The sequence below is a fragment of the Triticum aestivum genome, chromosome 6B (genome assembly GCF_018294505.1).
Source record: "Triticum aestivum cultivar Chinese Spring chromosome 6B, IWGSC CS RefSeq v2.1, whole genome shotgun sequence".
Classification (NCBI taxonomy): domain Eukaryota; kingdom Viridiplantae; phylum Streptophyta; class Magnoliopsida; order Poales; family Poaceae; genus Triticum; species Triticum aestivum.
This window is the reverse complement of record NC_057810.1, coordinates 14,357,863-14,429,951: the sequence shown is the minus strand read 5'-3', so window position 1 is coordinate 14,429,951 and position 72,089 is coordinate 14,357,863.

Sequence of the window (72,089 nt, the reverse complement as noted above, 5' to 3'; positions counted from 1 at the left end):
TTTGCTCTTTATTTTTTCCAAAAATCATTTCTAGGTACATAAGTATCTATTTAATCAAAGAAACACCAAAAAAATTCCAAGATTCAACCACTAGCTAGGAACGGTCAAGCCCGCCGTTTTGACCGCATTTTGAAACGGGCATAAAAAATTCAAAAAAATCAAAAAATTGGAAAACCTTCGCATTGTGTCATTATATGTGACCAAGTTTACAGGAAAAATAATAAACTTGTAATACTGCAATTATTTTAAAAAAGTGTTCTCAGAAACGAGCTATCATGCGTGAAGATTCATGGCTTTCAAGCCAAATGATCAATCTTATGGCCACATTCATGGCATAGTTTGTTCAAATGATCTCATATTGTGCACAAGGGTGCATCTTGGAATTCCAAACAATGTTGTCTAAGGGAATTTTCAATTTCTTTGCACGGAAAATACATTTTCCTTTTTCCGAGTGCCTGAAATGAGTTTTTTTGTGAAGGACCTACCATATATTTGTTGCAAAATTGGACCTAACCAATTTTATAAAATACTAGGCCATATTTAATGCATAATTGACAAAATGGTTGGGTGTCAAAAGTTTTGATCCACCTCTGGTGAAAAAGACAAATTTCCACCGATTCAGTATAAAGCAGGTCAAATTTGAACTGCAGCTGCCTCATAGTTTGCTTTTTATTTTTTCCAAAAATCATTTCTAGGTACATAAGTATCTATTTAATAAGAGAAACATCAAAAGTTTTTCAAGATTCAACCACTAGCTAGGAACGGTCAAGCCCGCCGTTTTGACCGCATTTTGAAATGGGCATAAAAAATTCAAAAAAAATCAAAAAATTGGAAAATCTTCGCATTGTGTCATTATATGTGACCAAGTTTACAGGAAAATAATAAACTTGTAATACTGCAATTATTTTAAAATAGTGTTCTCCGAAACGAGCTATCATGCGTGAAGATTCATGGCTTTTAAGCCAAATGATCAATCTTATGGCCACATTCATGGCATAGTTTGTTCAAATGATCTCATATTGTGCACAAGGGTGCATCTTGGAATTCCAAACAATGTTGCCTAAGGGAGTTTTCATTTTCTTTTCACGGAAAATACATTTTCCTTTTTCCGAGTGCCCGAATTGAGTTTTTTTTGTGAAGGACCTACCATATATTTGTTGCAAAATTGGACCTAATCAATTTTATAAAATACCAGTCCATATTTAATGCATAATTGACAAAATAGTTGCGTGTCAAAAGTTTTGATCCACCTCTGGTGAAAAAGACAAATTCCCGTCGATTCAGTTGGAAGCGGGTCAAATTTGAACTGCAGGTGCCTCATAGTTTGCTCTTTGTTTTTTCCAAAAATAATTTCTAGGTAAATAAGTATCTATTTAATCAGAAATACATGGTTTGATGGCGAGACATCGAGGTTTGGACGGTGTCTGAGGGCTCGAACTCTAGAGCGCATAAGCTCGCATGCCCGCTATCGGGGAAACTGATCCACGAACACCTATGGGGCCCGCGGACCGAGCCCCTTTCGGTTCGGCGGGGGGCGGAGGTCGCACGAAGAGCAGATCGAGGCGAAGCACACGAGTAGTTTACCCAGCTTCGGAGCTCTCCGGAGAGATAATACTCCTACTGCTGCTTGTCTGATTATATTGTGTTCTTGCTCTAGAGAGCTAAGTGTTTGCTGGCTTCAAAATGATCCGAGCCTCCCGAACTAGTCCAACTGAACCGAACCTCCTCTACGTTGCGCATGGGCCTCCTTTATATGCACAAGGGGTCACCGACAGGTGGCAACGCAGAGAAGGGTAAAAATGTAAAAAGAGAGGTGGTTGGTACAGTTGTCTGTACAGTGCTTTCTACCTAACCCTAACGGCAGGGGACAAGGGCATTAAATGCCCGTCTGTGTCGCCTAAACAGTGTAGAAAAGGACCGTCAGGGGCGCCACCGCCTGCCATGATGGCGATCTTGTCAGCATCGCATGCCACCGCTTACCGCTGGCTTCACAGCCTTCCATCACGCGTGCCTGGAAAGGCCCCCAGGGCGACACGTTGGTGGATGCGCTGGAGCGTGGTTACAGAGTGGCCGCTTGCCGCGGCAAGCGCCTTACCGCGGTCGTGGTCTTGTCGGGCCCGGAAGCTTGTCGCTCATCGAGCCTTGCCGGGACGCGTGGTGCGTCACGGCAAGTTCCTTGAGATGCCTCGGTTGGCCTTCCCGGCAAGCTCCTCTTGCCGGGGCCTTGTCTTCTTTACTTGAATACTTTGTCCTTGAATGGCTCCAAAGGAGCCACGGAGTACCTTGGCGGTCACCCGGCAAGCCCTTGCCGCGGGGCGCTGCAACTGCCCGTGCACATGTTCGGGGTACTAGGGTACCCCTACTCTAGTACACCGACAGGAGCCCCCGGGCCTGGGCCACACACGGTGCCGAGCGCTATTGGGCCAGGCCCAAAACAGGGCATGGGCACGCGTGGCCCGGGTAACGCCGAATCTTGCTCTATACCCACCGCGCCCTCCCCCAACGGCACGCGCTGAATGCGGCATCGTGGGAGAGATCGTGGGGGGTTCTTTATTCGGAAGGGCGAACGTTCGCCCCTCCCTATTTATAAGCAGGGGAAACAGGGGCAGTTTCCCCACTTCGCCGTTTGTTGCTCCAAGTCCAGAAATCTCCGCCGCTCCCCCCTTCTTCTCAAAGCCGAAAGAGAGCAGCGCTCCGCCCCCCGTCGCCACCAGCACCACCACGCCGCCGACCTCCCCTGCCACCTCCGCCATGGCTCCGAAAGCCAACAAGGGGAAGGGCGTGAAGTCGGCCGAGGCGCAGCGGCTCGCGGCGCTGCGGAAGGAGCGGGCCCTCTTCCCCCCTCAGCTCGGCACCAAGGAGCTGAGGGAGTACTACTACCTTTTCTGGTCGACGGAGACGCCTGCGCACCCGCGCACGAGGGTACTCCCGGCCACCGCATCGGAGTTGGATCCAAACGGGTACCCATTCTTCGCGCTATTCTTCTATTGCAGGCTCTGGCCGCCCTTCTCGGAGTTCTTCTGTGATATCATGAACACATACGGACTCCGCCTCCTAGATTTCACCCCAACGCCGTCCTGACCATGGCAGTTTTCGCACATTTGTGCGAAAACTTTGTCGGAGTCCACCGCAATGTAGCCCTTTTCCGCCACTTCTTCATGCCTCGGGTCGAGAGAGGAGAGCCGCTTGCCGGAGGGATCGCCTGGATCACGAGAGTCGGCAAGAAGGAAGCGTATCTGGAGGGAGAGCTTCGTAGCAAATGGGAGGAGTGGAGAGCGGAGTGGTGCTGGATTGTTGAGGAGAACCCGCAGCCGTTCACTGCCGTGCGCCAAGCCCCAATAGTACGCGGCAATGATTGGAGCAACGTGGCCCCGGAAGACGACAGGCTGAAGATCGCAGTCACCCGAATCCTCCGCCTTAGGCTTCCCGGGCTCACTTTAGGCGCTGTCGGTGCAGATTTGCTTCGCCGCCGCATCGCCCCCCTGCAGGAGAGAGGGAGACCTGCCTGGGAGTTCAAGAACTCGGCGGACATCATGAGGCTGCGCCCGGGCCTCAACTTCAATTTCACCGTCCTGGAGCTGGATGCAATGCTCCTGGAGCTGTTCAAACGCGACCCTCAGCACCCGTTCCTGTTGCCGAGGAGCGTCGTTCCGCTGTGCAACAATTCTTCACTTGACCGGATCCGCGCGATGATGCCGTTGTGCAATTCGCACGGAATCGCCCCAACTTGGCAAGAGCTTGCGGATGACGTCGTGTGGGCGTTCTTCGACAGCCTGGAGGAAGTGCCGATCCGCGCCGACGAGCAGAGGAGCCTCACCCGTGACACTACCGATGCGGAACTGCAGCGCATCGCCACTAGGGCGGAAGAGGCTGCGGCAGCAGCTGCCGCGGGCGAGTTCGGGTTCACCGAGGCGGAGGCAGAGGCAGCAGAGGCGGCAAGCCTTGCCGAGCGCGAGGAGTTCGCCGGCGAGGAAGATCTTGCCAGCCCCGAGGCCGAGCCGAGCGAGCCCGGCGAGGAAGAGCCCGAGCCTTCAGACAGCTTGCCGCAAGTGGAGCCCCCGACTGCACCAAGAAGGCGTCTCCGAAGGGCCGGTGATGCAGCGGGGCAGCAGACGGGTCAACAGCCGCCGAGCCGCGCGACACGCTCGACCGCGGCAAGCACCGTTGCCGCGGGAGCGCCTCCTGCCGCTGCGGCAACTGGAGCGGGACCTTCCCGGTCCACCGCTGCTGCTCCTGCCAAGCGGGCAAGGGAGCCCAAGCTGGACTTCGATCTCTCCGCACTCAGCTCCGATGACGAAGAAGAAGAGTAAGTTTTCTTGCTGTCCTCGTAGTTCTTCAATCTTGTTGCTTTCATTCTGTATCTGACTTGCTTTGATCTAAACCCATCCCTTTTCAGGACGCTGGCCTAGAGAGCGGCGAAGAGGGCCAAGGCCTCGATGATCGTCATCGAAGACGATCCCACCGTGTCAGCAGGGGGCGTGTCTGAGCCCACCTTGACGGACCTGGCAACCACTCCCCAAAGCAGCCCCCAGCGCAGCCCCCAGCGTAAGTTTATAATTTACTTCCCGCCGTCAGGTGCGCATGGGTGCTCTTTTCTCTTACTGATATCTTGATTGTTGGATTTGTGTAGGAGCAGAGCAGCCCCATCAGGAGGGCCCGGAAGCCGCCCCCGAAGCGCCATCTGCTTCGACTACGCTGCCAAGGGTAGAGTCCCCGGCAAGGGAGCGCTCGCCGGCAAGGGAGAACTCTCCGGCAAGGGCTGGTTCTCCGGCAAGGGAAGACGCCAGCGATCCTCCGGCGGCTGAAACCGCGACCGCAGATCCCATCACAGGTAATCCACTTGCCTAAAAACTTGCCCTTGGGTTTTTGTTCTTCTGACTTTGTTTTTGCATATTTGCTTGACTCCTCTCCATTCTTCGTTCTTCAGATCCACCCGTCACTGAGCCGATGGAGACCGAAGCCGCTGATGGAGAGGCTGGCGCTGATGAACCCGCCGGCGAAGAGGCCGCCAAGGCTGCCGCTGCAGAAGCCGGCGAGGGATCCGGTGATCGTACTAACAGCCCTGAGGCTGCAGGAGCGCCAGGCGCTGCACCGACCGCCGATCCTCCCGCCGCTGCCACAGAGCCAGACTCTGAGGAGCCCTAGCCCGACGCCTACTTGAAGGCCGGCGATGGCGTCTTCATCAAGCTCCCCTGGGCTTCGAGCTCCAGGGCGCCGGTCGAGGGAGAAACCTTTGACGGAGAGGTGCTTGCTTCCGCCGGATTGGCGCTGGTTGACGCGCCAAGCAGCAGCGAGGAGCCCGAAGAGGAGCGGCTACTGCGGAAGCTGACGTCGCTCTACCGCGCCCGACAAGCCAAGCTGGCTTCCCGGGAAGCGCTTGTCGCGAGGGCGGGAGTCGACATTGAGAAGCGCGCTGAGGAGCTCCGGGATCTCAGGCAGGAAACTCTCCGGAGCTTGGCAGAGCAGCGGGAGCAAGTCGCCGAGGAGAGGGAGGCCTTCCTCCTCGCGAAGGCTGAGGTTGAGGAGCAGCAGCGGCTTGCTGCCGAAAGGCTAGCTGTGCGGGAGGGAGAGTTGGCGCAGCGCAAGGTGAACCTTGACAGCCACGAGGAGGATCTCGCCGCGCGGGAGCAAGCAATTGGTGGCGCTCTCCAAGAAGCAAGGGATGCCGCCGCGGCTGCCGAGGCCGCCAAGAAAGAGCTGGAGGTAAAAGTGGCGCAGCTGGAGGCTAATCTCCGGACGAGCGGCGAGGAGCTCGCCGCGCTCAAGCGCGAGCGCGAGAAGGATGCTGCTGCCCACGGTGAGCTGCAAGGTCTTCTCGCGGAGAGGAGCAAGGAGCTCAGCGCCGCCAAGGACTCCAACGCGGATCTCAAGCTGAAGCTGGCCACGCTGACGCAGACGCTGGACGCCGCCAAGGAGCGAGAGGGGACCTTGTCAGAGAAGATCAAGGCCGACGAGGCGCTGCTGGCGAGGATTGCCGTCACCCAAAACTCGTTCAGGGAGACGGTGGAGCACTGGACCGAGGGTCTGGTGAATATCGCCGCAGTCATCGACGGGGAGCTGGCGCAGCTGGGGATGGAGGACTTCGGGTACTCTTCCGACGAGCATCTCCAACCCAGCGCCAAGCTCAGCCTGTTCTTCAAGGGTGTGGTGACGGCCCTCCAGCGGCTTCGGGAGAAGATCCCAAAGCAGCTGGCCAACGAGTCGCGCAAGATTTGCACGGGAGTTCTTCAGAAGGTGCTGGTGAAGGTGGCTTTCCGCAACCCGGGCCTCAACCTCACCAACGTCCTCAGATCCCTGCCGCCCGACGCCGATCTGGAAGCGCTCAAGGCCCTTGTCGCACCCATTGTGGACAAGGTGAGCGAGATCAGGAGGCTTGAGGGTGGTCGCGTAGACTAGGCCGCCCGCTTTATCTTTTTCCTTGTCGCTGTTAGTCATGTCATGGAAACAATGTGTTAGAGCTGCAACAAGTTATCTTGTAATATAACTTTATTTTAGATGATGATCACTATGTTATTTCCTTTACTAGATCCCTTGCTTTGTATGTTTTTACCCTACGCTTTTAGGGAACTTGTCGGCGCAGGCACCCGAGCCGCGAGCGCTGAGTGCGAGACGTCAGCAGCCTGCTGGCGGTGCCGCTCCGACAAGAAACCTTGTCGCGACTAGTTGCAGCACACTTAAGTTGTTGAGCGTACTCGAAACAAAGTAAGGGCGCATCTAGTTACGAGTTGGTTCCTCCGCGCACAGGTTTTCCATACAAAGCACAGTCGTTCGAGGAAGATAACTTTTAAAAATTGAAACTAATTGCTCAAACTTTGGCAACTTAGCTTTTCTGTCGTCTGCTTCCCGGCAAGGCGAATCTTACTTCAACGACGCCTGGTCCACACCATTATCTTCTCCTTCCCCCCCGGCAAACTTGTGTGCGAGGAAACCTTCTTTTCCTTTGTTTGAGAAAAAGAAAGAAGAGAAAATATAGATATGGGGCCTTTCGGCTCGTTATTGCTTACCGGGTGTGGGTGCTGCACAAAGTGTCAGATAAAGCATGCAAATGTAGAGTAAAAAGCATGAAATTGACAAGATGTGCGAAGCACATGAGCTTTACTTATGCACGGGATCTGCGCCCGGCTTTGTATAAAGGATTACATGCAACAACGGCAAGACTTGTACAAAAGGTGGTCGCCGGAACAGGTTCCGGCAACCGCGCCCTACGGGTAAAACTTACGAAGATGCTCAATGTTCCAGGAGTTGCTCACCGGAATGCCATCTTCGGTCTCAAGGCGGACAACGCCAGGCCTAGTGACTCGTTTCACCCGGTAAGGGCCTTCCCACTTCGGCGTCAACTTGTTGGAATTCTTGGTGGATTGAACGCGCCGAAGAACAAGGTTGCCTTCCTCAAAGCTTCTGGCATTAACTTTGCGGCTATGGTAGCGGCGCAAAGCTTGCTGGTATCGAGCAGCTCGTACAGCAGCCTGAAGACAATCCTCCTCAAGGAGCAGCGCGTCATCTTGTTGCAGCTGCTCTTGCTCAAGCTCATCATAAGCGAGCACTCGAGGTGACCCGTATACGAGTTCTGTGGGGAGAATTGCCTCCGCTCCATAGACTAGAGCGAAAGGCGTCTGGCCAGTGGATCGATTTGGCGTCGTCCTGATCGACCAAAGAACCACCGGCAGCTCCTCGATCCAGTTTCTTCCGCACCTGTGCAGCCTGTCGAAAGTCCTGGTCTTGAGCCCACGCAGCACTTCAGCATTTGCCCTCTCCGCTTGACCGTTGCTTCTCGGATGAGCAACAGAAGCGAAGCAGACCTTGGCGCCAAGATCTTGGACATACTGCATGAAGGTGCGGCTCGTGAATTGTGTGCCGTTGTCGGTGATGATCGTGTTAGGTATCCCGAAACGGCAAACAATCGACCTGAAGAACTTGACTGCTGACTGTGCTGTCACCTTCCTCACTGGTTCCACTTCCGGCCACATCGTGAACTTGTCGATTGCAACGTACAAGTACTCGAAGCCCCCGACAGCTCGGGGGAAGGGGCCGAGGATATCGAGCCCCCAGACCGAAAATGGCCAGGATAAAGGGATCGTCTGGAGAGCTTGAGCTGGTTGGTGAATCTGCTTGGAATGGAACTGGCACACTTCACACTTGGTTACTTGTGCAGTTGCATCCTGGAGGGCTGTCGGCCAAAAGAAACCTTGCCGGAAAGCTTTGCCGGCAAGTGCTCTTGCGCCAATGTGGTGACCACATATGCCTCCATGTATCTCTGCCAACAGCTTCTGTCCGTCTTCCCGGCAAATACACTTCAATTTCACACAGTTGAGTCTTATTTTGTACAGTATGTTGTCGACAAACTGGTACATACTTGACTGCCGGGCTACTTTTTCCGCTTCTTCTTGCTCTTCGAGAAGCTCTCCTGTCTGAAGAAAACGGACAATCTGCTGTGCCCATGCTGGAGCTTGCGGCTCGACAACAAAGACTAAAGGCACATCTAGTGCTGCGGGAACATCTGCTTCTACGGCGAGAACCTGCGGCTCAGCCGGAGCATGATGTTCCTCGGCAAGCTTGCCGGAACAAAGCTTGTCAGGAGCGTCTGCTTCGACAGAACAAACCATAAGGCTTGCCGGAGCAGACTGCTCCTCAGCACCCTTGGCGCTGATCTTGGGGACTTTCTTGGCGGCGGCTTCGGGAAGCTCTGCCGGAAACGGCAAAGATGTCGGGGAAACTGATCCACGAACACCTATGGGGCCGGCGGACCGAACCCCTTTCGGTTCGGCGGGGGGCGGAGGTCGCACGAAGAGCAGATCGAGGCGAAGCACACGAGCAGTTTACCCAGCTTTGGAGCTCTCCAGAGAGATAATACTCCTACTGCTGCTTGTCTGATTATATTGTGTTCTTGCTCTAGAGAGCTAAGTGTTTTCTGGCTTCGAAATGATCCGAGCCTCCCGAACTAGTCCAACTGAACCGAACCTCCTCTACGTTGTGCATGGACCTCCTTTTATATGCACAAGGGGTCACCGACAGGTGGCAATGCAGAGAAGGGTAAAAATGTAAAAAGAGAGGTGGTTGGTACAGTTGTCTGTACAGTGCTTTCTACCTAACCCTGACGGCAGGGGACAAGGGCATTAAATGCCCGTCTGTGTCGCCTAAACAGTGTAGAAAAGGACCGTCAGGGGCGCCACCGCCTGCCGCGATGGCGATCTTGTCAGCATCGCATGCCACCGCTTACCGCTGGCTGAACAGCCTTCCGCCACGCGTGCCTAGAAAGGCCCCCAGGGCGACACGTTGGTGGATGCGCTGGAGCGTGGTTACAGAGTGGCCGCTTGCCGCGGCAAGCGCCTTGCCGCGGTCGTGGTCTTGTCGCGCCCGGAAGCTTGTCGCTCACCGAGCCTTGCCGGGACGAGTGGTGCGTCGCCGCAAGTTCCTTGAGATGCCTCGGTTGGCCTTCCCGGCAAGCTCCTCTTGTCGGGGCCTTGTCTTCTTTACTTGAATACTTTGTCCTTGAATGGCTCCAAAGGAGCCACAGAGTACCTTGGCAGTCACCCGGCAAGCCCTTGCCGCGGGGCGCTGCAACTGCCCGTGCACAAGTTCGGGGTACTAGGGTACCCCTACTCTAGTACACCGACACCCGCCGCGTGGTCACCGCATGACCGTGGCATTGTCATGCGTTCTGGGCGGCCTAGGCATGTCTAGTGGGTTGGACACTCCCCAGGTAGGTGCTAGGAAGAAAATTATAACATAAGATTCTCATGAGGAGACCGAACTATGCTCAAACATGAATTAGCAGCCAAGTGTTTGATTAGCGGTACGGGAAATGCACATGGCCAATGGGCGTGAATTTTGGCTGAGGATGATCATATACTAAGAAGAATGTCTTCACAAATTTTTAGGGAAATCAAGAATATATAAATAACACTTCCTTCACAAAGTGCTGCTCTGAACAGAATAGGAAAATGAATATTGTTGAGTTATTTTTGAACTAGGCAAGGAAGGTTTTTGACATATTTGATGAAGATATGATCCAAACAATTTATGAGAATTTTATGGGAATTTTTGGAATAACAGAAATATAGGTTGCTTCACAACCTAGGGCAAAAATTGTCACATGGACATGACACATAGGCAAAACTGATGAGGTGGCGCCTAGTCATAGCAATAAGTACTAATGCATCCACGTTCACAACCTCATGACCATTTATATTGGTCGTAATTAGGTAGAAATAAGGTCATGGACCACTCTTGTCTGCTTTTATGACCATTTGGTCTAAGGCAATTCAGGGTTTGAGCCCTTCTAAGCAAAATGGCCATGGATTTACGACCAATTCAGCTAGGGTCACTAAGAGAAGGTCACTAGTTGACATGTTTCTTGTAGGGTCAAGTATCCGTGGGCATGATTATACGATATGCATCACACAATCTGAGATTTATCCAACCAACATAAAAGTACTTCAAAGAGTGCCCCAAAGCTTCTACCGGAGAATCAAGAACGTGTGCCAACCCCTATGCATAGGTTCATGGGAGGAACCCGCAAGTTGATCAGCAAAACATACATCAAGTGGCACATGATATCCCATTGTCACCACAGATAATCACGGCAAGACATACATCAAGTGTTCTCATAAAGACTCAATCCGATAAGATAACTTCAAAGGGGAAACTCAATTCATCAGAAGAGAGAAGAGGGGGAGAAGAAACATAAGATCCAACTATAATATCAAAGCTCGGGATACATCAAGATCGTGCCATAGAGGGAACACGAGAGAGAGAGATCAAACACATAGCTACTGGTACATACCCTCAGCCCCGAGGGTGAACTACTCCTTCCTCGTCATGGATAGCGCCGGGATGATGAAGATGGCCACCAGAGATGGATCCCCCCTCCGGCAGGGTACCGGAAAGGGGTCCCGATTGGTTTTTCGTTGCTCTGGAGGCTTGCGGCGGCTGAACTCCCGATCTATCTTCTGTTCTGGAAGTTTTAGGGTACGTAGGTATATATGGGTGAAAGGAGTACGTCGGTGGAGCTACGGGGGCCCCACAAGGCAGGGGGGCGCGCCCTCACCCTCGTGAGCACCTCCTGTATCTTCTGACGTGGTCCAAGTCCATCAGGTGGGTTTCCTTCCAAAAATAACTTCTCCAGTTGATTTCGTTCCGTTTTGACTCGGTCTGATATTCCTTTTCCTCGAAACACTAAAATAGGCATAAAACAACAAATCTGGGCTGGGCCTCCGATTAATAGGTTAGTCCCGAAAGTAATATAAAATTGGAAAATAATGCCCAATATTGCCTAAAACAGTAGATAATATAGCATGGAGCAATAAAAAATTATAGATACGTTGGAGACGTGTCAAGCATCCTCAAGCTTAATTCCTGCTCGTCCTCGAGTAGGTAAATGACAAAAAAGATATTTTTTTGATGCGGAGTGCTACTTGGCATAATTTCAATGTAATTCTTCTTACTTGTGATATGAATATTCAGATCCAAAAGATTTAAGACAAAAGTTCATATTGACACAAAAATAATAATACTTCAAGCATACTAATAAAAGCAATCATGTCTTCTCAAAATAACATGGCAAAAGAAAGTTCATCCCTACAAAATTATATAGTTAGTCTATGCTTCATTTTCGTCACACAAATATGTTCCCAACTTCTATACCCCCGATGACAAGCCAAGCAATTGTTTCATACTCAAATAATCTCAAACTCTTTCAACCTTTACGCAATACATGAGCGCGAGCCATGGATATAGCACTTTGGGTGGAATAGAATATGATGATGGGATTGTGTGGAGAAGACAAAAAGGAGAAAGTCTCACATTGACGAGGCTAATCAACGGGCTATGGAGATGCCCATAAATTGATGTCAACATGAGGAGTAGGGATTGCCATGCAACGGATGCACTAGAGCTATGAATGCTCAACAAAAGAAAACTAGTGGGTGTGCATCCAACTTGCTTGCTCACGAAGACCTAGGGCATTTTGAGGAAGCCCATCATTGGAATATACAAGCCAAGTTCTATAATGAAAAATTCCCACTAGTATATGAAAGTGACAAAATGAGAGACTCTCTATCATGAAGATCTTGGTGCTACTTTGAAGCACAAGTGTGGTAAAAGGATAGTAGCATTGTCCCTTCTCTCTTTTTCTCTCATTTTTTGGGCCTTTTTTTGGCCTTCCTTTTTTCTTTTTTTTTCTTTTTTTCGTCCGGAGTCTCATCCCGACTTATGGGGGAATCATAGTCTCCATCATCCTGTCCTCACTTGGGACAATGCTCTAATAATGATGATCATCACACTTTTATTTTTCTTACAACTCAACAATTACAACTCGAAACTTAGAACAAAATATGACTCTATATGAATGCCTCCGGCGGTGTATCGGGATGGTGCAATGAATCAAGAGTGACATGTATGGAAAATAATGCATGGTGGCTTTGCAACAAATACGATGTCAACTACATGATCATGCAATGGCAATATGACAAAAGTAATGTATGTCATGATGATGATGAACGGAATGGTGGAAAGTTGCATGGCAATATATCTCGGAATGGCTATGGAAATGCCATAATAGGTAGGTATGGTGGCTGTTGAGGAAGATATAAGGAGGTTTATGTGTGAAAGAGCGTATCATATCACGGGGTTTGGATGCACCGGCGAAGTTTGCACCAACTCTTAAGGTGAGAAAGGGCAATGCACGGTACCGAAGAGGCTAGCAAATGCGGAAAGGTAAAAGTGCGTATAACCCATGGACTCAACATTAGTCAAAAGAACTCATATACTTATTGCAAAAATTTATAAGCCATCAAAAATCAAGTACTACGTGCAATGCTCCTAGGGGGATAGATTGGTAGGAAAAGACCATCACTCGTCCCCGACCGCCACTCATAAGGATGCACAAGCCAGGTACACTTCATTTTTCAAATTTGTTACACAACTTTAACCATACGTGCATGCTACGGGACTTGCAAACTTCAATACAAGTATTTCTCAAATTCACAATTATCAACTAGCACAACTTTGATAGTATTACCTCCATATCTCAAAACAATTATGAAGCATTAAATTTATCTTAGTATTCAATTCACTCAAAAGAAAGTTTCACATATCTTGAATACCAAGTATATTAACATTAAGGAAATTACCATGCTATTAACGACTCTCAAAATAATCTAAGTGAAGCATGAGAGTTCAACTATTTCTCCAAAACAAAATTACCACCATGCTCTAAAAGATATAAGTGAAGCACTGGAGCAACAACAAACTACTCCGAAAGATATAAGTGAAGATCAATGACTAGTCGAATAATTATACAACTATGTGAAGACTCTCCCATTTAATAATTTCAGATCTTGATACTTTATTCAAACAGCAAGCAAATCTAAAGAAAATAAAATGACGCTCCAAGCAAAACACATATCATGTGGTGAATAAAAATATAGCTCCAAGTAAATTACCGATGGAAGTGGACGAAAGAGGGGATGCCTTCCGGGGCATCCCCAAGCTTAGGCTATTGTTTGTCCTTGAATATTACCTTGGGGTGCCTTGGGAATCCCCAAGCTTAGGCTCTTGCCACTCCTTATTCCATAGTCCATCGAATCTTTACCCAAAACTTGAAAACTTCACAACACAAAACTTAACAGAAAACTCGTGAGCTCCGTTAGCGAAAGAAAACAAAACACCACTTCAAAGTACTGTAATAAACTCATTCTTTATTTATATTGGTGTTAAACCCACTGTATTCCAACTTCTCTATGGTTTATAAACTATTTTACTAGCCATAGATTCATCAAAATAAGCAAACAACAGAATGAAAACAGAATCTGTCAAAAACAGAACAGTCTGTAGTAATCTGTAACTAACACAGACTTCTGGAACTCCAAAAATTCTAAAATAAATGGGTGGAGCTGAGGAATTTGTCTATTAATCACCTGCAGAAAGAATCAACTAAATAGCAGTCTCCAGTAAAACGTTTTAGCTAATCTCGTGAGCGCTAAAGTTTCTGTTTTTTACAGCATGATCATAAAGACTTCATCAAAGTCTTCCCAAAGGTTCTACTTGGCACAAACACTAATTAAAACACAAAACCACATCTAAACAGAGGCTAGATGGATTATTTATTCCTAAACAGAACCAAAAAGTAAGAAACTAAAATAAAATTGGGTTGCCTCCCAACAAGCGCTATCGTTTAAAGCCCCTAGCTAGGCATGATGATTTCAATGATGCTCACATAAAAGGTAAGAATTGAAACATAAAGAGAGCATCATGAAGAATATGACCAGCACATTTAAGTCTAACCCACTTCCTATGCATAGGGATTTTGTGAGCAAACAACTTATGGGAACAAGAATCAACTTGCATAGGAAGGTAAAACAAGCATAACTTCAAAACTTTGAGCACATAGAAAGGAAACTTGATATTATTGCAATTCCTACAAGCATATGTTCCTCCCTCATAATAATTTTCAGTAGCATCATTAATGAATTCAACAATATAACCAGCACCTAAAGCATTCTTTTCATGATCTACTTGCATAGAAATTTTACTACTCTCCACATAAGCAATTTTCTTCTCATGAATAATAGTGGGAGCAAACTCAACGAAATAACTATCATGTGATTGAAAATTAAGATCAAGATGACAAGTTTCATGGTTATCATTATTCTTTAAAGCATACATGTCATCACAATAATCATCATAGATAGGAGGCATGCTTTCATCATAGTAAATTTTCTCATCAAAGCTTGGGGGACAAAAAATATCATCTTCATCAAACATAGCTTCCCCAAGCTTGTGGCTTTGCATATCATTAGCATTATGGATATTCAAGGAATTCATACTAACAACATTCCAATCATGCTCATCATACAAATATTTAGTGCCAAACATTTTAATGCATTCTTCTTCTAACACTTTGGCACAATTTTCCTTTCCATCATACTCACGAAAGATATTAAAAAGGTGAAGCATATGAGACAAACTTAACTCCATTTTTTTGTAATTTTCTTTTATAAACTAGACTAGTGCTAAAACAAGAAACGAAAAGATTCGGTTGCAAGATCTAAAGATATACCTTCACTTACCTAGCCTCCCCGGCAACGTTGCCAAAAAAGAGCTTGATGTCTACTACGCAACTTTCTCCTTGTAGACGTTGTTGGGCCTGCAAGTGCATAGGTTTGTAGGATAGTAGCAAATTTCCCTCAAGTGGATGACCTAAGGTTTATCAATCCGTGGGAGGCGTAGGATGAAGATGGTCTCTCTCAAGCAACCCTGCAACCAAATAACAAAGAGTCTGTTGTGTCCCCAACAAACCCAATACAATGGTAAATTGTATAGGTGCACTAGTTCGGTGAAGAGATGGTGATACAAGTGCAATATGGATGGTAGATATAGGTTTTTGTAATCTGAAAATATAAAAACAGCAAGGTAACAAGCGGTAAAAGTGAGCGTAAACGGTATTGCAATGCTAGGAAACAAGGCCTAGGGTTCATACTTTCACTAGTGCAAGTTCTCTCAACAATAATAACATAGATAGATCATATAACTATCCCTCAACATGCAACAAAGAGTCACTCCAAAGCCACTAATAGCGGAGAACAAACGTAGAGATTATGATAGGGTACGAAACCACCTCAAAGTTATTCTTTCCAATCAATCCGGTGGGCTATTCCTATAAGTGTCACAAACATCCCTAGAGTTCGTACTAGAATAATAACTTAAGATACAAATCAACCAAAACCCTAATGTCACCTAGACACTCCATTGTCACCTCAAGTATCCGTGGGCATGATTATACGATATGCATCACACAATCTCAAATTTATCCAACCAACATAAAAGTACTTCAAAGAGTGCCCCAAAGTTTCTACCGGAGAATCAAGAACATGTGCCAACCCCTATGCATAGGTTCATGGGCGGAACCCGCAAGTTGATCACCAAAACATACATCAAGTGGCACATGATATCCCATTGTCACCACAGATAATCACGGCAAGACATACATTAAGTGTTCTCATAAAGACTCAATCCGATAAGTCAACTTCAAAGGGGAAACTCAATTCATCACAAGAGAGTAGAGGGGGAGAAGAAACATAAGATCCAACTATAATAGCAAAGCTCGTGATACATCAAGATCGTGCCATAGAGGGAACACGAGAGAGAAAATGAGAGAGAGAGATCAAACACATAGCTACTGGTACATACCCTCAGCCCCGAGGAGGAACTACTCCCTCCTCGTCATGGATAGCGCCGGGATGATGAAGATGGCCACAGGGAGATGAAATCCCGATCTATCTTCTGTTCTGGAAGTTTTAGGGTACATAGGTATATATGGGTGAAAGGAGTATGTGAGTGGAGCTACGGGGCCCCATGAGGCAGGGGGCGCGCCTAGGGGGGTGGGCGGGCCCCCCACCCTCGTGAGCACCTCCCGTATCTTCTGACGTGGAGTCCAAGTCCATCAGGTGGGTTTCCTTCCAAAAATAACTTCTCTAGTTGATGTCGTTCCGTTTTGAGTCCGTCTGATATTCCTTTTTCTCGAGACACTGAAATAGGCATAAAACAGCAAATCTGGGCCGGGCCTCCGGTTAATAGGTTAGTCCCAAAAGTAATATAAAAGTGAAAAATAAAGCCCAATATTGCCTAAAACAGTAGATAATATAGCATGGAGCAATCAAAAATTATAGATACGTTGGAGACGTATCACACGCATGCACGCACTGTTTAGCTGACACCGAAAGTATATACCTGGACAAATGCAGGAAGAATGTGCACCTGGGCCATCGTCGATTTCGTCAGACCAACCATCAATGTGGAAAGAAAGGCAAGCATTTCAAAGGCGAGGCAGATCACCGAAAGAAGCCCGCCATGCGTACAGGTGATCACGTGCTTGCTATGGTCAATGATTTACACGTAATCTTTGGAAAGGGTCCCGGCGGACTAGCTGTTCCGAATGACGCTGAGGGACGTGCACCCATGTGAAAGAAGAAAGACCTAGAGGTACATTCTTCGATCGACGTGATGCACGTGACGAAGAACCTTTGCGTGAACCTACTAGGCTTCTTGGGCGTGTATGGGAAAACAAAAGATACAACTGAGGCACGGGAGGACCTGCAACGTTTGCACGAAAAAGACGGCATGCCTCCAAAGCAGTATGAAGGTCCTGCCAGCTACGCTCTTACCAAAGAAGAGAAGAAAATCTCCTTTGAATGCCTGCTTAGTATGAAGGTCCTGACTGGCTTCTCGTCGAATATAAAGGGAATAATAAATATGCCAGAGAAAAATTTCCGGAACCTAAAGTCTCATGACTGCCACGTGATTATGACGCAACTTCTTCCGGTTGCATTGAGGGGGCTTGTACCGGAAAACGTTCGATTAGCCATTGTGAAGTTATGTGCATTCCTCAATGTAATCTCTCAGAAGGTGATCGATCCAGAAATCATATCAAGGGTAATGAGTGATGTAGTGCAATGTCTTGTCAGTTTCGAGCTGGTGTTCCCACCATCCTTCTTCAATATCATGACGCACATCCTAGTTCATCTAGTTGACAAGATTGTCATTCTGGGCCCCGTATTTCTACAGAATATGGACCCCTTTGAGAGGTTCATGGGAGTCCTAAAGAAATATGTCTGTAACCGCGCGAGGCCATAAGGAAGCATCTCCATGGGCCATCAAACAGAGGATGTCATTGGGTTTTGTGTTGACTTCATTCCAGGCCTTAAGAAGATAGGTCTCCCTAAATCGCGGTATGAGGGGAGACTGACTGGAAAAGGCACGCTTGGAGGGGACTCAATAATATGAAGGGACGGATATTCTTGGTCTCAAGCAAACTACACAGTTCTACAGAACTCTACCTTGGTGACCCCGTATGTCGATGAACACAAGAACAGTCTACGCTCCAAACACCCAGAGCAGTGCGACGACTGGATTACATGTGAATGATACGTCTCCAACGTATCTATAATTTTTGATTGCTCCATGCTATATTATCTTCTATTTTGGACATTATTGGGCTTTATTGTACACTTTTATATTATTTTTTTGGGACTAACCTATTAACCGGAGGCCCAGCCCAGAATTGCTATTTTTTTGCCTATTTCAGAGTTTCGCAGAAAAAGAATATCAAATGGAGTCCAAACGGAATGAAACCTTCGGGAACGTGATTTTTGGAACGAACGTGATCCAGAGGACTTCGACCCTACGTCAAGAAAGCTACCAGGAAGCCACGAGGTAGGGGGGCGCGCCTACTGATGAGGACATGTACCTAGGATAGGGTCACAGGCTTGACCTAAATGCCCTCCCCAAGGACATCACTCTAAAGCCAGAAGCATTCGAGGGGTACCATCATCCACTCGACCAGAAACATTTCCACTCGGAGGAATCAAAGTCACTTGACCGTAACAAGAAACACTCGACAGACAGAGGACCTAAAGTCACTCTACACAGCAATGGTCGGGCATTAACTCCTAGACTTAATAGCCCTTTATAACACTTTATTATGGGCGTTACCTGTAACGCTCCTTCTTGATGAACAATGAACTCCTTGTAACGTGGGCTGGCTGGGGTTCTGGCGCACTCTATATAAGCCACCCTCCTCCACAGGCACAAGGGTTGGCACCCCCTGTAACACACACGCATATAATCCAGTCGAACGCCTCCGGGCACCGAGACGTAGGGCTATTACTTCCTCTGAGAAGGGCCTGAACTCGTAAAACTCGTGCGTACAACTTCTCCATAGCTAAGATCTTGCCTCTACATACCTACCCCCATTCTACTGTCAGACTTAGAACCACGACAGTTGGCGCCCACCTGGGCAGGTGTCTTAGCGACTTATTGGAGAAGTTGCGATTTTTCCGATCCCCATCAGCATGGTTTCAGGCGGAGGATTGGCCGAGGGTCGCGAGATCTGTCTCGGTGCGCTCGTGTTCGCCACCGACGACTCCTCTTGGCTCCAAGAGGCTCCACTCGACGTCGAGGCGCTCCCCGTTCGCGGGGCAACGCACTTTCACGCGTGTGTCCGCGGCGTCCTCCTGTGGCAGCCGTCGACCCAGTATCAGTCGGCTCCTGTGGCGTCTTCACTCCCTGCTGCCCGCCGGCACAAGCGTTCCGGTCAGTTGAGGCTCCAGCGGTGGGTGAGGCACGCGGTGGCTCGCCAGTCGATCACCCCCAAGTCGCGGTAATCGAGCCCGACGAAACTCTCTATGGCTTGTTCGACTGGCTCTGTCGATACTACATCCGAGTGCGACAGCAGTGACCCCGCGGTGGAAGTCTTGATGGTCAATGGACCACGTAGTTCACCTGGTTTCCCCCGCGACAACGGTGGTGACGGCGGAGGCAATACGTCGCGTGTCCATGAGGAGTACCTCCCCGAGCCCCTCTCTTCGCAGCAGAGGGAAGAGCTTCGCCGCCGTAATATGGATGCACTTCACACTCCAATCGTTGGAGAAACCCCCGAGGCCTAGGCCTTGGAGGAGGCGCGCTTGGCCAACTTGGCTGAATGCACTCGACTGGAGAACCTCCAGCGTGCTCGGCAGCGGGTTCCTGAGTCCAGTCGACAGCAACTTTTTCCGCCTCCCACCCAGGTATATCGAACTCCGATCCAGAATCTCTCAGTTGCAGCCCAAATAGCAGAGTCGATTCAGCCTTCCCAGTCGGAAGTTGGTAGGGGTTTGATGCAGATCCAGGCTTTGCTCCAGGCGGTGGGGGAGTAGAACACAGCAGTGTCACAATCTCGAAATTGGATTCATAGTAGATCTGTACTGGCAAACACAGTTCAGTCGGCTCACAGCCCAAGATCGCCTCCAAGACATGAGGGACGTGGAGATCGACAGGATCAGTACATAAACCGTGAGCAGTATGATCATCGTCGAGCGACCACACCTCCCCCAAGGAGTGGATCGTACGCGCCTCGGCAACACGATGACAGACGCCCTCACAGTGGAGGGCGAAGGATTCCAGTCGACCCCCGGGAGCCGGGCTTTGACACGAGATCCATTCTCGTTCAAGGTCTGGTTGACAGGAACATGGCACACAGAGATGGCCACGATAGGGATTACCCGACCGGGGACAGAGTGCATGTTTCAGGTCCCAAGTGTTTCAGCAGAGGCATCAGAGTAGCAGCGATTCCTCCCAACTTCAGGTTGGTGACTGCAGTCAGCAAATTCACTGGTGAGTCCAAGGCTGACACTTGGTTTGAAGACTACGGAGTAGCTGTGCAAATTGGTGGTGGCAATGATGAAGTGGCCATGAAGCACCTTCCTTTGATGTTGGAGGGCTCGGCCAGAGTGTGGTTGAATCAGTAAGCACCTGGTAGTATTTATAGCTAGGAAGAGCTTGCCCGAGTGTTTGTCAGAACATTTGAAGGTACATGCAAACGGCCAGCAGGGCTAACAGAGCTACAATCTTGTGTGCAGAAGCTGAATGAAACTTTGAGGGATTATATCCAGAGATGGATCATGTTGCACCACACAGTGGAGAATGTGTCTGATCACCAAGCAGTTTGTGCCTTCAAGGAAGGTGTCAAGTATCGAGAATTGAATCTGAAGTTCGGTCGGACCGGAGATATGTCTCTGAGTCGAATGATGGAAATTGCTACCAAGTATGCCAATGGTGAAGAGGAGGATCGGCTCCGTAATGGCAAGCACAAAACAGTCGCCCACGAAACCGGAGGAGGGAACTCCAGTTGGAAGCACAAGCGCAAAGCCGAGCCAGCTGCTCCTGGAGAAGCCTTAGCCGCGACTCAAGGAAAGTTCAAGGGGAAGCCCAAAGGACCGTGGAACCCCAAGAAAATAAAAGACCAAGACAGAAATGATGTGTTGGATTTTCCATGCCACATTCACACCAAAAAAGATGAAGAGAGTAATCTCATTTACCCGAAGCATACCATTAGACAGTGTCGGCTCCTAATCCAACAGTTCCGAGAGAAACAGCCCAAAGAAAAGGAAAAAGAGTTGGACAAAGTTGAGGATAAAGAGGAAGATGATGATGGTTACCCCCACGTCAATTCCACTCTGATGATTTTTGCTGATGTTGAGAGAAAAAGTCGACTGAAACTCATCAACAGAGAAGTAAACATGGTCACTCTGGCGACACCCAGTTATTTGAAGTGGTCTCAGACTGCCATTACGTTCGACCAATCAGAGCACCCAGCGCACATAGCCACCCTGGGAGGCAAGCGTTGGTGGTCGACCCAGTTGTCGAAGGCACTCGGTTGACTAAGGTTCTGATGGATGGTGACAGTGGCTTGAATATATTGTATGCAGAGACCTTGAAGGGAATGGGCATTCCGATGTGCAGACTCAGTGAAAGCAATATGAGTTTCCATGAGGTTATTCCTGGCAAGAAGGCTGAGTCACTCGGCCATATTGCCCTTGATGTGCTTTTCGGTGATTCCAAGAATTATCGCAAAGAAAAGTTGACGTTTGAAGTCGTGGATTTCCAGAGTGCTTATCATGCTATACTAGGCAGGCCAGCTTATGCACGTTTCATGGCTCGACCATGTTACGTTTACCTCAAATTGAAGATGCCTGGTCCTAAAGGAGTGATCACTATCACTGGCAATTGGAAGAAGGCAGAAGAGTGCTTCCAGAAGGGCTCAAAGATCGTCGATGCGCAAATGGCAGTAGTGGAATTGTAGGAGTATCAAAAAATGCAGATCCGAGTGATTTGTTGCGAGCTAAGAAGCCTGCCACGAATTCAGCATTTCAGTCGTCTGGTGAAACGAAGCCGATTCATATTCACCCGACCAATTCCAATGCTGCTCCGACTCACATTTCGACAACACTCGACTCCAAATAGGAAGAAGCGCTCATCTAGTTCCTCCGTGAGAACTGGGACATCTTTGCATGGAAACCTTCTGACATGCCAGGTGTTCCCAGGGGGTTGGCTGAGCACCGTTTGCCAGTCCACCCAAAAGTGAAACCAGTCAAAGAACATCTTCGACGGTCCGCCATACAGAAGAGAAAAGCAATCGGTGAAGAAGTGGCTCGGCTCCTCGCAGCTGAGTTTATTCGAGAGATTTACCACTCCGAGTGGCTACCCAATGTTATCATGGTCCCCAAGAAGGACGATTCACTTCACATGTGCATTGACTTCAAGCATATCAATTGGGCCTGCCCGAAAGATCACTTTCCTCTCCCCCGCATCGACCAAATAGTTGACTCGACTGCGGGGTGTGAGCGCTTGTCCTTTTTAGACGCTTATTCCGGGTATCATCAGATCCGACTGTATGGACCCGATGAGATAAAAACAACTTTCATCACCCCATTTGGGTGCTTTCATTATGTCACCATGCCATTCGGCTTGAAGAATGTTGGAGCCACATTCATGAGGATGATTCAGAAGTGTTTACTCACTCAAATCAGTAGGAATGTGGAAGCATACATGGATGACATTGTGGTCAAGTCACGTAAAGGTTCCGACATATTGGCTAACCTTGCTGAAACTTTTGCCAACCTCAGAAGGTATGATATCAAGCTTAATCCATCAAAGTGCACATTCGGAGTTCCGGGCGGAAAATTACTCGGCTTCCTTGTTTCCGAATGGGGGATCGATGCTAACCTAGAGAAAGTTGGTGCCATTCTCCGAATGAAACGCCCTGTGCGTGTGCACGGTGTCCAGAAGCTTACAGGTTGTTTGGCCGCCTTAAGTCGATTCATTTCTCGCCTCGGTGAAAAGGCATTGCCTCTTTACCGACTGATGAAGAAGTCTGATAAGTTTGAGTGGACTCCTGAAGCTGATGCAGCATTTGCAGAGCTCAAAGCCCTGCTTTCCACCTAGCCGGTGCTTGCTGCCCCAATCAGCAAAGAGCCTTTACTGCTTCATCTTGTAGCCACTGGACAAGTCGTCAGTACAGTACTTACGGTCGAGCGGGAAGAAGAAGGTAAAGCCTATAAAGTTCAGCGCCCAGTATATTATGTTTCTCAAGTTTTGACTCCATCAAAGCAAAGATATCCACATTATCAGAAGCTTGTTTATGGGATTTATATGACCATGAAGAAGGTTGCACACTATTTCTCTGACCACTCCATTACAGTCGTCAGCGATGCTCCATTATCAGAGATTCTGAACAACAGAGATGCAACTAGTCGAGTAGCAAAGTGGGCGATTGAACTCCTTCCCTTGGATACCAAGTTTAAGGCAAAGAAAGCTATCAAGTCCCAAGCAATAGCAGATTTCCTCGCCGAGTGGATCGAACAGCAACTACTGACTCAAGTCCACTTGGAGCACTGGACCATGTTCTTTGATGGCTCCAAGATGCTGAATGGTTCCGGTGCTGTGGTGGTACTGGTATCCCCCCGGGAGACAAGCTCAGATATGTTCTCCAGATTCACTTTGATTCCTCCAATAACGAAGCGGAATATGAAGCACTCTTATATGGGTTACGTATGGCCATCTCACTCGGCGTCCGTCGCCTCATGGTCTACGGCGACTCAGATTTGGTAGTCAATCAAGTGATGAAGGAGTGGGACGTCAGAAGCGCAACTATGACTGGTTAGTGCAATGCAGTGAGGAAGTTGGAAAAGAAGTTTGAGGGGTTAGAGCTCCATCATATACCCCGACTGAAAAATCAAGCAGCCGATGATTTGGCAAAGATGGGTTCCAAGAGGGAAGCCATTCCCAGCAACGTGTTTTTGGAACACATTCATACACCTTCAGTTCAAGAAGATCCTTTTACTGAAGAGCCCCCGCAGCCTAAGAGTGCCACAGATCCGACTGAAGTCGAATTCCCAGCTGTGGTCGACCTGATCATGGAAGTTTTGGTCATCACTCCCGAGTGTACAGTGCCATACATTGCGTATATCCTTAGGAAGGAACTCCCAGAGGATGAAGAAGAGGCTCGACAGATCGTCCGTCGATCCAAAGCCTTTACTGTGATAAGAGGACAACTGTTCAGGGAAAGTGTAACCGGAGTCAGCCAGAAATGCATAACACCAGAAGAAGGTCGAGTGATCCTCAACGACATCCACTCGGGGACCTATGGCCACCATGCATTCCCTCGGACCATTGTGGCAAAAGCATACCGAGCTCGATTTTATTGGCCACGAGAAAATGAAATGGCGAAAGATATAGTCGACAAATGTGAAGGTGCCAGTTTTACTCCAATATGTCCCACAAGCCTGCGTCAGCCCTGAAGACCATTCCACTCGTCTGGCCCTTTGCTGTTTGGGGATTGGATATGGTTGGACCCCTCAGGACTAGTAGGAGCGGCTTCACTCATGTGCTTGTAGCAGTCGACAAGTTTACCAAATGGATTGAAGCCAAGCCTATCAAGAATCTTGAAGCCAGTACTGCTGTCAGCTTCATCAGAGAATTGACATTCAGATATGGAGTTCCGCACAGCATCATCACTGACAATGGGTCAAACTTCGATTCTGATGAGTTCAGAGCCTTCTGTGCTTCTCAAGGCACACGACTCGACTATGCTTCAGTCGCCCACCCCCAGTCGAATGGACAAGCAGAAAGAGCAAATGGTTTGATTCTCAAAGGACTAAAACCCTGACTGATGCGTGATCTCAAGCACACAGCAGGCGCCTGTGTCGATGAACTTCCATCAGTTCTTTGGGGATTGAGGACAACTCCTAATCAGTCGACTGGCCAAACTCTATTCTTCTTGGTCTATGGAGCTGAAGCTGTTCTACTGAGTGACTTGCTTCACAATGCACCCCGAGTCGAGCTCTTCTCTGAAGATGAAGCAAAACAGGTCCGTCAGGACGTAGTTGATCTCCTAGAGGAGGAAAGAGAGATGGCCTTAATCCGGTCAACCATTTATCAGCAAGACTTGCATCGATTCCACGCCACAAATGTGAGGGGCCGAGCCTTTCAAGTGGGAGACTTGGTTCTTCGAGTGGATAAGCAGAAACCACACAAGCTCGCCCCAGCTTGGGAAGGTCCCTTCATTGTCACCAGAGTTCTCCACAATGGAGCATACCATCTTTACAATTGCGAGCATCAGAAAGACAAGCCATGGGCTTGGAATGCGGAGCTGCTCCGCCCCTTTTATACTTAAATACTCATTGAGATGAGATGTAATAAGAAATACCTTTGTAGTTTGTTTATCAAAGACAAGAGCTTTATAGTCTTCTTAAATGATTGTTGTTGCTTTTGTTTGCATCTGAAATCCCCCAGTGGGTGACTTTGTCACGAATCCATTTCGCCTAAGTTTGAAAAATCCTACCGAGTGGTGAGCAAGCCTCTCACTCGAGGGCTTAGCCGCGAATCCGTTTCGCCTAAGTTTGAAAAATCCTACCGAGTGATGAGCAAGCCTCTCACTCAGGGGCTTAGCTGTAGTCCATTACTCGCCTAAATTTGAAAAATCCTACCGAGTGATGAGCAAGCCTCTCACTCGGGGGCTTAGCTGCAGTCCAGTACTCGCCTAAGTTTGAAAAATCCTGCCGAGTGATGAGCAAGCCTCTCACTCGGAGGCTTAGCTGCAGTCCAGTGCTCGCCTAAGTTTCAAAAATCCTACCGAGTGATGAGCAAGCCTCCCACTCGGGGGCTTAGCTGCAGTCCAGTACTCGCCTAAGTTTGAAAAATCCTACAGAGTGGTGAGCAACCCTCCCACTCGGGGGGCTTAGTTGCAGTCTAGTACTCGCCTAAGTTTGAAAAATCCTACCGAGTGGTGAGAAACCCTCCCACTCGGGGGCTTAGCTACAGTGCAATACTCGCCTAAGTTTGAAAAATCCTACCGAGTGGTGAGCAACCCTCCCACTCGGGGGCTTAGCTATAGTCTAGTACTCGCCTAAGTTTGAAAAATCCTGCCGAGTGGTGAGCAACCCTCCCACTCGGGGGCTTAGCTGCAGTCCAGTACTCGCCTAAGTTTGAAAAATCCTACCGAGTGGTGAGCAACCCTCCCACTCGGGGGCTTAGCTGCAGTCCAGTACTCGCCTAAGTTTGAAAAATCCTACCGAGTGATGAGAAACCCTCCCACTCGGGGTCATAGCTGTAGACCAGTTCTTGCCTAAGTTCGAAACCCATCCCTATCCACAAGGACGACGAGGTGCAGGTCGACTAAAACCTTCTCCGTCGGAGCCGCCTCACAAGTACAACGTACGCTCCATCCCTATCCGCAAGGACAGCGAGGTGCAGGTCGACTGAAACCTTCTCCTTCGGAGCTGCGTCACAAGTACAATGTACGCTCCATCCCTATCCGCAAGGACGACGAGGTGCAGGTCGACTGAAACCTTCTCCTTTGGAGCTGCGTCACAAGTACAACATACGCTCCATCCCTATCCACAAGGACGACGAGGTGCAGGTCGACTGCAACCTTCTACTTCGGAGCTGCGTCACAAGTACAACGCGCGCTCCACCCTTATCTGCAAGGACGACGAGGTGCAACTCGACTAGAATATCCACCTCAGAGCTGCATCTCAAGCACAAAGATTATTCCGTGTGGAGAACAAATTCCACTTGAAGGCAAATGCAAGCATATTCAGAGATAAATCAAGTTCAGATAAATCCTAAAGTTCAAGACCACAGATCAAAGTACTCGGGTATTCAGCCTAAAGGAGATTAACGATTACAAAATCACTCGGCATTCCGAGGCAAATTTAAGGCAGGGCATAAAAGTTTGTTCACTCTGCAGGAGGAGGGCTGGCAGGCTCGACGAATTCGTCCAGGTCGATCCCGTCAGCAATTCGAGTGGCGGCAGCAATGAAAGTCTCCGTGAAGGACTGGAAGTCGTGCCTCTTGGTGTTAGCAACTTTAATCGCTGCCAGCTTCTCTTCCCGAACTTCTCGACAGTGGATGCGAACCAGAGATAGAGCCACATCAGCGCCGCACCGGGCAGAAGACTTCTTCCATTCTTGAATTCGACTAGGAACTTCATTGAGCCGAGCCATCATAGACTCGAGGTCATTCTGAAGTGTTGCCATGGGCCAGAGAGCCGTGTAATCCACGACATCGCGACTTTCAGTCGGGCGAGATAATCAACAACACCAGTGATGTGGGATTCCAGTCAGAGCACATTCCCGGCAAGCTTCATCCTTCACTGGAGAGTTGATGGGGTCCAAGCTTGGTTCAATTCGCCCGGTCTCTTCCTCGAAGTCCCGGTAAAACTCTGCATGCACAATTCAAGGGTGAGTCAATGATGATATGTCGAGTCGACAAGAACAAACCAGTCGGATCAAAGAAAACACCTTCAAGCATGACGGACAACTTCTTAGCAAGGCTTCCCAGATAACTCTCCAGATCGTTCCTCCTGCGGGCAATACCTTCCATCTTCTCATTCCGATTTTCCTTGTCCTTCTTCAGGCGAGTCACTTCCTTATTGGCTTCGTTAAGGGCAGTTTTCAGCTTGGAGTTTTCTTCCTCCAATTTTCCGACTGAAGCCAACTTTTGTTCAGCGAGCGCAGTTTTCTCATCAGCTTTTTTCTGCGCGGCCGCTAGTTCTTGATCCTTTTTCGCCAGATCTTGGTTTAGTTTCTCTGAAGGAAATAATGCTTGCTTCAGAAAAAGTAGAATGAAATCCGGTTCAGGGATAACTCACTCTACAGGTCTTCCTTACCAGCGGCGTCATCCTTGGCTTTCAGCAGTTCTGTCTTGGCCAGCTCTTGGTCGAGGTTAAGTTGAATCTGTTGCTTCTCTAGGTCAGCAAAACGACCTCCAAGATCACAAGATTTCTGCAACCAAAGAACAGGTCAGTCGATAGGTGAAAAGATTGTTTATTTCGGAGAGATAAAAGGATAAAGCCAACAAATTCTAAGACTACTACTGAATCAAACATCCAACAGTAGTCTCGGGGACTACAACCATTGGGTGCACTTAGTGTGCCCCACTGGTTCAGTTTACACTCGACAAGGCCTGTCCAGCACGAGTGCCCAAAAAAAAGAGAGAAAGCAACAAACAGAGTCTTCAGACCATAGTCGACTGCCAGCAGTCGACCATGGTCTTGGGGACTACACCCAGTGGGTGCACTCAGCATGCCCCCACTAGTTCAAAGTTCCACTCGACATGGCCCGACCACACCGAGTGAAGAAATTCAAATTCCAAGACTACAATCGACTGCCCGCAGTCCACCATACGCTACAAAAAAAGACACATTCGTGACATTTTGGCTGAATGAATTTTTTTCCTGTCATACATATGACACTTCTATGTCGATAATTGTGAGAGAACCCGGTATCATCATAGATGTGGTGGGCTCCTACTTCTATGACAAAAAATGGGCTTTTCGTCCTGGGCGGGCCAGAGACGTAGCTGCATGACATTCTTTGGCCGTCCATGACGGAAAAACCGTGGTAGAAGCGAGGGGTAGGAAAATTTCGGGGAGTTGCGGTTGCGGTGGGAGGTCAGAGGCCGATCGAGCGATGCATGTTTCTCTCGTACACGTACGCGCGTGTGTGCGAGGCGTTGGGCTCTAACTGAACCCGAGCAATTGCATTGCAGGCTACGCGTTACTGAACCCGAGCGATCAATCGATGGCTGTTAACTGAACCCGATGGAGCGATTCCTTCGCTACTACTGCTAACTGAAGCCGATCGATTGGATAAATAGTGAGCATTCCGGGGGGGGTGGATGAACAGTGAGCGGTGGCATTGCCTCTGGATGAATAGGACCCTGTGGTGTGGAGGGCTGGATGAACAGTAGACGGTGGATGGGTGGCCGTGGAGGGGTGGTTGAACAGGACCCCGTGGTGTGGAGGGCTGGATGAACAGTAGACGGTGGAGGGGTGCCTGTGGAGGGGTGGTTGAACAGTAGCCAGTGGAGTAGCGCTCGGTGGATGCTGGATGAACAGGAGCCCTTGGAGGCTGGAGGAGGTCGACGGTAGCCCATGGAGGCTGGAGGAGGTCGACGGTGGAGATGAACAGTATCTCGTGGAGTCCCGTTTTGCGGTACGACACACCCCTCCCGATGAACAGGACCCCCGTTTAGACCGTAGGAGGTCCGTTTCCTCCGTTTTGCGGTACGACACACCCCTCCCGATCAACAGGACCCCTGTTTCGACCATAGGAGGTCCGTTTCCTCCGTTTTGCGGTACGCCACACCCCTCCCAATCAACAGGACCCCCGTTTCGACCATACACTACTAGGGTAAACCCTAGCAGTAGCGCTGGTTTTATGCTCACTAGTAGCGCGGGTAGGCGCGCTACTAATAAGGCGCTACAGCTACTGCTTAGCAGTAATGCATGCCCGCACGCGCTACTGCTAGGACGAATAGCTGCAGCGTTGTTCACTCCCACGCTACTGCTAATGTAACTACTGGCAGCGTGTTTTATCTCCATCGCTACTAGTATTCTTTTTTCATTTTTTTCATTTTTAGTTTATTTATTCGCCATCGTACAAATATTGATACAATACCAGTTATGAGGTTTACATCATTATGTCCATAACACTTTCAAATGAAGGTGGATTAGGTTCAAGTGGAGGCAATATGTGGTGCATGTCAAAAGTATACTACTAATCCAAACTTGATCTAGTTTGGACTAGTAGTACTTTCGATGTGCACCACATGTTGCCTCCACTTGAATCTAATCCGCCAGCACAAGATATTTAATCATCATCATGGTCATTACCACCAACAGTATTTATTTAATCACCACTAACACTAGCTAATAATAATCATCATAGTCATTACCACCAACACTAGCTATTTTATCATCATAGTAATAGTGTAGCACATCATCATCCTGAAACTCATTTCGAGCTAGCTAATCACTCCTGCTGCTCTCTCTTAGGTAAAACATCATAAAACATGTGTAGCTCTCCTCCTTGATCAAGTTGGAGCATGCAGATGAACCTGTCTCCTAATCGTGGGTAGCGCCTCTGTTTGCTGCCCCCTAGTACTTCTCTGCGCTCCCCCATCACATATTTGGTCCAGTCTTGCACTATTAAGCATCCATCTCTAATCTTGAATGCACTAAAGTAATCTATAGGATATCTTGGCCGTAAGCTGATAATACTCATGGTACCTTTAGTCTTGATCCCATAAGGCACAACATTCATCAAGAGTCCCTGTTAAAGAACATCGTATGGTAACATACTTAGCAATGAAGTTTAGCTTCAAAAATAATGTATGGAAAAGGTGCACTGAGGACAAATAGTAAAAATCTAACCATCCTTCCTAAATAGATGTGAATGTAGTTCATTACGAACACTATTGGTCGCACGTTCTCAGTACTAACATTTCTAAATCCAGGAAGAAAATTTGTCTTGACAGTATCAAGATCCTCAAGCCATGAAACATAATGACTAAGCTCCTCGCAGTTTAGTTCAGCCTCGGGACAGTAGTATGTCCTGTCTACCAAGCGCTGGACATGTTTGCTTGCACCGAAATAAGCTGACAATACAAATTAGTTGTCAACTATTTTTGAATAAACAATATCAAAGACATAAATATGGTTGAGAAACCTACATAATAGTATAACTGGAGGCATCTGCCCATCAACCCAGATGTCGGTATTACCTTCAATATCATCTTCCGAACGAATATCAAAGGTGATAACCATATCAGGCTCAAATGCATAAGTCTTGCATAGTGCTCGCCATGTTTTGCATCCAAAAGAGGTGTAGTCGTCTGAATTGTATAATTTTGCATGGAAAATATAACCATGCTCGGGCTTCAAATAAACTTTCTTTACCTCCGTAGTATGACTGAAACCTATCTTATCCAATACAAAAACTCTTGCATGGCAGGGGATACGCTAGTAGAATAGTAAAAATATATAAGTTGAAGCAAATGAAGCAGATGTCATGCTTAATTACGAAAAAAGACTTGTCGTTATGACTTACTATATCCACTTCGAAGTTCTCGTCCAGCTTGATGCTGAAGCGCCTATCATCATCTAGGAAGATTCCGTCGCACAGGCCGCGCTCGTCTTCGCAGTATTTGCAAATACCGAAATCCTTTTCGTCGTCAGACATTTCCTATGTTCATAGTTAAAATATTAATTGAAAATCGATCGAAGACAACTACCAGGATACTCAACACACAAATCCGGGGCACTTGATATTTCCTACATATTCAGGCACAAGTCATGCCAAAATTCACGGAAAAATCCGGCATGACCTTTGCTATAATAGGACATATCGAGCGCCTGAAATTTGCCAGAACGGAAATGAATCAACACTCCGGCAAAACATAGGCCACTCGGAGGTGTAACCTGCAAACATGACTGGCCACTTGGATATTGAGCAACGCAAGATATACATTTCAAAATATCTTATAGGACTCAAATTAGCATGCATTCAATAAGCAAAAGTAAATCATCTCATGCGTTCGTACATCGTCGAATATTATCACTAATACATCACGAATAGTGTCATACATATAACATCACTAATACAACTAAAACCCTAGCACACGACGGGTATCGGCGCGGGCGGTGGACACCCAAAGAGAAGGAACCATCACGTGATCATAGCTCCAGTGAGATCCCTGGAGAACCTGCCAGGTATTGGAGAACATGTGCTCCAACGCAAACAAGTAGTGACGGATGTGCACGTCCTCCTCACTGACACGGTGACACACCATCTTCACGGAGTCCTCGAGCCTCTGGACCGTCACTATCCCACGCGACCGCCACCACAGAAGGTTCGGGTCAACAACAGGCTGGCTCCTCACCAACCCGCGCCCCCCGGTAGGTAGCGCCTCCCAGTACCACCCCGGCGGAGCCCAGTCCCGGACATGGCCCATCTGGTCAAGCAGGTGTCGTCCTCCTCCAACTCGACGACGAGGATGCGGGATAGGCATCGTCCACGTCGATGCGGGAAAAATTGCTTTAACTAAAAAATAGCAACAAGTTCTTACTAACTAGTTCTATTAATTCAACTAGTTCTTACTAAAAATAAACTTACTATAAATAAAAATATTCTAATACCTAATTAGTACCTAGTTCTTACTAACTAATTAGTGTCGAGGAACTACTGCCCTAATTACCATCTAATTTGATGAACCTATAGGGGTGGAAAGTGGTAGCGGATATTCCAATTATCCAACTATAAAGTGAAATAAGTGGTCAAATTTTACTCGTTTTATGATTCATCTTAGAAATTTGATTCGTTTCCACCCTTACATGAACCCTAACTCATTTTCCGCATCCGCATCCGATTTGTTTCCACTCTTACATGAACCCTAACTAATTTGATGCAACTAAAATATAAAAAAACCTAGGCAGAGGTAGGGCAGAGGGAGGACCAGGCGTGCTCACCTCGGGTGCCTGCGATGAGGGAGGGGCAGGCGGCATCGAGGTCGGGGTCGAGGGCTCGGGCGCGCGGCGGATGGCGACGTCAAGGTCGGGGTCAGGGCCGGCGTCCGGGGCGGCGTTGAGGTCGGGAGCGGGGGTGGCGTTGAATCTGGGGTCGAGGCGGCATGGAGGGTGTGCGGAGAGCGCGAGGCGGCCGACGGGCGACGACGGCGGCGAGAGTGTGGACAGTTGGATTTGGGGGAAGTGGCCGTGGGGAAGGACGAACCCCGTGGTTAAGTCAGAGGTAGCAGTAGCGCGTTCCATGAAGAGCGGTAGTACTACGTTAGCTACAGCGCTTTCTGGGATACACGCTACTGCTACTCCTTTCTCTTTTCCCCCCTTTTTCACTTAGTTTTCTTCACATTTTTTTTCCTTTCACCTTATTCTATTTCTTTCATTTTCAATTACCTTTCTATTTGCTTTCCATTTAATTTTATATCCTTTAGCAGTAGCGAGTTTAATATAAAACGCGCTGCTACAAAGAAAGTAGCTGTAGCGCGGTTCGTTATAGGTCGCTACTACTATGTGTAGCCTATTTGGCTAAGCCATGGGAATTTTAGTAGTAACGTGTTTAGGGCAGCACGCGCTACTGCTAGAACTTTATCTGCAGCGCGGTTTGCCCAGGCGCGCTACTGCTAGTTAGCACCAGCATGCTTTTTTGACCTGCGCTGCTGCTAAAGTTCTGTGTATAAGGTTTTCCCTAGTAGTGGTAGGAGGTCCGTTTCCTTCGTTTTGCGGTACGCCACACCCCTCCTGATCAACAGGACCCCGTTGCGAATGTGGCCGATCGAACACAAGGTCGTTTCCTCCGTTCTGCAGTACGCCAGGCCTCGTTTCCATCGCCTGTTCCGTCCAAGCCGGTTGGCTCCCACGCGTTCCGTTGCCTCCCGATGAACACGGCGCATTCCGTTGCCTCCCGATGAACACGACGCATTTCATTGCCTCCCCATGAACACGACGCATTCCGTTGCCTCCCCATGAACACGAGCCCTCGCCGTACGTATGCACGACTAGGCGTTCGAGACCCCGCCTGTATGTACACATACATGGCCGTATTTTCTTTCTTGCACCCTGGCCGCCGTACGTACGTGTACATGCTACATGTGCGCCTCTACTACGACAGGTGCGCGCCTCTAACACGACACATGCGTGCCTCTACATCGACCAGTATGTACGTACACGTTCACGGCCAAGATGACAATGCTACGTACGCTTCGACCAGGTGGGTCCTGACTGTCAGGCACTTCCTTGCTTGCGAAGATGTAGCTGGTTGGTCCCAGCAGTCAGGGCGGCGAATCGTTTTGTTTTTTTGCCCGGACGCACATCCTTGCGTGCGAGGGTGTAGCTACTGGGTCCTAGCAGTCAGGGGGGCGAATCATTTTTTTGTTGCCCGGACGCACTTCCTTGCGTGCGAAGGTGTAGCTGCTGGGTCCCAGGAGTCACGAGGGGGGGGGGGGAATCGTTTTTTTGCCCGGACGCACTTCCTTGCGTGCGAAGGTGTAGCTGGTGGGTCCCAGCAGTCGGGGGGCGAATCATTTTTTTCGGACGACCTTCCTTGAGTGCGAAGATATAGCTGGTGGGTCCCAGCAGTCAGGGGGGCGAATCGTTTCTTTCCCGGACGCACTTCCTTGCATGCGAAGATGTAGCTCGTGGGTCCCAGCAGTCGGGGGCGAATCATTTTTTTCACGAAATACGGTGGCCCGTCTGGTGGGTCCCCGCTGTCAGGTGGAGGAATAATTATTTTGCGCCTAATAAGGAGGCACTTCGTTGCGGCTGCCGTGGACCCAGCTGTGAGCCTCTCCACGTACAGTCCACGTCCGATGGAAGTCGTTCCTTGACCACGTTGACCACGCCGTGCCGAGAGCACCACGGCGGTGGACGACGGCAAGGCCTAGGAAGGGGACGACACGGAGCCGGGGAAGATGCGGCAGTAGATGCACACGCGGAGAGGAGTACGAGGGTTCACTGGTTCGGCTGCGCTGCCGTCACCGCAGGATAACAGGGGGTGTGGGTGAGTGGGGGGATGGCCTGGCTAGTGGTGGGAGTAGTAGGGGGCGGTGAGGCCTCCGCGGAAGCACAGCCGACCACGGGAGGCAGGAGCAGGCGGCACGACCGGCGCTGCTTTGGGCGGCTGGAGCAAGAAGACCAGAGCTTGAAGAAGCACGACGGCCGTTGGATGGACATCGTACGGTCACTGCAGCTAGAATCATTTATATTGACTAAGTTGAGAAAGCCCTTGGTACGTCAACTTAGTAGGCCCACAGGTCAGCTTCCGAAATGGTGCGCCCCAGATGTCAGGGGGAGGAATCATTTTTTGGGCGGGTGAAGCTAGAATATCCGAGATTGAGGAAGAAGCACGGCATCCGTTGGATGGACATCCAACAGCCACTGCTGCTAGAACCGTGTGTTGACTATAATTTGACAAAGCCTTGCATACGCGTCAACTCTGTTTTTTAGGGGACGCGTCAACTTAGTAAGGCCAGAAGTGTGTGGCGGAGAACTTATAGCCCATTTGAGATTTGTAAGAATGTGTAGCCCATTTTTGAATTCTAATGGAATTTACTTCAGCCCATTTACAGTTTGTTAAAAGTACAGCCCATTTCAACCAACCGTTCAAAACAGAATTCAATAAAATTTCCCACATTTTGATGGGATCCGGATATTTTTATCCCGAAATTTCTAGTCAGATTAAATACAATTTCAATATAAATTTATATTATGTAAATATCCAATGAAACATTGCGCTCGCAACAATTAATGAAATTAAAATTTTCAATATTCCAAAAATAATATTTTATAAAGTAATCACTGTTTGGTGCAGTTTTTTATAGTTACTACCCAGTTTTTATAATTACATCCCATTTATTATTTCTTAAAGCCCATTTTCTTGTCAAGCCTAATGCATCCTCCTAGGAAAGATTTGCAGCCCAGCGGGGCGGAGAATAACAACTTGACCTTGCCTGGGTATTCCTAAAAAAAGTATAGCTGGGCTAGCCATTTTCAGCTTGAAAAAGATTAATATCTGGGCTGGATATCTGGCCTGGGCTAGACGGGCCACGGCCCGCCCAGTTAATACCTGCAGCGATGTTTTCGTTGTTGTTCAGAGGAGAAAAATTAATATCTTGGGTAAGCATTGAAAAACTCTGCATTGCTCACACCTCAAAAACACAAATACTGATAGAGCTGCTTGGTCCCAGCTATCGGCCGCTTCTTGTGCAATTCTCTCGTTTATTGACTACTCCCTCCTTTCCGGTTTATAATGCTCAATTCAAAAATCTCACCAATCAAGCTAGATGGCGAGTGGTGGAATACTTTTTGTAGTTTTGCAAAAGCACCTAATTAATGCTCTTGTTATCCTCAAAAAATTATGTTTATCAATGCATTAATTGCAATGCATGCATGCATAAAGTACATGCATTGGTCAATTTTCTCTTAATACTTGCATGCAATGATTTAATGCACCTTGGAATCTGAACATGTGATGGAAAACAACCAAATTGAGCCTTATAAAATAGAAAAGCTAAAATTTTGAGATAAGCCCTATAAACCGGAAAGGAGGGAGTACATAGGTTGACAATGGTGCGGGACCGTGATGTCAGGAAACCAGGAGGAAGCAAAATAAATTATATATAATAATAATAATAATAATAATAATAATAATAACAATAATAATAATAATAATAATAATAATAAGGAGGCACTTGCGTACGTGCGGCTATGGACCTGGTGGGTCCCCATTGTCATCCTATCCAAGTAAAGTCATCTCCTCCCCCACGCGCGCTTTCCGCCCGAAACAGTTAGCGCCGGCCGCCCCACTTCCGGTGCAGGCGATTGCTCCGCCTTCAAACGACACAAGTGTCGTCCGTCCGTCCACCTGCCGCACACATGAATGATACGCGGTTGCCGAGGCGGCTACTCCGGCGCCACACGTCCGTCCCTCCGCCCGCACACCATTGCTATATAAACTGCTGCGCCGGCCATAGCCGCAGTCATCCGCATCCGTTCCCTTTCTCCTGTCCTCGCCACTACTGCCCACCATGGCTTCCTTGTGCTCCAGAGCTCTTTAGGACGGGCGGACGATGGACCACAAGGAGATGGCAGCCATTGCTACCGACCGGCTGGCCGGCAGGCAACCGGAGGACGATGACGTCCTAATGGAGAACATGGTAGTCGACAATCCGGCACCAACCCCCTCCTCCGCGCCATCCTCGCCGGTGCATCGCACCATGACCATCGGCGAGGCCCGTGCCCAATATATGGACAGGGTGAGACCGATGCATGAGGAGCAGTTCCGGGAGGCGCAGGCCGATCCGCCTACAACCACCATCTCCTCCAGGAGCACCTGCAGGCGGAGGAGCAGATCGCCGCGGAGCGGGCGAAGCAGGAGGCGCTGCTCGACTCGTACCGCTCCGCCCCCAAGGGCCGCCTCGAGCGCTGGCGGTACCGCATGCGGGTGGCGGAGGCTGCGGCCGCCTACAAAGAAGCTAGCAAAGAGGGCGGTGAAGCGGGTGAGGCGCTGTTTGGCGAGACCGAGGATGAGGCTAAGGACAACGCCGGCTCCTACGAGTCCCAGCTTCGCTGGCGTTGATGACGCCCTACTCCGCCGAAGCCCTGCGACACCAACAACGAGGCAGAGGACACCGCCGGCTCCGCCGAGGCCCCGCCCCGCCGGCAACGAGACAGAGGACATCGCCGGCTCTACCGAGGCCCCGCCCCGCTACCAACAAGGCCGTGCCACACAGAAAACGAGGAAGAGTAGAACACGGTAGGTCGCCGCCGCTCGGGTCCAAGTAAGGCCGCCGCTGCTACCCTCCGGTTGAAGCCAAGCTAGGCGGGTTGACCATTGACGACCGGTTAGCTTCTTGGTGGCGACATGGAGTCGGAGAGCTGCACTGGAGAATAACACTGCTTCTACTTAACTGTTGGTGCAGTTGGCTGACTGACACGTGGGCCCAACAGGCCACATGTCAGTTATGCAACTGCACCTGCAGTTAAGTCATTGAAGCTTCTGTTCAGCTCAGCGGGACACAGGTGGGTAGCTTCGGTTAATTAATTATACCTCTAGCGCACCCCTTTTTAGTTTTTTTCGAAAAGGAGGATGACCCCCGGCCTCTGCATCTGGGAGATGCATGCGGCCACAAACACCCCTTTTTAGTTGAAGAATGTATGAAATGTAATGAAATCCGGCATGTTTATATGAAATCTGACCATGTATGAATGAATTTATTTTGATTACTTTGAATTCCTGTATCACTGGCATTTGATGAACATGCAAAACAATACGTACTAGCATTATTCCCAGGGTGATCACCACGTTTGCAACAGTTTCACATGTACTCCCTCCGGTCCTTTCTAGTCTGCATACAAGTTTTGTCTGCAGTCAAAGTATCTCTACTTTGACCAATCTTATACAAAAAAGTATGCACTTTCACAATGTGCGAAGTAAAAAGGAACAGAAGGAGTACAAAGAGTTTGAGCAGCTTTTTAGCATTTCTGTACATTGCAATCAAACACACATGCCTGACAATTCATAGAGAAAATTCAAAACAATCAATGATTATGCATCTTAGCTACTCACATGTCAGAGGCAATATTTACTTCACAACTAAAGAATAAAGAAAAAATTGATCGCCACTGCTGACAACAAAGGGCGTCCCATTCGAAAATATCAAACACATATCTTGCTAAAATCAATGAGTAAAATTTGACAAGGTTGTCCTATTCCAAAATATCAAATGCCTACGATTGTGGAATGGGCAGGATTTGCCATCAGTTCGGACATTGACATGGCACCTCGTGCTAAATAAACCAGCTGTTCTTTTTGTGCAGTTCCACCAAAATCAACAAAATTCGCACGTAGCTTGTATGATTTCGCCCTTGAACATTTTGTGCAGTTCCCGTTGAAATCAAGCTGAGCACCCATGTTTGCACAAATACAAAAAAGTGATTAGTATAAAGCAAACTGTACTATGAATTGACAGTTTCAACAGGCACATACATGGTCCATGTAGAGCACACTTTTAGCAAAATGCAACTCACCAGAAAGAATCCTAGTACAACATTGTACTCGTGCATCACATCAAAAAAATGGAGATTTCTTAGTCCTTCTGAGCTGAAGTTAGTTTGGTCTTGTGGGGAGTAATGTAACCATCCTTCAACTGCTCCTTCTGACGAGAAGATAGATAGGGCTTCTTCATCCTGGCATAATCGGAACAAGTCACTTCACGTACTCCATATTCTTCTTCAGAGGAAGATGATCCCTGTTTGCTCGAAAAAAGGAAAGGAAATATTTAAAACAGCACAAATGAAGTAGTTCTCAAGGACAATACGACTTTTTCATGACAGTATCTAAACAGTAGCACAACACCAATAGAGATGACAAAGCTCAATCATATGGATGAAATTAGCGGGTGAGTACCAACATTTGTCAGGAGGCTCATTGTGTAGAGCATACAGATGAAGCACTTCTCGAGAACCATCTGTTCCTATCTACGGGGGTGGCCATCCTTACTATATACTCCTCGATTAGTTTAATGTTTCCAACATCTTCTTGTGCAGTTCCACTAAAATATATGGTATCTTCAAAGAAGATCCCTGTTTGCACAAGTAGAGATAATTACGTATGGCATCAAATCAGTGGCAAAACAATTGCTCGTTCTAGCCATAGCAATAAATTAAGATGCAAAACTATATCATTACTTGTGTCATCACAGTTCCAGTGCTTCATTACAGCACCGGGAGTTGATTTTTGTTTTTCTTCCGCTTGTTCTTCCCCTTCATCACTTGGTTCAATAACAGACAAGCTTCTCCTTCAATGTAAGATTTGGCATGTCAATTAGGGAGCAAAAGTATAGTACTAAACTTAATTTTCTGATGAAAGTGGCAAAATACAGGCCAGTAGTTGTGAAATATCCTTATCTTACCTCAATGGGATATTACGGCGCACATACAAATTGGAAGTCTTGTCTCCATTTGTGTAGTTCATGAAAATCAAGCAACATTATCATACAAGTAGCACAACATATGAAAGCACACTGTAGAATCATGTGAAAGAAGGCTAGTACTGACCTCTCATGATGCGGAATTCAAACAACTCACAAGAAGAAGATCTAAACCAAATTCGCCTTAACGGATAGGAAGTAAGATCTCCTCTTGTGCAGTTTTAGTAAGATCAAGCAATCAAGCAACGTTGTCGGTGTGACATTTTGGTTGAATTGCACAAAACACTCTTAAAACAAAAGTGTTTTGTGCAGTGCAACAAAAGGTCACAATGGCAAAGAGGTGAAGTAGATAACCCTGTTTACACAGAGGTGCAAAGGAAACAATTAGTGGTCAATAACGGTGGATGACACAGAAGCCAACAAAAAGAAGCATCTACCTTATCTAAATGGGAAAGAAAGCAAGACAATAGCATTTCTCAAACGGTGGCATTGATTAATATTAACATAGAGATTATATTAACAATAAAATTCGTTAAACATGTAATTTGCTTTTAACTGTGGCATTGCATCAATTTTCCAGCTGCATTATTAGAGGGTGTTTGTTTACAGGGACATTTTGGTGTAGGGACTAAAAAAACTCCTTGTCAGTCACATCTAAACCAAACAGGAGGGAGTCTTTTTGGGACTTCTCCAACAGTTGCCCCTGCCACGCATTGCACCTTGTTTCTATTAGTTCATTACTAGGGGTAACATGGTCTTTTACCATGTTATTTAATAACCTCTAGTCCATGTTTAGTCCCTGGAACCAAGCAGGTAGGGACTAGGGAGTTTTTAACCAAACAGGGCCTTAGATTAACAACAGCTAATGAGTTGCACGGGACAGTGGACGCACCGGCACCATGTGCATGTACCGATGTACTGTTGGTCATGCACAATCTGTTGCAACAAAGAACAAACAACCAAGGAGCATATTTGTGTTGGTCCCAGTTTTTTTATCTTTAGACACCTTTCCCTATGTGAGCGCAGCAAATCTAGTCCTGCTCAAACTCTACAGCCTTGTCCCTTCCTTTCCTTTTTGAACTAGTACTTTCGCCCCTTCCTTTCCTCTCTGAACCACGTCCTAGATTTATGCGATACAACTTTCCCCACTACTTTCCCCCATTCCTTTCCTCTTTGAACCACGTCCTGGATTCATGCTATACAACTTTCCCCCTTCATTTCCTCTTTGAACCACGTCCTAGATTCATGCTATATACAACTTTTCCCACTACTTTCCCTCACTCCTTTCCTCTTTGAACCACGTCCTAGATTCATGGTATACATGCAGCTAGAGCAATGCATGTGGAGCTAGTAAAATATACCTTAAGGTTCTTGGGGCGTGGTTCGGTGGGCGACGGGATGGCTGCGAAGAAAAGGGGCCGGAGGCCCTCCCGTGCCGCCGCTGGGTGGAAAGTGAACAGCAGCGCCTGTAGTGGATTCCCTCCCTCGCCAACGGCGACAGCGTTAAGCCTCCTTCCCTTCCCGGCGGATGGATCCTGCCGGCTCTTTGAGCAGCAGTGAGGGGAGAGAGAGGCCAACGAAGTCTTGTTTAGATCTGGAGAGGGCGAGAGAGTGTGAAGAGAGCAACTACAAGCGTTGAAGCTCCAGCGGGAGAGGGCGAGAGAGTGTGAAGAGAGCAACTACAAGCGCTGAGGCTCCAACGTGTATATATATACTGGAGAGAGTGTGTGAAGCGTGCAAACCCTAGAAAACATTTTTACCAGTCAAAGAATCCTCCTGGCAAAAATTATGCTCAAGTGTAGTTATCGAACTCGAGACCTCAAGTTTGATGAGCGAACAGGCTAACCAGCTACACAACCCTCCCATTATGTTCAACGAGAGGAGAATAACCTTTTATACATTCCTGCATTCATGTGACAGGCATGCCGTGTTTTTGTATGTGTGTGTGTGGGAGTCATTAGGATTTCAATCATAATCGTGTCATGTGGCTTTGGTGGTAAGACTATCCAAAGTGGTGTAGAAATAATGCAACCTTAGTCACCTTACCTCTCTCCACGTAGTACGTTGGGTCCCACCAGTCAGAGGGTGAAACAAACAAATTAATAAGAAAAATTAAAAGCGCCAGCGGTGTATCTTACTACCTCACACATCTCGCTACTGCTCGGCAACACTGTCCAATTGATCCCTCTGTTCGCTCACGTACTATTTTAAGTGAATCCTTATTATAACATGCACACAAATTTTGGGCACTTGTATTCGACTTAAGTCAGTGTGCCACCATATCTCGTATACTTACTACTCCCTCCATCTAGGTGTAATAAGTCACATTATAAGGTGCAACGGGACCAAGGTGCCTGCGTGTGCGTGTGTGTGTGTTTAACAGCATGTGTGTGTTAGAGAGTGCAACAGATCGACCTACTCCTACAGAGATATAGTGTGTAGTGTATGATTTTAGCCGCGAGAGTCGGTGCATCCTCTCGTTTCTGGGCGTGTCCGGTAGGGACATGCAGACAGCTGCCACGCCCGCTCCTGACCAGCCTGGCCCACCCAAAGCCCCTCCATCGCCCGCGCGCGCTTCCTGCCCGAAACGGTGAGCGCCGCTCCAAAGAATCGGTGCCGCATTCATGCCCGGCAGAGCGGACGCGACCTCTCACTAGCGCAAGAGTGATGGTTGCTTCGTCCGTCCAACTTACTGCTGGGTCTATGTGATTTGACGGCTCATTGGTTTTTATTACTGAGGTGGTAGGACTGCTGGATGTCCCACGCTTTCGGCAAAAGGAGGTAGTAGATTACAATTTTCTCCATTCTTACAGCGGAGGAGTGCAAGAGCAGTGAAAACACGCAGGCTCAGTGATTACATGGCCCACCTCACACTATCACCGTGTGACACCTAACTCTTTACATAGTACTCCCTCCGTTCCTAAATATTACTAGATGAGTCCCCGCGCGTTGCCGCGGAACAGCGGTATATCTCTCTGCGCAAAATTATCGATTTCATAGAACTAAAAAAAATCTATAACCGCATGACAAATGTGGTAGCCAAACTAAATAAGCTCCCATCATCATTTAGATCATCCCACGTAAGGAAAAAAGATCAGCCAACTCCTACTGCATAATGGGATTATATTTTTCTTTTTGACATGTTAATGGGACTTAAAGGCTCACTTACATGCATGCTACCTGTGCATGCTTGCATGCAGACATGTTGATGTGATTTAAAACCCACTCACATGCATGTGCCACGGTATTTCTGCATGCTTGCATGTGGCTTAGTGCGGAGCCTCTCAACGTCTAGATCAGACAGCTATTATGACTGATTTACTTCATCTAACGGCTACGTCAATTTTGATGATGTGGCTCAAGGAGAGGATAGAGAATTCCTAGTAGTGGGGGCTAGCTATTACTAGTAGATAAGTCTTTGTAGAGATTCCACTAGGTGAACTACATATGGAACAAAATGAATGAATCTACACTTAAAATGCATCTATATACATCCGCATGTGGTTAATGGTAAAATCTCTACAAAGACTTATATTTAGGAACGGAGGAAGTACTAGTATAGTACTAGTACATACTGTAATTTATCAACGAGATAAATTTGTACAATGCTATGAAGCTTCCATCTCCTGTTACATGTATCTTGCGTCCAAGGTTGCCCGTTGCAACATTTCATAAAATACAAAGGAGACTAACATGCATGCTATTGCATCTCAATGATTGACAGATCATAGCAAATATGTACTCCCTCAGTTCCAAAATAAGTGTCTCAACTTTGTGCAAACTTTAGTACAAAGTTGTACTACTACTAAAGTTGACACTTATTTTGGAACAGAGGCAGCTAAAGAAAAAAACCATCCATGCAGTCCCTAGCCCTTCAACCGTGAACCCTCACCAGGCTTCAATTTGCTGGCAACGTTCGAGCTTCCTAATAAATGAAGTTTGCAACCTTTTGACCATCGAATCATTTTGTGCAGTTTCACAAAAATCGAGATGAGCATCCTTGTGGCAAAGAAATTGAAGAAGCGTGATTAGAATAAGATTACTAGGACTAGTTGATGAGACATAAACTCATCACAAATACAGTACGTAGAAGCCAGTAGAGGTATCAGGTATGTGCGGGGCAAAGAAGTAGAGAAATATCCACAGGGAGTGTTGTGGGCAGCTGGAGCAGTGGTGCAAGCTGGCTGTAAAGGGAGTTGTACCTGAGGGACGTAGCTCAACCTTGAGGAGGGCGGAGGGAGGCGGCAACTGCCCACGTCGTGGCAGTGAGCAAGGGACGAAGGCAACCTCACGGGCTTTGTGAGAGAGAACGGCGGGGACCCCTGATCGGGACATGCCGACAGTGGGTTTTCACCGTCGGCGACGGCCACCGCATCCACACTAAGCATCCACTCCTTCCCCAAGCAGACGTGATCCGCCGGGATGTTAGAGATGTGGCCACAGTCATTTTGTGCGAGAGAGTGTGAAGAGAGCAACCCCAGCAAGCAACCGTGTAGGTTGGCCCGTCTTGACTATGTATATAGTGGAGCGGTTTCCTTTTCTCTCCATATGAACCTATCATATTGCGTACATGCCACTGAAGAAAAATATATATTTATAAATGACACGGCACCTACTACTCGTTCTCCTATAAACTTGCGCTCGGCATCTCCAAAATATTAACCTTGCGATTGGCTCTTCGCCTCTCCGGGAAGTCGAGCAATAATGGTAGTGCAGTATATATCGTTCTGGCTATATGAAACCGAATGAATTGGTGCACGTCCACCACGTGGGTGAGGGTCGAGGGGCGAGGGAGAGTGCTACTACATACAGAGCAAAATGAGTGAATGTACACTCTAAAATACGTCTATATACATCAGTGTTTGGAGTATGTACTAGTAGTTCATATAGAAATCTACTAAAGGACATATATATTCCAAACAATATGATATAATCTCTATAACCAAGGTAGTAGGGACGAGGAGTAAACAAAGGGAGTAGTAAATTTTTCTCCTTGTCCTGCGAGCTACCGCGTGCATGGGCGAGGGAGGAGCAAGCTTCACCTCATCCTGTGAGCCACCGCGCCCGTGGGCGGGACAGACGGCGTACTAAGCAAGCTTCTCCTCGTTCTGCAAGTTGACGGAACACATCAAAAGTACTCCAGTGTATAGAGCCTTGCCTCTAAGGTAGGCCCCACATGGTTTGCCTCTTTTTTTAATTTAACATAACGCGTCAAGTCGCAATTTGTTTGTTCACCCGTGGTAGACGATCCTCCCTCCACCTAGTGGACAACCAGTACACGTGCCAAATTACCACATTGGCTACCTTTTTCGTATAGAAATGAGCTCCACCATGTACCCGCGCAGGTGTGGTTGGGAAAGAGACGGGAGTACGTGCGCCGTGCATGCACCTCTTCTCTTCGTGCACGTCCCCCACCTACGTGGGTGTGTGTGAGAGATACAAACTGCGTCCGTGAGTGGTTTTTGTTTTGTGGTGGGGGGTGGGGTGGGGTGGGGGATTGATTTCGTGAATTATTTGTCGGAATATGTGTCGATGACATCTCAAACAAAATTTTGCATGCAATGTGTGTGAATTGGAGGCCTATCCATATCATACATAGAGGGTCGGGCAATCCACGAGAAGAGAGGGAGGGGTCATAGCTATCGATAGAGTCGAAGAGAGGATCAAGTGGGTGGGTGCGAGATCGATGAAGAGAGCCATCAAAATAGTGTGTGTGTGTGTGTGTGCAAGTCAAAGATATAGGACGACCGGCCTACCGGAACGCTAGAGGGCACATGTCAAGTTTGTGTGTGGCAAGGAGACATGACTAGAGCGCTTGATGTATCGGTGTGTGTGTGGGGGGGAGGGGGTGGGGGGAGGGGTAGGCAGAGGCCTAACTATAGAGGTAGAACGACTCGTATCTGTGTTGAGAAGGAGAGGCCCAGCTATGTCTTGAGGGAGATCAATCGACATCCATACATAACCGAAGGACGGGAAATATGATGGGACACAGAGAGAGAGAGAGAGGAGAGAGAGAGGGAGGGAGAGGGGTAGAGTGTTGGATGGGTGCTGGAGTTGCTTCTCGAAGATGTTGGGAGAGGCCTACTAGACAAACTGAGGGTGGAACTGCAATGTTATCAATAAGAGTGGGCATGTGTTTCTGTGTGTGCCTGTGCGTGATAGATCTGTCGGGACGCATCCATGGATGATGAAGGGGAACCATGTGTTTGGTAAGAAAACCTAACTAGATTGGTAGATCAATTGTTGTTTGTCGGAGGAAGGGAGAGACACAACTAATGAGGTAGATCGATCGATGTGTGGGTAAAAACGAGTTATAAGGACCTAGCTGGCTATATGTATAGCGAGAGATCGGTCGCTGTATGTCCGTTTATTAGAGGCAAATAAGGCCCAGCGAGACGGATAGACAGAGAGAATGGAGCTAGGAGGTGGTGCGAGAGGCCCAACTACTAGCTAGATAGGGGGAGGAGTGTGCGGTTGTGAGATCGATGAAAAGAGGGGCGAGAGTTTACACGTGTGTCTGACCATATGAGAGACACGAGGCAAGGACACATAAAGGAGGAGATTGAAGCTGTATGTGTATGTTGTAGGCAGGCATCGCTGGAGAGGTTTATCGATCGGTGTGTGTCGGAAAGGAGTTGTGGAGACTCTGGGAGAACGACCTAAAGAAAAAAAATGAATGTGCCCGGTGGATAGAATGCCGAGGGAGCGGTAGGGCGAGGATGGCATGTGCATGCATAAGAGAAAGTTAGTGGTAGCTACAAAGGCTAGAGGATTGTGTGGGTGTAAGCGACTAACAAAGATCATAATTTGACATGAAAGCAGATTCATATATTTGAAAAGGAGATCATAGTGTTTGAAACATTGCATGCATGAATATAGCGGTGATACACGTGCTGTGCACATGTTATACTATAATGTGATAATGTATGGCGTTTGCAACTCACAGCTAAATGCCGAACAATCTAAACCATACTATACATCAAACAATCTCACATTTTATTTGAATTTGTGATAATGTGCGGCGTTTGCAGCTTACAACTAAATATCGAGCAATCTAAAAAATACTATATATCGAACATTCTCACATTTTATTTGAATTTGTGGTAATGTGTGGTGTTTGCAACTCACATCTAAATACTTGTAGGTGTAGGGGGCGGGGCGCCATACATTATGTGATAAACACATTATACATATGAGACATGGTTTAGATTATGAAGATCTAGCTAGAGCTAGAAATGTAATGTGATTTGAAATCAAAATAAAGTGGATTCAAAAAATCTAGTTCGAGTTCATATAGTACACATAGTTCATATGTAACTCGAGACTAATCATGTGGTGTGCTGTGAAGATAATACACAAACGATGGTTTAACTTGACAGTAATGATGATTGTAGATCTTATTAAAACAGAGAAAAGAATTCAAATGCTTTGACTTCACAACAATCATTACTGTCGATCTTATTCAAATTTAGTTCATATTGAAGCGGTAGTATATACGTTTGGAATGCATTAAAACGTTCATTTGAGTAGTAGGTTGCATGCATTATACACGTAGCGAAATATTTTAATTGAACATAACATGAATTCAAAGTTTTGAATGACATTTGTAGTGCGCATTGATTTGGTACAGTACACGTTAGGCTTGTCCGGAAATTTCAACCCGCGTCTTGTTAGCCTGAAATATGTAAGATATATCTTTGTCTCGTTGTGCTCCGACAACTCCCTCCATCTCAACCCACGCCTTGCTATTCCGAAATTACAACGCGTGCGAAAACTCCCACCTCCTGTGAAATCCCGACACATGAAATGCCCATGGTACCCCTGAACCGAAAGAACCGCCTCAAATCGGTGGGGGGTACTTTCGTAACTTACCCCACATTTCGGACAACCGCGTCTCTAAGCCATGGTTCCCCACTGCCATCCCATCCGCCCACCCATTCGTACACCAAGGCCGCGAAAACCTGCGACGAAACCCCACACCCTCCTCCGTCCGCTACCCAGCCGGAGCCTCTTCCCTGACGACGCCGTCCACAGCAACACCTCGACGTCCCTCATCCACCGCACCGAATGAGATTCGTCATCGATCTCATCGTCCCGCCGATTCAGCCACCCCGTCCTCCACCTCCAAGGAGCTGCCCCGATGTTCCCCTCGTCTTTCGCACCACCTCCATTCCCACACCTCCGTCTTCACCTGCACCACCGGCAGAGGATCATCATCACCGTTTCCTCGGATGAAGCTGCGACCTAATCGGCGCCACCAAAGAGGTTGTACACTAATCGCCACATTTTCTTCTTGATCCGATCTCACCGTGCTGCCGGCGCTCGGTCCCGAGCCGACAGGGCGCAGCTCCATCCACGGAGGCGTCGCCGGCCACTTCCTCCATGACGTCGCTCCCTCGGCGGCGACGTCCACATCAGTAGGAGCTACTGCTGCTCTGCTCTTGCTCTTGGTCCCCTGCCTGGTCTGCTCTTGCTATTGCTCTTGCTCGTGTTGCTGCTCTCGCTCTTGCTCTTGCTTGCGATGCTGCTCCGATTTGGCTACACTTCAGTCGACTGAATCGACTTTTAGGTCAGTCGATTTTCAAGGGGTGGGCTCGTCGGGGTGAAGGAAGAACCAGCCGCAGCGGGAAGGGGGGCTCGCCGAAGAGGTACCCCACTATCTATCTTAGGGTTCTGGATGGGGGCGGTGGTCACCGGCGATGGCGGGGCGTTGGCGGGGAGGTGGCGTGGGGATCGCCGAAGAAAAAGCTCGACACGTGGGGGCCTAGAGGGATGGCCGGGGCGGTGGCGGACCGGCGGTGGGGAGTGTTTTCGGGGCGGGCGGGGCGGCGCAACGCCGGCCGCGGGCAGCTGTGGGCTGTTGTTTGGCCGGTGGTGGCTGGCGGCTCAGGGGGGTGGAGGTTGAAGGTGAACTGCAGGCCCTTGATTTCGTATCCAACGGCTGCAAAATCGACTGACCAGAGATGAAAAAGTCAGTCGACCGACGTGTAGCCTCACCTCGCTAGCATGTTCAGTTTCGACAGCAAAATTCAGTTCTGACAGCAAAATTCACTTTCGACAGTTAGGTTCAGTTTCGAGAGTTAAGTTCAGTTTTGATAGTTAAGTTCTGTTTCGACAGTTAAGTTCAGAGATGAGCGGCTGATGTATTTTACATCTAGCACTTTGTGGTTATGTATTTTACGTCATGTATTGGAGATGCTATTAGAATTTCACTTAGGTTAAAGTTGTTCGTTGTCTCTCTTGTCCTGCTTCAGCCTCGGCGTCGTACAACTCACCAGAGCTGCTCCAACGACGAAACCCTCCATCACAGCGGAGCAGTACCTCGGGCTCCATCTCCAGACACCTAAGATCTTCTTCCCCTCCTTCGACAGCAAAGTCAGCCGGAGCATCCTCACTGGCCAACCCAATCACGTTGAGATCGACATGGCTTCGTCAAAGAAGTTGTACACTTGTTGCATCTCTTTTTTACTCTACATGTTATATATATTGTCCACTGAGCACACGGATTTGTTCCTTTTGGTGTCTCCTTGAAAGAAAAAAGTAGGAATTTTAGTTTTCACTTGTCCTCCTTTTCAAATTCCTATTCATGAAGCACAAGACTAAGAGATAGTAGCATAATAGCATTATAACCGTACATTTTCTTGTGGTTTGACTTAATCTCACCATGCTTCTTTGCATCCTGTGATCTTCCAATTGTTGTGAATCAAACACCCAGATTGGCAGAAATCCTGTGTTTTTAAATTCTCTGTTTTGCACGTGCATTCCTATCCTATTCCTGTCTACTTCCTATCCCTGCATTGTTGGAATCCTCCAATTCAAACGAGCCCTTACAGAATTACTTCTCTTACAGATAGTTGTCAAAGAAAATATTGCGTGGTTTGTCCCGCTCCTGCTGCGCCGTCGTCCACCCCAGCTCAGCTGCTCCAATGATAGAAGGGTCCAGCATAGCAGGGATCCGGCCTCCAGACCGTCTTTCGCCGCCTCAGATCTTCTTCCCCACCGCTGGCAGCCATGAAAACTGCATTACCATCATCAACCGAGCAGATGACCTCGAGGACTACACGGGTCCGCAAGAGAGGTCACACTCTTTCGTGTCTGCTTACGTTATGCATCTCTTAATATTACATGCTACTTTATCGTCCTATTCACCGATTAGACTCTGAGTCAGCTCCAAACTAATGGTCAAACTTGAGTTTTTAAATGGTTGTGGGGTACATATCGGGGCCGCTATCAATAGTATCTATCTACTATCTAGTTAATCTCCGGTGTCTACTATGAGTTTCATGTTGGGTGGGAAACAAACAGTAAAGAAGCCATTATCTGTATTTATTAACTGAGGCCATTATCTGCCTGCTATTATTGGTTTTGGGTCTATCCACAGGTTGCTACCATCACTCTGGATTTCTGCATGCACTCCTTACCTAATCTCACTATGTTTTATTCCTATGCATGAAAGTTATTGTAAACAATGGAACTGAACATGTAGAGAAAAAGAGACGAGCCTTGCGTGGCAATATAATTTCATGCAGACGTCGCTCCATGGTAGGCGCAAAGGCAGCCCCCCCTCCATGCATTTCGGATTGTAATCGAGAGGAAGATATCTGTTCTGAGGGGGATTCAGAAGGAGAAGATAACTCCTATTTACCCCCTGACGTCTTCGCTCTAACTTGGCATGCTGATGTTGGTTATATCATGCATATGGTGTCTTGAATTGCTTACTTTATACATCAAATATGTCATCTGCTTAGTTTAGACATCCTTTGTGTGAATGCCATCTGTTTAGTTTATTCATCGTTTATGTGAATTATGCAACGTCACCTTGTTTAGCCAGGCATCATATATGTGAATTTTGCAATGCCATCCTGCTTAGCCAGTTATCTTATATGTAAATTATATCAGGCCATCCTTTTTTTGTTACATATTACATTTGTCAACAATGTTAGTACATTCAACTGCTCTTCGTGTGCATCAGCCATTTGACACGGTGATGGCAAATTCTGGAGTGAAAACAAGGTCTTCCGAGCAGACTATGCTATCTGACAAAGCGCATATCTCGCTGGTTACGGATAGCTCCTTAGAGGAGGATTCAGAGACAGATGACCAGTCATATCCCCCCCCCCCCGAGGTGTATGCTCTAACTTGGTAGGGTTATGTTGCTCATATCGTGCGTATGGTGTCTTGCATCGCTATGCCATTTGATTAGTTTAGACATGCTTTGTGTGAATGCCACCTGTTCAGTGTCTAATTACCATATATGTGAATTATGCATTGCCATCTTGTTGCAAGACATTATATATGTGAATTATACAATGCTATCTTGTTGCAAAGGCATTATATATGTGAATTATGCAATGCCATGCTGTTTAGCCAATCATCATGTATGTGAATTATATCATGCTATCATTTTTTTGTATTACATGTTCCATTTGTCGACAACGTTTGTATATTCAACTACTCTTCCTGTGCATCAGCCATTTGAAGCGGTGATGGAAGTATCTGGAGTGAAAACAAGGTATTCAAAGCAGACAATGCTACCTGCTGAAGCAGACATCTTGCTGGCTACAGATAGCTCCTCAGAGGAGGATTCAGAGACTGATGACCAGTCCTATTTCCCCCCTGAGGTCTATGCTCAAACTTGGCAGGGTTATATTACCCATGTCATGCATGTTGTCTTGCATTGCTTATTTTTACATGATATATAGATTGCCATCTGCTTATTTGCTTACTATATAAATCATATATTTGAATTATATCATGCCATCATGTTTACATAGTACATACACATCATCTATCTAAATTATGGCATGGCAACCCATTTAATAAAGACATCCCGTTTAGTGTTTACAGTCATCATATTTAGAATTATGGCATTCTATCCATGAATGTATGTGAATTATGGCATGCCAACCTATTTAATAAATACATTATATAGTTATGTCATGTCATCCTGTTTATGTAGTCTCATATTTTGAACTATGTCTTTCCATCTTTTTCAGTTATCCATCATAATGTGAAATTGTGTCTTGCTATCCTGTTTAGTTAGCCATCATATATGTGAAATTGTGTCATGCTATCCTGTTTGGTTAGACAACATAAATATGAATTATTTCATGCCCTCTTTTATTCCCCACTATCCATTGCACCTGTCTATCATACAACATCTATACTTTCAATTACTTTTCTTGTTTATCAGCCATTTGAATTGGAGAGCGTGATGGCAATATCTAAGGGAGTAACAACACGGTCTTCAGAAAAGATAGTGCTACCAGTTGATGCAGATAGAACCACGGTTGTACTTGCCCAAGGACCAAATCCACCACACATAACCCAGACTCTCGCAGATTGTACCCGTACCCAGTTGGACAAAGAACCAGCTACACCCCTTCTAACCCCAACCCCGGCAGATAGTAACCCAGTTCCAATTGACACAACACCGTCTCCACCACAGAGCACCCAAACACGAGCGATTAGTAAGGGAACTGCTGTAGGTGCATCTAGTGCCCCTTAGTGATTTTGGTGTATTGAAGACTTATAGGTTAAGGGTCTAATGTGTTTATGAGTGTACACAAGTCTATAAGTCTATGAGGAGTTTGATATTTACAGTGAAAGTCGACCCCTAAAAATGAAGTTCTTCAACTGAAGACTTTGGTATTCTGAAGACGTTGAAAGTGAAGAAATTGGTGTGACCTTGAAGACTTGGTATTCATTTGAGGAACATGAAGCGTGAAGACTTTTGTTTTCGTAGTTTCGTTTTTTTTCGCTTGAGTCATAGAAAACACCGTACTGTTAAAGGGGGTCGAGGAAATATTAAGGAAAATTTTCCATGTGATGCTCAACTCAAAATCCTACACCTACCAATCCCTTCGAGTGAAGCCATTGGAAATCTCATACAGTTTAGTCAATTTCTTCAGTGACAGAGACGAAGTTCTTCTGGTCGCTGAGGAATTTGTTCTGACTGAGGAGTTAGGAATTCGCCAGTGCGGATTGCCTACACAGTGAGGATCATGATAGCCCTGAGGAATTTGAGAGTCAAATTTCCGACCATTGCTGTGCCGCGCGCCAGCTGTCCCAAAATATCTTATCTACCTAACGGTCATATCATTGAAGAGCATTTATGTCTTATCATGTCGGGCTGTTCCCTAGGCTATAAATAGCCGCCCCCTACAACCACTAGCTGGTTGGCTGCTCCGAGAGAAACTGACACTTGTCATTTGAGAGCATCTCCCATCCTCCGAGGAGTTTGAGTGAAAATGATCAAGTGAGGAAAACCCAAAACCAAACACCTACAAACCCAAAGTGATTGAGCATCACTAAAGAGATTGATCCTGCGTGGATCCAACGCATGTTTCCTTTGAAGGTTGTGCTTCTTCCAGACGGTTAGGCGTCATGGTCTAGAGCATCCAAGAGGAATTGTGGATCACCGAGTGACCAAGTCTGTGAAGGTTTGGAAGTCGCCTGAAGACTTACCACGAGTGATTGGACGAGGTCTGTGTGACCTTAGTTCAAGGAGAATACGGTGAGGACTTGGTGTCTTGAGCTGCGTGCTCAGCGACTGGGTGTCCGGGACTATGTGTCCTCGAGTTTAAATACTCGGCCGCTCCAACCAGACGTACAAATGAGACAACAGTAGGAACTGGTCTACCAAATCATTGTATTCACCAACCTTACTGGGTCTATTTCCTCAACTCTTTCATTTCCTCATTACTGTGTTGAGTGTTTGTTCATATCTGTGTTTGAAGACTTTGACTGAAGACTTTCTCAATTTCCTCAGTTCAATTTCTTCAGTCCATTTGTCTTCATCTTGTGTTATCCAGTGATTACGCTTTATGTACTCGGTGCTTGTCTTCATTTCATCATGATGACCATGCCTGTATTCTGTTATGCTTACTCTTGAGTACTTATTCCGCTGCAAGTAGTTCTTCGCTAAGGAATTTCCTCACCGGGAAATTCCTCAGTGAAGAATTCATAAAAATCGCCTATTCACCCCCCTCTAGGCGATATAACGCTTTTTCAATTGGTATCAGAGCAAGGTACTCCCTTGTTCTGTGTGATTTTGGTTTAACCGCCTGGAGTTTTAGTTATGTCGACCGCAGGTATGATCAAGATCTCTGCTGGCTGTCCTACCTTCGATGGGACAGACTACCCCTACTAGAAGAATAAGATGCGAATGCATCTTGAGGCAATTGATAACGATCTCTGGTATGTTGTGGAAAATGGTGTTCCCACTGTCTCACCCTCACTAAACACTACCGATGTGAAGAGATTCAAGCAACTCGATTCTCAAGCGAAGAATATCATATGTGACCATCTGAGCAAAGGACAATATGGAAGAGTGAGTGCTTTGGAAACTTCTAAGCTTATCTGGGATAGGCTGTCCAAAGTGAATGAAGGAGTCTCAACTCAGCGTGACTCTCGAGTTGATGTTCTTCGCAATCTCTTCAACCGCTTCAAAAGACTCGACAATGAAAATGTTCAACAAACCTTCGATCGCCTCACTGACATCTCAAATGAGCTTCAAGCGCTTGGTGCCACTGACATCACCGACCATGAGGTGGTGAATAAATTGTTGAGATCGGTTGATTCCTCATTTGATACTCTGGCATTGATGATACAAGAACATGCTGATTACAAGTCACTTGATCCTGCTGATATCCTCGAGAGGCTAAATACTCATGAGTTCCAGCTTGCTGAAAAGAGAGATCTCTATGGTTCGAGCTATGGCAAATCACATGCCCTGAAGGCCAAGGCAGTGTCTGAATCTGAATGTGAAGATTCTGGTAGCAGCCTTGGTGATCCTGAAGAATTGAGCCAGGAGCTAGCACTGCTCGTGAAGAAGTTCCAGAAGTTCTCAAGACGTGGTCGCTTTGGAAAATCCTCAAGGAGCAGTGATTCCTCATCCAGTGACTATGCCACAAATGCAAGAAACCTGGTCACTATATTCAAGATTGTCCTTAGTGGGAAAAGGAATTAAAGAAGAAGAAATATAAGGATTACATTTCTGATGACGCTGAGAAGAAGAAGAAATCATCAAAATCCTCGAAGTCTTCATCTCACAAGAAAAGCAACTCAAAGAAGGCTCGGGCATTCATTGGCAAGGAAATGGACTCTGAAGCTGAATCTGACGAACACGAGGAAGAGGAGGCATCTGAGGAGCCTGAGTCTGGTGTGGCGAGTCTGACTCTCGCTACTACATTCGTCAGCAAGTCTATCTTCAACTCTGAAGAAACTGACCTCACCAACAAGGCTGATGAAGATAATGATGACTATGATCCCAGCTATTTCTTCATGGCAAAGGGTGCCAAGGTACTCAAATATACCTGCTCTGAATCTAGTGAGAATGAATCTAATGAAGACCTCAAGCCCCTACTCTAAACTTGCTAAGATTGCTGTAAAACAACAAAGGGCTTTTGAAAAGGTTCAAAACATGCTAGACAAAAGTGATGATATGTTAGGTGAAGAATTGGATCGCACTAAAGCCCTGACTGGAAATCTTCAAAGACTTCAGTCTAGGTTTGACAGCCTTCAAGGTCATCATAACACTCTCTTGTCTGATCATGAGAAGCTTTCTTATGAATTTCTTCAAAGAAAGCAAGATCTTGAGAAGCTAAGAGTGAGTTATCAAGATCTTCAGAAGGAGCGCTATTCATTACTTGCACAACAAATCAGCGTGGCTCAGGAATAATTTGTTCCTCCATGCTTAAAGTGCATTGAACGTGAATCTGCTAATTCTTCACCTGAATGCTCAAATGCTTCTATTGTTACAAATTCTTAACCTGCCTCTGCTATCATTAATTCCTCATCTGAGGACATTGCTAGTATCACTGACCATGCAGGGCTGAAGGAATTGTATAGGACAGGCATGTACAAAAGCCTCAAAGGCAGATCCTCAACAGGAACCCTAGGAAAGAGGGTATTGCCTTTGAAAGGAAACTCAATGCTGATGGAACATATTGGAAGCCTGAGCAGTACCCCAAAACCTCATGGGTTGCTGCAAAGGGACCTCCAGTTGATCCATCAAACTTATCTGGCTTTACATGTGAATCTCCTCATTCTTCTGATGAGTCATTTGCCAACTATAAACTGTTCAAAAATCAGAATGGTGAAGTATTTGCTAGATATGTTGGCACTAACTGCAGGAATGGTTCTCCTATGAAGAAAATCTGGGTTCCCAAAAGGTGCCTTGAAAGTCTTCAGGTGAATGTCCCCATGACACCACCTGTGAAGAATTGGAACCCCAGATTAAACTCTTCATATGGACCAAATTCTTCATATGGATCCAAGTCCTCATACAGACCAAATTCCTCACGTGGATCAAATTCCTCAAAAGGATCAAAGTCCTCATATGATTATCATCGTGCTAACAACTCTGTTTCGCAGGGTAGAGCTAAGGGCTATGAATATGTGCATTATTCTTCAAACCATCATGTTCATAAGTCCTCGAAGAATTTCTTTGCCTATTCATATGCTTACCCTAACCCCTCTTGTGTGAAACGAAATGGATTGGCTTCTATGCCACCATTATCATATGGAGCTTGCAGAGTGATGAACTCTTTGCCACCCCTTCAGATGTGGGTGGTGAAGAAAAAGAACTAATCTCTTCTGCAGGGTCAGGTCTCCAGATGTGCATTAATGTCTGAAGAATTTGTTGGGGGCCTGACAAAATTGCCTGAAAGGACGCAGGCTAATCATGAAGAAATGAACTTTCATTTCACACGTCCTCATACTGCTATATATGTTTTACTGCTTGATGAAATTCATCTGATGAATTTGATATCATATTCTTCACTGATGAAGTATATGAGTTCGTAAGCTGCACTAATTCATCTATAGGATGATCAACCCAAAGCCACTGACTAGGTCCTCGATAGTGGATGTACAAATCACATGACTGGTGACAAGAATCTATTGATGGATGCTCCCTTATCACCATCACATCTGAAGCATATCATCTTTGCTGACAAAGACAAAAGTCAGGTATCGGGTCTAGGTAAGGTTGCGATCTCTAAGGACATACACATGGGCAAAGTCATGCTTGTTGAGTCCTTAGGATACAACCTCATGTCAGTCTCAATGCTTTGTGATCTTGATATGGTTGTTGTCTTTGGCAAGTATCGTTGTGTTGTGATTTTGGAGGCTGACCATTCCAAAGTCTTCGAAGGCTTTAGGAGAGGAGACTTGTATATTGTTGATTTCTCTACAGGACCACAACCAGCCGTGTGCCTACTTGCAAAAGCTTCAGAAGGCTGGCTATGGCATCGACGACTTGGTCACACAGGCATGAGGAACTTGCACACGCTTGCGAAGAAGAAGCATGTCATTGGCATTGAGAATGTCAAATTCCTCAAGGATCACTTGTGTGGAGCCTGTGAAGCTGGAAAAATGACCAAGGCCAAGCATCCAGCAAAGACTCTCATGACCACTACTCGACCATTCGAATTGGTTCACATGGACCTCTTTGGTCCTAATCATTACTCAGCAGTCACTAATGATGCATCTCTATATGGCTTTGTTATTGTTGATGATTACTCTCGTTACACATGGGTACACATTGTTACTTATAAACATGAAGTGCAGGAAGTCTTCAAATGATTTTCCTCGAGGGCTTGAACCAACTTTTGTGTGAAGATCAAGCACATCGGGAGTGACAATGAAACTGAGTTCAAGAATTCCGATCTTGATGACTATCTTGATGAACTTGATATTACTCATGAATTATCTGCTCCTTATACTCCTCAGCAAAATGGCGTCGTGGAGCGCAAGAACAGAACACTTGTTGAGATGGCTTGCACTATGCTTGATGAATACAAAACGCCTCGTCGTTTCTGGATTGATGCAATTGATACTGCGTGCCACATCATCAACAGAGTATATCTTCACAAATTCTTCAAGAAGACTGCCTATGAACTCCTCACTGACAAGAAACCGAATGTGAGTTATTTCAAAGTCTTCGGTGCTAAATGTTGAATTAGAGATCCTCATCACAATGCTAAATTTGCACCGAAAGCACGTGAAGGTTTTATGCTTGGTTACATAAAGGACTTGCACACCTACAGAGTCTTCAACAATGTTCTTCACAAGATTGTTGAAACTGTAGATGTGTGTTTCGATGAAACTAATGGCTCGCAAAGAGAGCACCTACCTTCTGTGATAGATGAACTAGCACCTGGGGATTCTATCAAGTTTAGGGCGACTGAGGATGTCATTCCTACTGAAGAATGTGCTGAAGAATTCATTCCAGAACGTGAAGAACGTCGAGCTGATGCACCCGAAGACAATGCTGAAGAAAATGGTGCTGAAGAAAATGCTGATCAAATTCCTCGACGACAACCAGCTCATCCTCGCGTTGCAAAAGAAGTGCAAGTTGAAAAGATCATCGATGACATTGAAGCATCAGGTCCTCTCACACGCTCAAAAGCTTCACATTTATCTAACTTTTGTGGGCACTATACTTTTGTCTCTATCACAGAACCCACTAAGGTAGATGAAGCATTTCTGGAGCCTGAGTGGATTCAGGCCATGCAAGAAGAATTACATCAGTTCAAACTCAACAATGTCTGGGAACTGGTCAAACGTCCAGATTCTCGCAAGCATAATATCATTGGCACAAAGTGGATCTACCACAACAAACAAGATGAAAATGGCCTTGTGGTGAGGAATAAGGCACGACTTGTAGCTCAAGGCTACACACAGGTTGAAGGAATTGATTTTGATGAAACTTTTGCACCTGTTGCTAGACTTGAGGCTATTCGCATATTACTTGCTTATGCTAACCATCATGATATCACTTTATATCAAATGGATGTGAAAAGTCCATTCCTCAATGGTAAGCTTGAGGAAGAAGTATGTGTTGCTCAACCCCCAGGTTTTGAAGATCCAAAGAATCCTGACAAAGTCTTCAGACTCAACAAGGCCCTCTATGGCCTCAAGCAGGCCCCTCGAACGTGGTATGATACTTTGAAGGAATTCCTCATGAAGAATGGCTTCACACCCGGTTCACTCGACCCTACTCTCTTTACTAAATCTTATGATGGTGAACTGTTTGTTTGCCAAATATACGTTGATGATATTATCTTTGGTTGTACTGACCAACGTTATAGTGATGAATTTGCCTATATGATGAGTGAAGAATATCAAATGTCTATGATGGGAGAGTTGAAATTCTTCTTAGGTCTTCAAATTCGTCAACAGCGCAATGACATATTCATATCTCAGGAGAAATACCTCAAAGATGTTCTGAGGAAATTCGGCATGCAAGATTGCAAAGGCGTCAAAATTCCTATGCCCACAAATGGCCATCTATGCATTGATGAAAATAGTATTGACTTCGATCACAAGGTATACCACTCCATGATTGGTTCTTTATTGTACTTATGTGCATCTAGGCCAGATATAATGCTTAGTGTTTGCATGTGTGCCCGATTTCAAGCTGCACCGAAGGAATCACACCATAAGGCTGTGAAGCATATTCTTCGATATCTAGCTCACACACCAACACTAGGATTATGGTACCCCAAGGGCTCTGCTTTTGATCCCATTGGATATTCTGACTCTGACTATGCTGGTGATCGTGTGGACTGCAAGTCAACATCTGGTACTTGTCATTTCCTCGGACGATCTTTGGTCTGTTGGTCCTCGAAGAAACAGAACTGCGTATCACTGTCTACTGCGGAAGCTGAGTACATTGTTGCTGGTTCTTGCTCTGCTCAATTGCTGTGGATGAAGCAAACTCTCAAGGACTACGGCATCAATGTGAAGAATGTGCCTCTCTACTGTGACAATGAGAGTGCCATCAAGATTGCTCACAACCCAGTTCAGCACTCGAAGGCAAAGCACATTCAGATTCGTCATCATTTTCTTCGTGATCATGTGTTGAAGGGCGACATCTCCATCGAGCATGTGAAGACTGAAGAATAGCTAGCCGATATCTTCACAAAGCCCTTGGATGAGAAGATATTTAGCAAGTTGTGGTGTGAGCTAAATATCTTAGAATTTTCGAGTGTTCTTTGAATAGGACACTCATCCTAACACTTATGCAAAATTGATGACTTAGATGTGCAACACATGAAGAAATGTTTTCTTCAATCAATGAAGAACAACACTCTAAGTGTGAAGAAATTAATGAAGAATTTGATTCTCAGAACCTTACGACAATTGTACGCGGTGTCTGAAATCATCATTCTTATACGGTGGGTCACGCCACCACCAAAGTTGAAAATCTTCAATTTGAGTTTTTCCTCTGTTTTTCAAATTCTTCAACTTTGCAAAATCTTCACTATTTTGTCGTTTTTCTTGGCTATATATATATGGGTTTATGTCCTCTACATCATTCACTTATGGCTATTTCTTCAAGTTGCATTTTCTGCTAAGTGAATTTGATCGGACCCTTCCCCCTCTATGCTATACTCAACCCAATCTATTCAGAAATTCTTCATGTGCATTCTATTTGAAACTCGTTCAAAATCTTCACTGTGTCCTTGTTAGCTGAAGAAATTGCGAACGAAACTTTAAAACTAATCTTATCCAAATTTTCGGCTTTGCCGCTCAAACCGTTCCGCTTTCTACAATAGACTTATCTATTCACGCACGATCTAACACGATCTCCACTTTTCAGTACATGGGTGACACATGTCAAGCGAATGAGACGGGTCAGGGGCATGTTCGTCCTAAATCTTCGGGCGAACAGTTTTTCACTGCGACTATAAATACCCCCTCTCCCCTTCCTCACTTCCTTTACTCCGCTCGACCTTCCTCTCCCGCTCGAGCTTCTCAAACCCTAGCGCCGCCGCTACTCCATCATCGCCGGTGAGGAAGAGATTCACTGCCTCGACCTCATCGCCGTCGTACTCACGCCGGCCGCGGAAATCTTCACTCTACCACCGCCGTAACTGTCTTCCTCCGTCGAGTTAGGGCATGGAAGATCTGAACTGACGAGCTTCAAATCTACACTTCTCAGTTTGTCGTGTTCTTCATCCAGGGTAATTAAAAGTTACTTTTACTGCCCTCCTTGATTCAAATTTTCTCTACAAAATCTTCAAAGGTGTTTTATTCTTCAAATCCTCACACACAAAACACCTCACTAGTCATCTGTTCTTGATTCATTTCTCTAAGCATCATTTTTCTTCAAGATTCCTCAATTGTGTGGATCCTCGATCTATACAACTCTGGAACCTAAGACAAAGAACACTTAGTGAAATTCTTGAAAGCTCATCTGGTCAAATTCCTCAAACTTGTTCCTTCTGAAAAACCTTCTGAGAACGCATATGACCTCTCCAAATTCCTCGCAACTACACTCTGTTCACAGGTACTCATGTCTGTCGCTGAATCACTAGGTTCTCATCAACTTAACTCATTTGCAGCGTTCCTCGAAGAAAAGTTGCATACGTCTTCAGAGAATTCGATTGTTCAAATTCCTCAACTGAAGAATATGGCAGACGGTAAGAAGCCACAGAAAGGAGGAAAGAGGCCTGAGGTCATGACTGCTTTTGAAATACCTGAGGACATCTATGCTGACTATTGCACACCTGATGAGGCCAAGTTTGGAAAGGAGAAATAAATCAGCGCAAGGTGCGCATACAGAGGATTGAAAGGAGATGGGCAAGAGAATGGAGAGAGTACAGGTATGTAACTCCAAAGTATATGAAGAAATTCACACTTAATCCTCCATGCCCAAGAGCTCCATTGGCACCTGGTCAAGAAGCTGACCCCACCAGCATCAAGCATGGTGAGGATTTTTCTGAAGAATGGGCCAAGCGCCAAGCCAAGTTGGCAAGACAAGCCAAAGAAGCAATGAGGAAATTCAATGAAGACTCTGCTGCTGCTGCTGCCACTAAGGCCTCTGTCAAGCCTAGGAAATCAATGGCAAAGAAGCCAGCTCACAAGCCAAGTGCTTCACCAACTGTGCCCTCACGGCCAAGTTCCTCAGCAATGCCCTCACGGCCAGAATCTTCAAAGCCCTCACGGCCAGTTCCTCATGCTGTTCCTGCTCCTCCGAAATCCTCAGCTCCACCTCCAAAGTCCTCAGCTGCTCCGGCAAAGTCCTCAGCACCTGTGCATCTGGCTACGTGCGAAAGGACTGCAGGCATCTCTATTGCCTCTGGTGTCTCAGTGAGTTCCTTAGCTGCACCAAATTCTTCATCTGGCCCCACTCTGCTGAAGACAAAGGCAACGGCTGGACGAGGTCCTCGGCCAAGTCCGAAGAAGAAACAGGTTGCCTTCCAAGTGCCATCTGACGATGAAGCCGATGATGATGAACTTGCAAAAATCATCAGAGATAGACAAGAAAGGGCCGCTAGAGCCAAAGCCACACCTGTGCCACTACTTTTGGATCCTAAGATGATCCTCGATTACATTCATCTCTGGCATAAGGATCCAAACACCCCTATGCCTGATTTTCATTTGACTCCTGGCCAAAGTCACATGCTGAACCATTTCATCTCTGAAGAGAAATGGAAATTTGAGAAGGCCTGACAGATCAAGAAGGCTCAGTTCAGGAAAGAGAAGTTCCTGAGGAAAAACGTTGTCAAAATGACAACTGATGAACTCATCAAAATTCAGTCTGAAATCAAAGCCCTCAGCGACAACTTCAACACCTACTATGCTGATTGGCAAGGAGCCAAAGTCAGGTTTGTTCAACTGGCTGAGAAGTTCACCAATGTTGCAGCTCCAACGCAATAAGAAGTTCCTTAGGCTGAAGCCTCTGCTCAGCCTACTGAAGAACATGCCAGCACCGTTGATGACTTTCACACTGCTCAAGAAAATGCTAGTTCACGGGCTGATGACTCCATTCCAGCCGCTGAAGAAACTGCCAGGGCATCCACTAGTGGTGCGCCTGAAGAAAATGAAGAAGTCAGGGCAACTGCATTAGTTGCGCCTGAGGCAAATCAACCAAATTCCTTAGCTCCTCCTACGCCTACACCAACTCCTATCCTTCCATCTACATCGGATGTGAAGAAGACCAAGGCTGCAGAGCGAGCTGCAGTGAAGAAAAGGGAAGCATCAACTGTTTCAGATTCTTCAGCTCCGAAGAAAATGAAGCCTATGACTAGCTCGTTTGAGAATCCCATTGATGCTATTCCGATCTCAACCATGCCATCAAAGGACCTTGTTCCCTTTGGTGAAGAATATGTGATCCCTAGCGGATCTGATGAAGAAAATCATTCTGGTGCTTCGTCAGAGCAGATTGACGAAGAAATTGAAGTGGATGCAATCCCTTCAATGCCAGTTGTTTCCTCGCTAATGCCTCAGTTCACAGCTGAAGAGGCTGGCGATGAAGAAATTGAATATGAAGACGTGGATATTGGATGCACTACGCCAGTGATGAATGATGACTTTTGGGAAACTCGGCACCCCAATTCTCCATTCTTCACCCCAATACAACAAATACCTCAGTCCCTTGCACCAACCGTTCAAATGGGCTCTGAAGAAATTCACCCTACCTCGCATATGCATGAAGAAATTCCAGCCACTAGTGCTGAAGAAACAGCTGCTGCTGATCCTTTGAACATGCAGATTGCCATTGAAGAGGAACCAAAAATTCCTCAGCCTGAAGAACCTGAGATTGCGATTCCTGAGGTTGTGATGCAACTCACTGACACTCCTCTGCTCAAACCAAAGGATCCATTCTCAAGCAAGCAAAAGTTCAAGGCTGAAGATTTCTTTGGCGAGCATGTGTTCTTCACTGACTACAACCCATATGACTCTGCTCGCATAAGGAAGAGGCGTTTCTGAACTGCTAGTCAAGCCAATTTCTATTCATCAGTGCTATTCAACAAAGATAAAGTCTTCGATCATGCACACATTCCTCACGTGGACATGGAATCTCTGCCGGGCTTCGAGCCAGTCCTCAGTGTTCTTCATGATGCTGGATTGCTAAATTTCTGCACTCACATATGTGATTGGAATGAAGAACTCATTCTTCAATTGTATGCGATGATGCACATCACAGGAAATTCTGAAGATGTGAACTCATGGGTGCTGGACTGGATGTCAGAAAATACTCACTACAAGGCACCAACAACTGAATTGCTTCGTGCCCTCCCACTAAGTCCTCCCCTTGAAGGTGCTCGTTGCGTCTACAATGAACCTGAGCTTACAAATCATTACATGCAAGTGCTGATGAAGCCTTTGAAGCCAGGGCAGGCCCCTCGAACCAAATTCCTCGTCAAGGAATTACTGTATGTGCCTCGGACTGTCTATCACATTCTGACAAAGACAATGAGTCCTATCAAATGCCACGACTCAAATGATGAAGAAGTCATTGGCATCATGAAGAATATGCTTTTCAATATCATTCATGGCGTTCCCGTCAACTTCCATGATTTCTTCATGAGGACTCTAGCGAATATTGCTATGTCACCATTTGAGCTGAAGCCTTATGCACCATGGATTATGAGGTTCATGAGGACAAGGTCTTCACTCAATTACAAGGCTGATACTCTGAACCACTGCAGCTACTTGCCTCCGATTGAAGTCCTCAAACGGACATTTTCCTCAGCTGATGACAAAGGCAAGGCAACTACTGTGATAGATGAAGGCATTCGTCCATTGGATGGTCAATTTCGCAAGGCTGCATCCTACTCCACCAATGATGACTCTGCCACATATGACTCTGCCACCAACAACTCTGCCAAGCAAAATCCTCAAGCCACAACACCCAGGGTGATGACTGGTCGTGAGTTACTCCTCAGTCTTCATCAGAAAGTTGATCGCAATCATAAAAGGGTCAAGTGTCAGTTTGGTTCAATGCTTCACAACATGACCTCAACACACAATGCAATGAAGAAAAACCAATACTACCTCCATGAAACCTTCAACCGTACCTGGGCTGTTCTGTCTCATGTCTACAACGAAGAAGATCTGAAGAAAATGGGTCTGAAGGAAGAATTTGACTTGTCTGCACCTCCACCGAAGAAATACAAGAAGGTCAAGGTTCCTTCCTTGGTAGCCAGCTCCTATTCTTCATCGCGCGACACTGATGAAAATGAAGACTTGGACGACACTGCGGTAGGCCCTACTACGACAACGGACCCCGACAACACTGACGCTCCTCCATCAACTTGATATTCTTCAGGGGCGTTAGTCGTCAGTTTCGATACTTTTGTTCATTCGATGACAAAGGGGGAGAAATTTGAGTTAGTCTTCAAGCGGGTCTATTATATGGGCGTTTTTTTCCGCTAAGTTACAACTCTCGCTCTTCTGAAACTTTTATTGGATCAAGTTGTAATCTTAAACCCGATGGTGCTCTGATACTTTTGATGTGTTCCTCTGCATTCTTATTCCTCGTTATATGTTAATACACGCATGCTGAATTACATCAGTCACCATATTTCATCATGCATTTCAAATTCTTCATATTATATGTCAAATGCGTGTATGAATTACAAGATATAGGGGGAGATCTCCATGATTCAACTCTTCAAATGTGCATTGCCTCAAAAGCAAATTCCTCACTATGCACATCTTCAGGGGGAGTTCTTCTATATCTTGCAATCAAATTCCTCAATATCAGTATTTACACTTTATATGTTTATCCCCGTTGAAAACTTAACCTATATTGTCATCAATCACCAAAAGGGGGAGATTGTAAGTGCATCTAGTGCCCCTTAGTGATTTTGGTGTATTGAAGACGTATAGCTTAAGAGTCTAATGCGTTTATGAGTGTACACAGGTCTATAAGTCTATCAGGAGTTTGATATTTACAGTGAAATTCGACCCCTAAATATGAAGTTCTTCAACTGAAGACTTTGGTATTATGAAGACTTTCTGAAGACTTTGAAAGTGAAGAAATTGGTGTGACCTTGAAGACTTGGTATTCATTTGAGGTACATGAAGCGTGAAGACTTTTGTTTTCGTAGTTTCGTTTTCTCTTTCTTGAGTCATAGGAAACACCGTACTATTAAAGGGGGTCGAGGAAATACTAAGGAAATATTTCCATGTGATGCTCAACTCAAAATCCTACACCTACCAATCCCTTCGAGTGAAGCCATTGGAAATATCATATAGTTCAGTCAATTTCTTCAGTGACAGAGATGAAGTTCTTCTGGTCGCTGACGAACTTGTTCTGACTGAGGAGTTAGGAACTCGCCAGTGTGGATTGCCTACACAGTGAGGATCATGATAGCCCTGAGGAATTTGAGAGTCAAATTTCCGACCGTTGTTGTGCTGTGCGCCAGCTGTCCCAAAATATCTTAACTACCTAACGGTCATATCATTGAAGGGCATTTATGTCTTATCATGTCGGGCTGGTCCCTAGGCTATAAATAGCCACCCCCTACAACCACTAGCTGGTTGGCTGCTATGAGAGAAACTGACACTTGTCATTTGAGAGCATCCCATCCTCCGAGGACTTTGAGTGAAAATCATCAAGTGAGGAAAACCCAAAACCAAACACCTACAAACCCAAAGTGATTGAGCATCACTGAAGAGATTGATCATGCATGGATCCGAAGCTTGTTACCTTTGAAGACTGTGTTTCTTCCAAACGGTTAGGCGTCATGGTCTAGAGCATCCAAGAGGAATTGTGGATCGCCGAGTGACCGAGTCTGTGAAGGTTTGGAAGTCGCTTGAAGTCTTACCATGAGTGATTGGACGAGGTCTGTGTGACCTTAGTTCAAGGAGAATACGGTGAGGACTTGGTGTCCTGAGCTGCGTGCTCAGCGACTGGGTGTCCGGGACTGTGTGTCCTCGAGTTTAAATACTCAGCCGCTCCAACCAGACGTACAACTGAGACAACAGTTGGAACTGGTCTACCAAATCATTGTCTTCACCAACCTTACTGGTTCTATTTCCTCAACTCTTTCATTTCCTCATTACTGTGTTGAGTGTTTGTGCATATCTATGTTTGAAGACTTTGACTGAAGACTTTCTCAATTTCCTCAGTTCAATTTCTTCAGTTTGTTTGTCTTCATCTTGTGTTATCCTGTGATTACGCTTTCTGTACTCTGTGCTTGTCTTCATTTCATCATGATGACCATGCTTGTATTCTGTTATGCTTACTCTTGAGTACTTATTCCGCTGCAAGTAGTTCTTCGCTAAGGAATTTCCTCACCGGCAAATTTCTCAATGAAGAATTCATAAAAATTGCCTATTCACCTCCCCTCTAGTCGATATAACGCACTTTCAACTGTAGTGCCCAAAGCACGAGGACCACCACTCCGAATCCCAACTCAACGCTTAAAGGAGAAGAAGGTTTGTTCTCAGGTCAGGTTCTGTAGCTATGGTTCATACTCCTTTACTCTTGCATTACTGTATTTACTCATACCAACTATTTTCAAATTTGAAGGATGGAATTGAAACTCCAATGGCACAACAGGTATGTTTTAAACCTGTTTCTTTAACTAGTTTGCTGTTGTAACCTGCTCTATGTTGATTTCAGTTTCATTGAATAAACAGTTACGTTCTCATGTCATGCACATTACAAGTGTTGTTATTGCTCTATAGTTACCCACACTTATATTCTGTCTATTCTGCTTTGTCTTGAACAAATATTATTTGAGTTGTGTCTCTATCTTGATTTGGCAACAAAAACTAGAATGATATAGACCATAAAGTGGCCATGGTACATAGATATATGTTTGTTTCATGCTGTTATCCTGTCCACTTTACTACTGAACTCATTTACCAAATTGAATTTCATATACAACATGGTAAACATGAGATGTGTCTGCTTGTTTCTCTTTTAGAATGCAGACAAAATATTGGAGAACAGTACCGCGTTATCCAATGGTAAAGGAAGTAATGCAGATAAGGTTCAAGATAGTGAGACATCCCTGTTGGTCTCCAAGAAAGCTGATAGAAACTATCTTGACGACAGTGAGGGAACCCAAAAGTCCTGTCTTGATGTAGTGTTCGAGTTACAGGCCACTACTGCTAGCACAAGCTCTTTGAACTCGCTGTCTGAATCAGTTCGTCTTGTTGAGTCTCAACTTCAAGTTGAAAGACATCGATCAGATGTGCTGCGACAGGAAGCTGAAGGACCGAGGAAGTCCCTGCAGAATTCAGATGCATATTTTCTGGTGTAACAGCAAGCGCTGGAGGATTTAAGCGCCAAACAAGAGAAAGTTAATAAGCTTGCTAAGCATCTTGCCAGCATTATGGGTACCCAGGATATTGTTTCTTGAGATCTTCTGAAGTGGTTTCAGTTCTGGATTTGTTTTGCTGCGGCGTTTATTTGTGCTGGTCGCCAACTTTGACAACCAGTGTATATGATATGCTACTTTGTTCCCTATATTTGGGCTGGTACCGAAATTTGATGCCCAGTGGATGTAATATGTGTAACAGCCGTGATAGCCTAGCATAAGTTGCTTGCTTATTTATTTCCTTGTTGTCTTGTTTATTTGTTTGCTTGTAATCAGTGCAGTTCTTTTTGAAACTAGGCCACAATAACCATGGGCTCATATTTACTGTAGTTACACTGGGCCTCCTACGGGCCGTAGAAACAGCGGGCCTTCTACAGGCCGTAGAAACAATAGACCTTCTATGGGCCGTAGAAACAATGGGACTTCTACAGGCCTTAGAAACAATGGGCCTTCTACGGGCCGTAGAAACAATGGGCCTTCTATGGACCGTATCATCAATGGGCCTTATATGGGCCGTATGACCATAACGGGCCATCGTTAATAGGCCTTATTTGATAACGCTATGAAAACGGCCCAACGTATTAACGGACCACAAACAAGCCAATGTAACCACGGGCTGAATTTAGCCCACAAGCAGAAAATGATAGTAACGGGTCGTAAGTAAATGGATGCTGGAAATGAGCCCAAGAATAAATGGGCTCTGAGAAGGCCGAAAGATAACATTTGCTGGAAACGGCCCAACTGAATAATGGGCCCTTAATGGGTATAAAGTGATATACTGTTCATTACGGGCCAGTTTCACCACGGGCCGTTAATGGGTGTAAAGTGATACACTGTTCATTGCAGGCCAATTTCACCACGGGCCGTTAATAGGCCAAGAGTTACATAGGGCCTCTTATGGGCCGAAAGACGTCATGGGCCATACATGGGCCAGAAGTGAAAACGGGTTGGAATCATATTGGATGGCCCAGATGACGCTACTGGGCCTAATTTGGATAGGGCGTAACAGGCCTTGGGTTAGCGGGTCGTAAATGGGCTATATGCGAACAGGCCGTTAACAGGCTTTCCATGGGCCGGCCCGCCACCTTTTGACCAAGTCAAAAGGGTCGGCCTTTTCACAGGAATGGGCCTCTGTTGGGCTGTGCCACGTGTCGACGTATCATAGGCGCCTTCTGTCCAATGAGTGGATGACATCTGTCTGAACGATGAGTCGACACATGTTTCCTCCAGGCAATGATGATTTTACATGTGGAAAATCCCCATTGGTTGGGGCTGTTAACGGGTTATTGGATCCAAAACCCGACCCGATAGCTTAACGGCGTTCCGTTGCGGTGGATGCCACGTGTCGGTCACCCTTGACGAAAGCACTTCTGTGACGCGCGATTTATCATCATGTAAATGGACACTTCCGTGATGATAATTTTGGTAATGTCATGGAACACTTCTATGACAGCACATGTATGACTATCTTGATTCTGTCATAAATTTGTCATTGATGTACATGCATGACAAAAAACGCGACCTACTATGACAAACACGTATCATCACGGAAGTGTATTTTTTTGTAGTGATAGTCTCAGAGACTACACCCACTGGGTGCACTTAGCGTGCCCCCATGATACGTCTATTAACCGGAGGCCCAGCCCAGTTATCTATAATTTTTGATTGCTCCATGCTATATTATCTACTGTTTTGGACCATATTGGGCTTTATTTCCACTTATATATTATTTTGGGACTAACCTATTAACCGGAGGCCCAGCCCAGAATTATCTACTGTTTTGGACCATATTGGGCTTTATTTCCACTTATATATTATTTTGGGACTAACCTATTAACCGGAGGCCCAGCCCAGAATTGCTGTTTTTTGCCTATTTCAATGTTTCGAAGAAAAGGAATATTAAATGGAGTCCAAACGGAATTAAACCTTCGGGAATGTGATTTTCTCACCGAACATGATCCAGGAGACTTGGACACCACATCAAGAAAGCAAGGAGGTGGCCACGAGGGGGGTGGGCGCCCCCTGCCTCCTGGGCCCCCCGTTGCTCCACTGACCTACTCCTTCCTCCTATATATACCTACGTACCCCCAAGCGATCAGATACGGAGCCAAAAACCTAATTCCACCGCCGCAACTTTCTATATCCACGAGATCCCATCTTGGGGCCTGTTCCGGAGCTCCGCTAGAAGGGGAATCCCCCATGGAGGGCTTCTACATCAACATCATAGCCTCTCCGATGAAGTGTGAGTAGTATACCTTAGACCTTCGGGTCCATAGTTAGTAGCTAGATGGCTTCTTCTCTCTTTTTTGGATCTCAATAAAATGTTCTCCCCCTCTCTCGTGGAGATCTATTCGATGTAATTTTCTTTTGCGATGTGTTTGTTGAGACCGATGAATTGTGGGTTTATGATCAAGTCTATATATGAACAATATTTGAATCTTCTCTGAATTCTTTTATGTATGATTGGTTATCTTTGCAAGTCTCTTCGAATTATCAGTTCGGTTTGGCCTACTAGATTGGTTTTTCTTGCAATGGGTGAAGTGCTTAGCTTTGGGTTCAATCTTGCGGTGTCCTTTCCAAGTGACAGTAGGGGCAGCAAGTCACGTATTGTATTGTTGCCATCGAGGATAACAAGATGGGGTTTTTATCATATTGCATGAATTTATCCCTCTACATCATGTCATCTTGCTTAAGGCGTTACTCTGTTTTCTTGAACTTAATACTCTAGATGCATGCTGGATAGCGGTCGATGAGTGGAGTAATAGTAGTAGATGCAGGCAGGAGTCGGTCTACTTGTCTCGGACGTGATGCCTATATACATGATCATACCTAGATATTCTCATAACTATGCTCAATTCTGTCAATTGCACAACAGTAATTCGTTCACCCACCGTAAAATACTTATGCTCTTGAGAGAAGCCACTAGTGAAATCTATGGTCCCCGGGTCTATCTTTATCATATTAATCTCCCAACGCTTTATTATTGCTTTTGCTTTTTTACTTTGCTTTTATTTTACTTTGTATCTTGATACCAAAAATACCAAAAATATTATCTATCATCTCTATCAGGTCTCACTCTCGTAAGTGACCGTGAAGGGATTGACAACCCCTAATCGCGTTGGTTGCGTGGAGCTATTTGTTTTGTGTAGATACGAGGGACTCGCGCGTAGCCTCCTACTGGATTGATACCTTGGTTCTAAAAAACTGAGGGAAATACTTACTCTACTCTGCTGCATCACCCTTTCCTCTTCAAGGAAATCCAACGGAGTGCTCAAGAAGTAGCAGGAAGATTTCTGGCGCCGTTGCCGGGGAGTCTACGCAAAAGTCAACATACCAAGTACCCATCACAATCCCTTATCTTTCGCTTTACATTACTTTCCATTTGCCTCTCATTTTCCTCCCCCCACTTCACCCTTGCCGTTTTATTCGCCCTCTCTTTTTCGTTTGCCTTTTTCCTGCTTGTTTGTCGTTATGTATGAACTTGGGAAAATTATTGCCGGTATGGACAATAATAATATCATGGAAAATTCTGATGCTCCTGCTGAAGAACCCCCTACCTTGCGTACAAAAAAAATCGAGTCGGTAGTGGTAATATTATTGGAAAATGAGTTATTCAAGATTTCTTTACTTGTGCCGGTGCTTTGCCTTCTATGGGCGGTTCTATTCTTCATAGAAATAGTAGTCTTGCGGATGCTATTGCCATGCTTATAGCTGAACTTGAAAGGCAATTTATGGACATGCATCCTTGCATACAAAGGATTTTCTTAGAATTTTCTAACATTGAGCATTCTTCTATTAAGCGTGCTGCCACTATCTTTTTGGCTCATGAGTTTAGATTTATTATAAAAGAGGCCAAAGAAATCTTTGCGCGTTATAGGGTAGATGCTAGTCATCCTCCCATTGAAGCTATCCTTTTTAATCAAGAAGACATGATGCATTTACAATCTTTAGATCATATTGCTTATAATGAAAATCTTAGGAAAAAGGTTCCTGCCAATGTTCTAGTTGATTAAATTTCTGAGCTTAATGATGATTTTGCTATTCATAATAATGGACTAGGTTTTCCTCTTGAACGAAGGCTTGTAGCTTTTTGCCAAAAGAATGCTCTTAATGATGAATTGGTTGTGCAATATAAAGGGCCTAGGGAGGATCCGATACCTCCCGAGATTGATATTGGGGACTTTTGTCCCATTAAATTTAGCCCCTTTGATTATTTTTTCTTTCCTCAAAGAAAACTTGCTGCTGAACATAGATAATATGAGAGAAGTTTTCATGATTTGCCATACCACTATTATGGCAATACCTAGATCTATCCTTGCTTTTATACCTAGCTAGGGGCGTTAAATGATAGCGCTTGTTGGGAGGCAACCCAATTTTATTTTTAGTTTTTTTGATTTTGCTTATGTTTAGAATAAATAATCCATCTACCTTCTGTTTAGATGTGGTTTTATGTTTTAATTAGTGTTTGTGCCAAGTTAAACCTATAGGATCTTCTTCGATGATAGTTATTTGATCTTGCTGTAATTTCCAGAAACTTTCGGTTCACGAAAACAATTGTTAAAAATCAATAGAACGTGATAAAATAGTGATTCCGATTGCTGCTGATCAATAAACAAATTTCCTAGGTCTTCCTATTATTACTGAATGTTTGGTGTTCCCGAAGTTTGCGTTAGTTACAGATTACTACAGACTGTTCTGTTTTTGGCAGATTCTGTTTTTCGTGTGTTGTTTTCTTACTTTGATGAATCTATGGCCAGTAAAATAGTTCATAAACCACAGACAAGTTGGAATATAGTAGGTTTAACACCAATATAAATAAATAATGAGTTCATTACAGTACCTTGAAGTGGTCTTTTGTTTTCTTTCGTTAACGGAGCTCACGAGATTTCTGTTGAGTTTTGTGTTGTGAAG